We start from the raw sequence: 72,089 nt of genomic DNA, 5'->3' as shown, positions 1-72,089 counted from the left end.
TATGCTCTCCCCTATATCAGGTCCCCCCTAACAACCACATTACGTTACTGTCCATCAGCTTAGCAAAATGTTGTAGAGTCACTACTTGTCTTCTCTGAGTTGTGCAGCCCACCCTCCCCTTTCTCCCTCCCCCCCATGCATGCTAATCTTAATACCCCCCTTCTTTTCCCCCCCACTTATCCCTCCCTGCCCACCCATCCTCCCCAGTTCCTTTCCCTTTGGTACCTGTTAGTCCATTTTTGGGTTCTGTAATTCCGCTGCTGTTTTGTTCCTTCAGTTTTTCCTTTGTTCTTATACTCCTCAGATGAGTGAAATCATTTGGTATTTCTCTTTCTCCGCTTGGCTTATTTCACTGAGCATAATACTCTCCAGCTCCATCCATGTTGCTGCAAATGGTTGGATTTTTCTACTTCTTATGGCTGAGTAGTATTCCATTGTGTATATGTACCACATCTTCTTTATCCACTCATCTACTGATGGACATTTAGGTTGGTTCCAATTCTTGGCTATTGTAAATAGTGCTGCGATAAACATAGGGGTGCATCTGTCTTTCTCAAACTTGATTGCTGTGTTCTTAGGGTAAATTCCTAGTAGTCGAATTCCTTGGTCAAATGGTAAGTCTGTTTTGAGCATTTTGATGAACCTCCATACTGCTTTCCACAATTGTTGAACTAATTTACATTCCCACCAGCAGTGTTGGAGGGTTCCCCTTTCTCCACAGCCTTGCCAACATTTGTTGTTTGTCTTTTGGATGGCAGTTATCCTTACTGGTGTGAGGTGATACCTCGTTGTAGTTTTAATTTGCATTTCTCTGATAATTAGCGATGTGGAGCATCTTTTCATGTGTCTGTTGGCTATCTGTATTTCTTTTTTAGAGAAATTTCTGTTCAGTTCCCCTGCCCATTTTTTAATTGGTTATTTGTTTTTTGTTTGTTGAGGTGTGTGAGCTCTTTATATATTCTGGACGTCAAGCCTTTATTGGACCTGTCATTTTCAAATATATTCTCCCATACTGTAGGGTTCCTTTTTGTTCTATTGATGGTGTCTTTCACTGTACAGAAGCTTTTAAGCTTAATGTAGTCCCACTTGCTCATTTTTGCTGTTGTTTTTCTTGCCCGGGGAGATATGTTCAAGAAGAGGTCACTCATGTTTATGTCTAAGAGGTTTTTGCCTATGTTTTTTTCCAAGAGTTTAATGGTTTCATGACTTACATTCAGGTCTTTGATCCATTTTGAGTTTACCTTTGTATATGGGGTTAGACAATGGTCCAGTTTCATTCTCCTACATGTAGCTGTCCAGTTTTGCCAGCACCATCTGTTGAAGAGACTGTCATTTCCCCCATTGTATGTCCATGGCCCCTTTATCAAATATTAGTTGACCATATATGTTTGGGTTAATTTCTGGAGTCTCTAATCTGTTCCACTGGTCTGTGGCTCTGGTCTTGTGCCAGTACCAAATTGTCTTGATTACTATGGCTTTGTAGTAGAGCTTGAAGTTGGGGAATGAGATCCCCCCTACTTTATTCTTCTTTTTCAGGATTGCTTTGGCTATTCGGGGTCTTTGGTGTTTCCATATGAATTTTTGAATTATTTGTTCCAATTCATTGAAGAATGTTGCTGGTAATTTGAGAGGGATTGCATCAAATCTGTATATTGCTTTGGGCAGGATGGCCATTTTCACGATATTAATTCTTCCTAGCCATGAGCATGGGATGAGTTTCCATTTATTAGTGTGCCCTTTAATTTCTCTTAAGAGTGACTTGTAGTTTTCAGAGTATAAGTCTTTCACTTTGGTTAGGTTTATTCCTAGGTATTTTATTCTTTTTGATGCAATGGTGAATGGAATTGCTTTCCTGATTTCTCTTTCTATTGATTCATTGTTAGTGTATAGGAAAGCTACACATTTCTGTGTGTTAATTTTGTATCCTGCAACTTTGCTGTATTCCGATATCAGTTCTAGTAGTTTTGGAGTGGAGTCTTTAGGGTTTTTTATGTACAGTATCATATCATCTGCAAATAGTGACAGTTTAACTTCTTCTTTACCAATCTGGATTCCTTGTATTTCTTTGTTTTGTCTGATTGCCGTGGCTAGGACCTCCAGTACTATGTTAAATAACAGTGGGGAGAGAGTGGGCATCCCTGTCTGGTTCCCGATCTCAGAGGAAATGCTTTCAGCTTCTCACTGTTCAGTATAATACTGGCTGTGGGTTTATCATAAATGGCCTTTATTATGTTGAGGTACTTGCCCTCTATTTACATTTTGCTGAGAGTTTTTACCATGAATGGATGTTGAATTTTGTCAAATGCTTTTTCAGCATCTATGGAGATGATCATGTGGTTTTTGTCTTTCTTTTTGTTGATGTGCTGGATGATGTTGATGGATTTTCGAATGTTGTACCATCCTTGCATCCCTGGGATGAACCCCACTTGGTCATGGTGTATGATCCTTTTGATATACTGTTGAATTCTGTTTGCTAATATTTTATTCAGTATTTTTGCATCTACATTCATCAGGGATATTGGTCTGTAGTTTTCTTTTTTGGTGGGGTCTTTGCCTTGTTTTGGTATTAGGGTGATGTTGGCTTCATAGAATGAGTTTGGGAGTATTCCCTTTTCTTCTATTTTGTGGAACACTTTAAGGAGAATGGGTATTATGTCTTCTCTGTGTGTCTGATAAAATTCCGAGGTAAATCCGTCCGGCCCTGGGGTTTTTTCTTGGGTAGTTTTTTGATTACCGTTTCAATTTCTTTGCTCGTAATTGGGTTGTTTAACTTTTGTGTTTCTTCCTTGGTCAGTCTTGGGAGGTTGTATTTTTCTCGGAAGTTGTCCATTTCTTCTAGGTTTTCCAGCTTGTTGGCATATAGGTTTTCATAGTAGTCTTTAATAATTCTTTGTATTTCTGTGGAGTCTGTCGTGATTTTTCCATTCTCATTTCTGATTATGTTGATTTGTGTTGATTCTCTTTTTCTCTTAATAAGTTTGGCTAGAGGCTTATCTGTTTTGTTTATTTTCTCGAAGAACCAGCTCTTGGTTTCGTTGATTTTTGCTATTGTTTTATTCTTCTCAATTTTGTTTATTTCTTCTCTGATCTTTATTATGTCCCTCCTTCTGCTGACTTTAGGCCTCATTTGTTCTTCTTTTTCCAGTTTTAATAATTGTGATGTTAGACTATTCATTTGGGATTGTTCTTCCTTCTTCAAGTGTGCCTGGATTGCTATATACTTTCCTCTTAAGACTGCTTTCGCAGCGTCCCACAGAAGTTGGGGCTTAGTGTTGTTGTTGTCATTTGTTTCTATATATTCCTTGATCTCTATTTTGATTTGTTCATTGATCCATTGATTATTTAGTAGCATGTTTTTAAGCCTCCATGTGTTTGTGAGCCTTTTTTTTTTCTTTGTAGAATTTATTTCTACTTTTATACCTTTGTGGTCTGAAAAATTGGTTGGTAGAATTTCAACATTTTGGAGTTTACTGAGGCTCTTTTTGTGAGCTAGTATGTGGTCTATTCTGGAGAATTCCATGTGCACTTGAGAAGAATGTATATCCTGTTGCTTTTGGATGTAGAGTTCTATAGATGTCTATTAGGTCCATCTGTTCTAGTGTGTTGTTCAGTGCCTGTGTGTCCTTACTTATTTTCTGCCCGGTGGATCTATCCTTTGGGGTGAGTGGTGTGTTGAAGTCTCCTAAAATGAATGCATTGCAGTCTATTTCCCTCTTTAGTTCTGTTAGTATTTGCTTCACATATGCTGGTGCTCCTGTATTGGGTGAATATATATTTAGAATGGTTATATCCTCTTGTTGGACTGAGCCCTTTATCATTATGTAGTATCCTTTATCTCTTGTTACTTTCTTTGTTTTGAAGTCTACTTTGTCTGATATTAGTACTGCAACCCCTGCTTTCTTCTCACTGTTGTTTGCCTGAAATATGTTTTTCCATCCCTTGGCTTTTACTCTATGCTTGTCTTTGGGTTTAAGGTGAGTTTCTTGTAAGCAGCATATAGATGGGTCTTGCTTTTTTATCCATTCTATTACTCTGTGTCTTTTGATTGGTGCATTAAGTCCATTTACATTTAGGGTGACTATTGAGAGATATGTACTTATTGCCATTGCAGGCTTTAGATTCGTGGTTACCAAAGGTTCAAGGTTAGCTTCTTTAATATCTTACTGCCTAACTTAGTTCGCTTATTGAGCTGTTATATACACTGTCTGGAGATTCTTTTCTTCTCTCCCTTCTTATTCCTCCTCCTCTATTCTTCATATGTTGTATGTTTTGTTCTGTGCTCTTTTTAGGGGTGCTCCCATCTAGAGCAGTCCCTGTAGAATGCCCTGTAGAGGTGGTTTGTGGGAAGCAAATTCCCTCAGCTTTTGCTTGTCTGGGAATTGTTTAATCCCGCCATCATATTTAAATGATAGTTGTGCTGGATACAGTATCCTTGGTTCAAGGCCCTTCTGTTTCATTGCATTAAGTATATCATGCCATTCTCTTCTGGCCTGTAGGGTTTCTGTCGAGAAGTCTGATGTTAGCCTGATGGGTTTTCCTTTACAGGTGACCTTTTTCTCTCTAGCTGCCTTTAAAACTCTTTCCTTGTCCTTGATCCTTGCCATTTTAATTACTGTGTGTCTTGGTGTTGTCCTCCTTGGATCCTTTCTGTTGGGGGTTCTGTGTAATTCCATGGTCTGTTCGATTATTTCCTCCCCCAGTTTGGGGAAGTTTTCAGCAATTATTTCTTCAAAGAGACTTTCTATCCCTTTTCCTCTTTCTTCTTCTTCTGGTACCCCTATAATACGAATATTATTCCTTTTGGATTGGCCACATAGTTCTCTTAGTGTTGTTTCATTCCTGGAGATCCTTTTATCTCTCTCTATGTCAGCTTGTATATGTTCCTGTTCTCTGGTTTCTATTCCTTCAATGGCCTCTTGCATCTTATCCATTCTGCTTATAAATCCTTCCAGGGATTGTTTCACTTCTGTGATCTCCTTCCTGACATCTGTGATCTCCCTCCAGACTTCATCCCACTGCTCTTGCATTTTTCTCTGCATCTCATCCCATTGCTCTTGCATTTTTCTCTGTATCTCTGTCAGCATGTTCATGATTTTTATTTTGAATTCTTTTTCAGGAGGACTGGTTAGGTCTGTCTCCTTCTCAGGTGTTGTCTCTGTGATCTTTGTCTGCCTGTAGTTTTGCCTTTTCATGATGATATAGTTTGCAGAGCTGGTACAAGTGACCGCTGGAAGAGCTTCCCTTCTTGTTGGTTTGTGGCCTTCCTCTCCTGGGAGAATAGTGACCTCTAGTGGCTTGTGCTGGGCAGCTGTGCGCAGACAGGGCTTCTGCTCCCTTCCCGGTTGCTATGGGGTTTATCTCCACTGTTGCTGTGAGTGTGGCATTGGCTGGGGCTGCTCCTCCAAAATGGTGGAGCCCCGTTGGAGGGGGAGCGGCCGGGAGGCTATTTATCTCCGTAAGGGGCCTCTGTGCTCCCTGCTGCCCAGGGGGTTAGAGTGCCCAGAGATCTCCAGATTCCCTGCCTCTGGTCTAAGTGACCTGTCCTGTCCCTTTAAGTCTTCCAAAAAGCACTCTCCAACCAAAACAACAACAGCAACAATGAGAGAGGGAACAGAAAAAAAAAAAAAGGAAAAAAACATGCGATTTTTTTTTTGTCCTCAGGCGCCGGTCCCAGGCACCCACTCACTGGTCTGCTGCCCTGCCTCCCTAGCACCAGGGTCCCTGTCCCTTCAAGGCTTCCAAAAAGCACCCGCCCATCGGTCCCGCAAGGAAAAACACGGGATATTCTTTTTCCTCAGGCGCCGGTCCCAGGCACCCGCTCACCAGACCCTCCGCCCTGCCTTCCTAGCACCGGGGTCCCTGTCCCTTTAAGGCTTCCAAAAAGCACTCGCCAAAAAGAGAAAAAAAAAGGGGAAAAACGTGCGATTTCCTCTGTCCTCAGGTGCCGGTCTCAGGCACCCGCCCACTGGTCCCACAGGGAAAAACGCGCAATTTCCTCCGTCCTCAGGCCCGGTCTCAGGCACCCGCCCTCCGGTCCTGCAGGGAAAAACGCAGGTTATTCTTTGTCCTCAGGCACCGGTCCCAGGCACCCGGTCCCGCCACCCTGCCTCCCTAGCATCGGGGTCCCTGTCCCTTTAAGTCTTCCAAAAAGCACTCGCCAAAAAAAAAACCGCTCCGGTTTCTTTCCACCCGCCGGGATCTTGGGGGAGGGGCGCTTGGGTCCCACCAGGCCAGGGCTTGTATCTTACCCCCTTTGCAAGGCGCTGGGTTCTTGCAGGTGTGGATGTGGTCTGGATGTTGTCCTGTGTCCTGTGGTCTCTATTTTAGGAAGATTTTTCTTTGTTATATTTTCATAGCTCTATGTGTTTTTGGGAGGAGATTTCCATTGCTCTACTCACGCCGCCATCCTGGCTCCAGATAGCTATTTTTTATATTTTGTTGTATTTTTATTTTTATGCTTTTATGCAGAAATAAAATTATTATAATTATATCCAATATCTATTCCACCATGTTTTAGTAAAACGGAATGGGTCTAGGCTTTTTTTTTCAAAATACTCATTTTCTAATGTAGAGGTAATATATGTTCATGTCAAAATTTTGAAGATAATAAAAGAGAGCATGAAGAAACTGAAAATCATCCTAAAATTTGTATGGAACCACAAGAGATCCCAAATAGCCAAACAATCTTGAAAAAGAAGAACAAAGCTGGAGATATCATGCTCCCAGATTTCAAACAATACTATAAAGCTACTATAATTAAAGCTGTATGGTACTGGCACAGAAACAGACACAGATCAGTGGAACACAATAGAGAACCCAGAAATAAACCCATGCTTATATGGTCAATTAATCTATGACAAAGGAGGCAAAAATAGAAAATGGGAAAAAGACAGTCTCTCAATAGGTGGTGTTGGGAAAACTGGACAGCTACATGCAAAAGAATGAATCTGGGCCACTTTCTTATACCATACACAAAAATAAACTCAAAATGTATTAAAGACTTAACTTAAGACCTGAAATCATAAAATCCTGGAACAAAACATAGGCAGCAAGCTGTCTGACATTGGTCTTAGCAATATTTTTTAGATCTGCCTCCTCAAACAAGGGTGAGAAAAGCAAAAATAAACAAGTGGGCCTGCATCAAATTAAAAAGATTTTGCACAGTGAAGGAAACCATCAACAAAACAAAAAGGCAATCTACAAAAGAAGGAGAAGAAATTCACAAATGATATATAAGGGGTTAACTCCAAAATATATAAAGAACTTATAGAACTGAACACCAGAAAACCAAATAATCCAATTAAAAAGTCAGCAGAGGACCTGAATAAGACATTTTTTCCAAAGAAGACATACAGATGGCCAAAAGACACATGAAAAGATGCTTAACATCACTAACTAGCAGGGAAATGCAAATCAAAACCACAATGAGATATCATCTCACTCCTGTGAGAATGGCTATTATCAACAAAAGAAAACAAGAAATAACAAGTATTGGCAAGGATGAGGAGAAAAGGGAACCTTTGTACCCTGTTGGTGGGAATGTAAATTGCTGTAGCCACTATGGAAAATGTGAAGTTCCTCAAAAAATTAAAAATAAAACTACCATATTATCTAGTGTTGCTCTTCAGCAACAAGAAGGCGGGGGGACAAGCAGGACCAGCCTGTTATCCCCGGGGCTGAGCGAGAGGGCAAGTGTCGGCGGCTTGGACACCCTCCCCTGATATCCTGGGAAAAACAAAACCACACCAAGCCGGGAGATGTGTCAGCCTCAAGGGCACAGCAAAACACAGCTTTATTCCATCAGAGGCTTAGTTATATAGAGGAAGATAAAGAAGTAACAGACACCAATGGGAATTGATTATCTCATCTGTCACTAGGGTCTTTGGGCAGGTTTCGGGTTAGGTGGGGAGGCGGAGTTAGGACCATGAGCATGCGCGCGGGAAGCTAGTTAGGCCACGAATGCAGAAGTAATGAGGGCGGATGGAAACCTCCAGTTTGCGGCCGTCACACGCCTAAAAGAGGCAAAAGGTCCCAACAATTCCTTTTTGTTTTATAAATGCTCTGGGATGTCCTGGCGGGCAAGGCCCCTGTCTTAGGTTGTCCCCCTCTGGGGATCTTACCCGTCACTGGGTACCTTGCAGCTCCTCGGTTGTCCCAAGCTTACTCATCCTCTGAGGCCTGTCTTAGGTTGTCTCCACCTTGGAGATCTTACCCGTCATGGGCGCGCGGGGAGATAGTTAGGGGGAATCAATGGACACAGCCTCATCATAAGGTTCACAGCGATCATAGGGGTCACTGGCTTCCGTGGCAACTGTTAATGTACCTGCACGCACATCAACTGAATTGATTCAATTCTTTTTTGGACAAACTGGATAATCTTGTTAATAATGCAGGGCCCAAAAGTGAAAAGTAGGAGCAAAAGAAGGATAGGACCAAGGAGGGGCAGAGTATAGGGCAACCACCCATGTAACTCAGTGCAAAGAAAATTGGCTTGTAATTCTTGTCTGCGTCTCTTGAGGTCTTCTTGAAATTGCTTGACCTTATTTTGGACTATGCCGGAGCGGTTCACATAAAAGCAGCACTCTTCCTGTAAAAAGAGACATAAGCCTCCCTTTTCAGCTGTGAGGAGATCAAGCCCCCTACTATTCTGTAGGACTACTGTCGCAAGGGGATCCAATTGTGCTTGGAGGTCAAGAATTGTGCTGGCTACAGCTTGTATGTCATCGATCATCTGTTGAGAAAGGGCTTTATAATAATGCAGAGAGGTCCCCAATCCTGCTGCCCCTGTGGCAGCCCTGGTGGCCACCCCAAGGCCCAGAAGCAGGGGGGATAACCTGAATGGCTCTCTTTGATCTACCTCCAATGTGGTATAAAGCAGGAATAGGGAGGCTCTGATTATTAGGAACTATCCCAATGTCAGGGAAAATGACAGCTGGAGCACAAAGCCCCATCCAGTCTGTCGGGAGAAAGCCAAACGCATCTCCCCCACAAATGAAGACTGTTCCATTAGGGGGACAGAGAAGAGTATTGTTCACAGTAATATTTTGTTGACAAAAAGAATAGTGGATTCGGCCCACATCTGTCTCACTAGTATTATCAGAACTGGGGTCAGCTTTGAAGCATGGGCCTTTAGGGGAAAGAGGGTCTAGATAGACTCTAGAACTTGGGGGTAACAGCTGGCACTGGGGCTTGGCCTGTGACAGGTTAACAAGAAGAGCATTGGCTTGTAATAGTCCCGGCCTCAAGCACAGCCAGCAATCCTTAGCTAAATCGGGATTGGTTCTATTAAGGTAAAAGCAGCCTGTTTGATTGATTGTGTCTCAGGATCAAGAAGCAATTCTCCCTTGATCTCCGGGAGGCTAAGAGGGTGGTAAATCGGGGGATTTTGGTCTTCAATCAGCCTGTCTACCAGTTTTTTTTAATTTTGGTACTGTCGAGCCTGATCTTGGACTCCGCCCCCATCAGAGGCACCTATAGGGGCAAATTCATTCCAGCAGACATTCTCTCCCCTATTCTTTTGACAGTCAGCATATTCATCCTTGCCTTTTGTCAGAGTTGCATACCAGTATGTTTTGTTCTGGTGAGTGCAGGGGATAATCTCCTGATAGCATTGAGCATGAACAGAGGCAAGAAAAGTGGTGCAAGGACCCTCAGAGGGGGATTTCCCTTGGGCAGGTGAAGATATTTTGGGGCCTGGCCAACAATGGTGAGAGAGAACTCTCCCAGGGCATCCATTTTCTGTCCCTTGCATAAGTGTAACTGCCCGTTGCCCATTAGGGCAGGTTTTGGTAGAAGTATAACAGTGTGTGGGGGGGAGGGGCCTTGGAGTGAGCACAGGCTGTGCAGGGGTCTCCGATGGTTTTTCATAGTATGGCTCTTGCTTGACCGGGATCTCCAAATCCTGTCCTAGCTAATGGGAGATTTATTGCCATTAACAGGAAGACCAGCATCATTGGGTTCATTGCAGACCCTGAAAGAGAGAAAGAAGAGAGATATCCTCAGGAGGCGGGGGGCCTTCTGGGTCATCATTGACATCAGTGAACTCCCCCTCCTTAGGGGGGTAATGCTTGAGATCCCTTGCGGGGACCCAGATTGACCTTTTTTCATTGGTTGGAAAGACATAGCCGAATCCCCTTCCAGCTATAATGAGGGGGTCTGGGTCCCTCCATTCTCCAGTAAGGGGGTCCTTCCATCGGGCTCTAACCGTCCAATAAGTAACGGTTGTTGTCCAGTGCTTTTGGAAGGGTGAGAAGTGTTCGCCTTTGGCAAAATTTAAAATATTTAGAGTAAATAATGCCATCTTTAGTTGATCATGGGGGGGGAGTGTTCCCTCTTTTTGTTTTATTATTTGACATTTGAGGGTATGATTGTGTTTTTCCATGATTGCTTGTCCTTTAGGGTTATGAGGAATTCCAGTGGTATGGGAAATTTGCCATTTACTCAAGAATTCAGTGAAAGATTTACTAATAAAGCAGGGACCATTATCGGTTTTGATTTGATCTGGCAGGCCAAGAATGGCGAAGCCCTGGAGAAAATGGCTTATGGCATGTTTAGATTTTTCTCCCATATGGGCTGTAGCCCAACAAGCATGGGAGAAGGTATCAACTGTTAGAAATATGTATTTAAGCTTCCCAAAAGGGGCAAAATGTGTGACATCAGCCTGCCAAAGGTTATTGGGCCTCAGGCCTCGAGGGTTCACTCTGCCCTTTTGAAGCAGAGGAACTTGTAGAAAAGGCTGGCATGATTTACATGTCCTAATGATCTTTTTTAAGTCTCTGCTGGGGACCTGAGGGAACTGATGGTGTAGTCCCCTCCAATTAGCATGTGTAAGTTGATGAAAAGAGTTGGCCTCCTGTACTGTGTAGGCTGAAGATAGTCGGTCAGCAAGAGCATTGCCTCTGAAAAGCTTGGCAAATCTTGATGTCCCCTTAGATGTTGTACAAAAAGGGGAACTAGGGCTTGAATCATCAAAGGAGTGATGGGATTATCATCAAGTCTGATGTGTGCGCCCACAAGGTTGGGCAGTAGATTGACAATGTAAAGGCTATCTGAAAACAGATTAAGAGGGCCTTGGATCTCAGATAGAGCTAAAACAACAGCATAAAGCTCTTTAAACTGGGTGGAGGCCTGTACTTCATGAAAGAGGGTTACGGCCGGAGGGCATTCACTTGTGCCTGGGGGGAACATTACCTTAGAAGCTCCCCGTTTACCCCCATCGGTAAAAACAGAGGGGAAAGAGGGGTCTGCCTCAGTGAGGAACATTTTTGGCGGTTGCCATGCCAACTGGCTAAAAGAACTCATCCATTTATAGGGACCATAGTGACAGTCCACTATTCCCAGAAAGCTTTCCATGGCCATTGCCAATCTGGAATTATTTCTCTGTAGCCACGAGAAATCATTGACCCGAAAAGGGATGATCAAAGAATGGGGTTCACACCCAAAATGACGGACAGAAAGATCTCGTCCCTTGACAATGCAGTTGGCCATTTGATCCACTATAGAGTACACTCGGGGTGCCCCTCCCACAGATAGATGTATTCAATGTACAGGATCCCTCTTCTGAGCCAAAAGGGCAGTGAGGACGGTCTCTCCCGCCATAATATAGAGGACCAGTGGCAAGTTTGGATCATATCTTTTTAAGGCAGCATTATCAATGGCATGTTGAACTTTTGTTAATGTATCTCTATGTATAGGGTTTAAAGTCACTGTTAAAGCTAGATCATGGCCCTTTAATAGGTCGAAAAGAGGGATAAGATCAGCTGTGGTTATAGGAATCCAGGGCCTCATCCAATTGATTTCTCCCAGCAATTTCTGGAGCTGTGGTAGCGTATATGCGTCCTGAATACATAACTGGGGCTTAACAGGGGAGACAACATCTAATGTTAAAGTAGTCCCCAAAATTTTAAAAGGAGCTATCTGTTGAACTTTATCTTGGGCAATTTGAAAGTTGTAGCTTTTGAGCAGGGAAAGGCACCTTTTAAAGAGGTCATCTAATTTGCAGGAACAAGTGGCCCCAAGATAATATCACCCATATATATGTAAAACAGTATGTCAGATTCTTCTCAGCTTGTTGCTGGCATTCCACTTTATACAAAGCACACCACTTAATATAAAGGGGACCAGGGAGAACCGCCCGGGCAAGAGCCCTCCAATCTGTGGCAGTGCACGGATGGTAAGCAAGTCCCTGGGGGATGGTCTCAGTCCAAGGAGCATTGGGGCCGTCCTCAAGAACAGCCTTCTTTAACTCCTTAAGGTCACCTGGCTCCCAAGGGTACCAGGGGGCAGGGCAGTTACCTCTGGGATTAACATTGACCAGAAATAGCTGACATGGCCCTAGGTGGGGTTGTGGGTGGAACAATGGATTCTCTTGGGGTTGGCAACCAATGGGAGAGCATGGGTCCTAATATGGGAAAGGAGCTGGAACCTCATTGGCAGCCAATAGGAGAGCATGAATCCTTATATGGGAGAGGAGCCGAAACCCCTGCTCGTATGGAGGAGGGGGGGCTGATGATGATTTGAAAGGGTTAGAAGAGGAACTAGTACCAGGAAGTGGTGGGTACAAAGGAGCTGTGGATTTGGGAGGCCAGGGGGGTGGCATCAAAAGGTTGAGGGCGCCATTGCCATGATTCTCATCTGGCTCTTTATGGCTTTCTTGTCCTGCTGGCATGGACTCAGCCTGAGGAAAGGGATCAGAATCTCCCCGGAAAGGGGCTCCCGACCCGGTGGTTTCCCTGTCTATTAAGTTCTTGGCAGCTGGCTTCGATGGCCGAGGAGGGAAGCAACTCTTAAGGGCTGCTAAAGTGGGTAAGGTCCCCAGAGGGGGTATATCACCCCGATTAACTTGGGCTTTGCGTACGAGTTGCTCCACTCTGTCCCAAGTTTCCCAGTCAAACAAATTATTTGCAGGCAGCCACGGGGCGACCTTAACTAAGGTCTCCCAGGTTTTGATAGCTTGGCTGTCAGAGAGCTCTACGCCTCTACTTCGGAGGAGGACCCTAAGGGATTCAAGAGAGGGATCAGGCTTGGAAGAAGAACGTCCCCTATTTTATGGGATTACACTTACCCGTAGTCCGATTAGCTCGTCAGCGAAGTTCCTCGTTCCTCACACGGGGCACCAGTTGTCACTCTTCAGCAACAAGAAGGTGAGGGGACAAGCAGGACCAGCCTGTTATCCCCGGGGCTGAGCGAGAGGGCAAGTGTCGGCGGCTTGGACACCCTCCCCTGAGATCCGGGGAAAAACAAAACCACACCAAGCCGGGAGATGTGTCAGCCTCAAGGGCACAGCAAAACACAGCTTTATTCCATCAGAGGCTTAGTTATATAGGGGAAGATAAGGAAGTAACAGACACCAATGGGAATTGATTATCTCATCTGTCACTAGGGTCTTCAGGCAGGTTTTGGGTTAGGCGGGGAGGTGGAGTTAGGGCCAAGAGCGTGCCCGCGGGAAGCTAGTTAGGCCACGAACGCGGAAGTAACGAGGGAGGATGGAAATCTCCAGTCTGTGGCCGTCACAGGCCTAAAAGAGGCAAACGGTCCCAACAATCTAGCAATTCCACTTTTAGGTATTTATCCAAAGAGAACAAAAACACTAATTTGAAAAGACATATGAACCTCTATGTTCATTGCAGCATTATTTACAATAGCCAAGATATGGAAGCAACCTAAATACCCATTTGTAGATGGAGAAAGAATATGTGGTCTCTCTCTATATATACTAGAATATTACTCAGTCATAAAAAAGAACAAAATCTTGCCATTTGAAACAACACAGATGGACCTATAGGGCATTATACTAAATGAAGTCAGTCAGATAGAGAAGAAAAATACCATATGACTTCACTTGTATGTGAAATCTAAAAAACAAATCAAACAAACAATATAAAACAGAAACAGACTCATAGATAACAGAAAACAAACTGAGAGTTGGCAGAGCGGACAGGGTGGGCAAAATAGATGAAGGGGATTAAGAGGTAGAAACATCCAGTTATAAAATAAATAAGACGGGTGATGTAATGCACAGCATAGGGATATAGGCAATAATATTGTAAGAACCTTTACAGTGGCAGATGGTAGCTAGATTGTGGTGACCATTTTGTATATAAATATCAAATTGTCATATAGTACACCTGAAATGAATAAAGCATTGTCAATTATTCTTAAAAAAGGTTTAAAAAAGTAAACTAAAAAAAAAAGAAATTGAAAATCATCCATAATCCCACCACCCAGGAATAACCATTGCAAACATTATAACCATTCCTGGGTTTTTTTTTTTGTTTCTGTGACTATATACTTTTCTTCTTTTGCTCTAAATTCATAACCTCTGTCACTTATGTATACTGCTTTTTTCTCTTTACAATCTTAAGGCTTTGCATTTCTAATAAAAAAAACACAAAACAAAGCTATGTAAGTGAAATAAAATTCATACACTGCTCAGCAGCACTTCACCTTGAGCAGAAGAAGACTGCAGAACTGGAGTATCTCTGTGGAATCAGCACTAAAAAAAAAAAAAGACACTATGAAGTTCTCGTGGCCACCTCCCAGCGGCAAGCCAATACAGCTCATTTGAACTATAAATCTCAATTATAGGAACAAATAACTTAGTGGATCTTTCAGAGAGATGGAAATTTTAGCCAGTTCCTCCACAAAGCAGCATACAGATCATCCATTTGTGTGTCACACGTACACAGAAAAACTAAACAACGGGCAACTTCTGAATTAAATTTTGTCCCTCGTGGGAAATTAAGAAGAGACCATTGAGGAAATCATTTAAGACGTGACCTAATTATTTAGAAAGTAATCTGAGCTTAATCTCTAGCAATGGGAGCTTTCCTGCACAGTTCATGGTCTTCTGCAATTAATGAACATGAAGTGCAGTTCCAAAGGTTAACTGAATCTGTTGAAAAGTGAAGTTAAATTTGCCACAATAAACTCAGATATCAAAACTTGTAATAGAGAAGAGAATGTGGTAGTAAAATTGTCGTCTTAAGTGGTTGGGACTGAACTCAAGGCAAAAGCATACTAAACTTGGATCCTTTGACATGCATTTCTTCTAAATAAATTACTGAGCAATCTTAATAACAGTTTGGAGATTTGTTTGCTGTAATAGAAACATTGAAAGGAAAATAGATGACTATTTTAATAATTTCGGATTGGGGAAGGGCTTTCTATACAAGATACCAAAGGCAGAAACCATAATGAAAATAAAAATGATTTGGCCTTGTAAAAAAAAGTCATCTATACATTCACATTAAAAAGTTCTATCCAGCAAAAAGATAAGGTAATAAATAAAACAATGTTAAAAAGATTTCATGTGTGTATTGTTTCATGGGAAGACTTACCTCTATCCACTATGGGATGTTTTTTTAGTAATCAATTTGTTGGGCTTCATTCATGCAGAGCCTCTGACCATGCTGGCCAAACAACTTGTCATTTGTTTTTGGGTGGGATACGGACCATTTTAGAGACAGGTCTTTGTATCATTATCAGAATTATCTCTAAAAAGGTTTTTATTGAATACCAAAAATTATACTTCATTAGAGTGGCAAATAAATTATAAGGATGCAGGCTGGCACTGCTCAAGAGCATTCATGGTCTTTGAAGACTTACAAATCTTGGTTCAAAAATTTTTGATCCTGCACTTGTTAGCTGGCAGGTTGTTTACCTCTATGACTCATAGTTTTTAATCTGTGAAAAGGACATAAATACTTATTACACAAAGTTTATGTGATGATTCAATGAGGTAATGTATATTAGGCCCTTACAGAGTACTTGGCAAACAAAATATTTCTAAATATGTGGTCACTGTTCCTACTCAATATTCCTTTGTGGCTATCAGTTAAAAACAAACAGCAATACTTAAGCAGTACAAACTATAAAAAAGCATATATAATGAAGCTTGGGAATATGGCTTCCACAGAACAAAACTAAGGTAAGGTTTCCTTTTTCAATATCAGGTTAATTCTGTCTCAGTAAAAGAATAAAAGCAATGGGAAATTTTTACAAAGGAAGATAGAAAGAAATAGAATTTATAAAATATACCAGTGTATTTGGTGAACACATTTGGTTTCTGGAAACATGGAAGCATTGTGATCCTGAAATAGAAATGCAGTGTTCCTTCTACCTCTGAATTTTAGTTTTAGGATTGGATTAGAAACATGTAACAGAAACAATGAGGTAAGTCAGAGGTATGGTTTTTTTACTTTATTCCTTACAGATTCTCTGTACCATGAAAAGAACACTTTCCAAGAAGGCTAGCATCTAACTGGAGGAAACTTAGGTGTGACACAGATATACTTTCTTCAGGAGATGAAAGCTTTGAAGGCAAGCATTACGTATGCTACAGAGAGTCAGCAAGTAAGAGCCCAAGCCATATTTTTGCATGACTGGCAAGCTAAGGAGGAGGAGCATGGTTTACATTTTTAAATAGTTGAAAAAATTTTTTTCATGACATGTGAAAATTATATGAAATCAAATTTCAGTATGCATAAACAAAATTTTAGTGGGATAGTCACACCCATTTGTTTAAGTCTTGTCTTTGGCTGCTTTCCCAATACAACAGCAGAGATGAGTAGCTCTGATACAGACCTATGATCCCCCAAAGCCAAAATATTTACTATCTGACCCTTTACAGAAAAAGTTTGCTAACCACTGAGCTTGAGATAAACCTAACTGGAAAGTAATACAGATGGATATTTAAATAATTTTGAAGCAACGAAGGTCTTTCTAAGCATACAAACACAGTGCGGTTATTGACACCTAGTCACATAAAATTATTTTGGTATGTTTATTTGCCATATAAATGGCATATTGAGGGCAAGTACTATTGTGATAGCACTATATTGATGACAATAACACAATATATAAATTATGGGCTAGAAATCATATTGCAAGGTTAAAAAGATTTTTTTAAACAATTAGGCTTTTAAGGAAGAACTTTAGCTATGACTCAATTTTGTAGAATTTTTTTCCCCAAAAAGGTTATGGCTTCCTATTAATCCACAAGATGGGAGTATTCTGATCTTACAGTAGTTTAATTTCCATTGGTAAAGTGTTTAGGCTTCATATTAAGCCTAGATCATAACCATTCCACTAAACCATTAAAGGAAAAAAAAAACTATGTTCAGTTTGAAACTCATTATATATTTACCATTAATAAATGTGTTCATAAATTAACATCCAAAGGACACTTTATTTCTGTAGAATATTTTTCATGTAGTCAGTATGTAGTAGCATCAGGTACTGCAATGGTATGTTTACATAAAAAAATCTTTAACTTTTAATGTTTACACTTAGATGTTTTAATTAATAGTGACTTTAAGACCAAGCGTTTGAAATAAACTCAAGTGACTAAGCCTTACCAAACCTTAACAGCTATCACTCACCATTTAATATCACTGGTATCATCTCCAGTCTTAATTACCATGTTCCTTCCTACATTTCTGGGGATCTTCTCTTAGAATCACATAGTTCTTTATTTGGTGGCTCTATTTTCACTTCATGAGGGCTACTAATCCTAATTAAAACTCTTTGAGATGTAATTGAATCAATGACTTTGGTTGTCTGTTTCCGCAAGCCCTCATCAGCTAGGAAGAGGATGGTTAACAGGGAGCTATTCCATTTTCTCACTTGACATAAGCAAAAATGAGGGGAAAAGCAGCATGTGGAGCTCCCCAAACACTGCAACCACAGAACCGTTCAACCTCATCAGGAGGGGGTGGCTTTCACTCTCTTCAAAGAACGTCGTGGTTAGTAGCACTATGCAAGTACATTGGACTAGGTCATTCTGATTCATTCCCCATAGCATTGCCCAGCAACTGCTAATTTTACAGATAATTGTAAAGAGAAAGCATCAGATGGATGTTTGAAGAATAAACTTCTTTATTCATATAGAGAACATTCTGAGAGGTATTCAAGCATTTTTATGAACAAGGGTTTAATAGGTTCCATGATAATCGTCATGGGAAGACCATTCCCATAAGTGTATGCTGAACAAATATTAAATAATGTCACAGAAGGGATGCCAATCCACTTAAGGAAATCTAGATTTCAATAACAGTTTACAACACAAAATGACTTGAGTTTTTGCATGTACTGAAAGTTATAAATTACTTGCTACTAACTTTCCATATATACTGTATTGGGAAAATTGGTTGGAAATGACAGGTAATTTCATAACATGTTCCTAAATATAGCCTTAGGCCTCTTTGACGTGTCTTGAGCAGAAACTACTATGAGTCATTGAAAAAGTCTTGCACCTAACAGGAAAAGCTTAATTGCACCCAGCTTCCCTGGTAAGAAAGGGCACAGCACAGGAATTACTGCTTACCTCCTGGCAAGAGCCATTTGAAAAATCAGCTGAGGGTTGGGTGTGTGTTCCTTTTTTAAATGTTTGGGCATTCACCCAGTCCTGTGGCTATGACATTTCTGGGCAGGGCACGCTGGGAGGGGAAATAGTGAAGGTTAATTCAAACCACTAAATACCCTACTCTACAATATGGAAAATGCCAGACTTACCCCAAACACAAACTCCCCACCCTCTCTTCTCCACTTCTATGTTGCATCTAAAATATTAGGTCCAAAATATAAATTACTTTAGGTCTTTATTCCCGTAGGCACTCAACGAGAAGCTTAAAAATCTGAAATATCCTGATTATGAGGACTGGATAGTGTTTATAAAATGATTATAAATTTATACAAATTATAAATACATAAATACATAAACACAAATAACAGAATGAGTATGATACCATTAAGGATTTTTGTTCATAAAACAGATTCATCTATGAAATATTACATCTAGAATTAAAGTTCTGTTTTTTTACTACAAAAATCCAAACAAGCAATTGACAACACTTTTAGACCTGTGGGAAACTTCCTAACCATGTGAGGGGGCAGACACCTCACCTTAAACTAGGGGAAGAAAATAGGTCTCATCTCAAATGCCAACACCAGTAGATTAGGAGAGACTGCCCATAGCACCTTGTGGAAGATTCTAAGGTTATGTTGGTGATCACTGAGAAATGCTGTCTTGAGCTATTAGTTATGTCTGCCTCAAGTGTGGGAGTATGGGGTGGTGGCACATTTATTTTGTATTTGCCATTCCTGGCTTAAATTAAGACATTAATTGGCACACCCAGATTTGAGTCCAAAGTCTATGCTTAGTAGCTGAAGCCCCTAGAGCAAGTTACTTAATCTCCTTAAGTCTCAGTTTCCTCATTTGTTAAATAGGTATAATAAAAATGCTTAGTCTTATGTGGTTTTTTAAAAAGATTAGTTAATGATAGAAAATATTTAAAGCAGGGTCCAGCGTATGATAAGCACCCTATAGTAGAAAGCAACTATTAGTACTATTATCATCCATGAATGTTTAAGCAGGTGGTTAAAAATCTTTTTTAAAGTACTGGGCCCTGAATGCATAACAAGTAAGATAAAAGTGGAGCTGTTGTAGAGGTTTTGCAGAAGGGCCAGCGCCCCACCTACTGTGCACCAGCTAAGCCCACACCCAGAAAGGCCTCTTCAAAGAACCCCTAGGATCCCAGAGCACAGTTTGAAAATCCCTGACCAAGGTTATTTAGAAGTGAAAACAATGCTTCTCTTTTGAGGTTTGCTCTGCATTTGTCAGCCAGTTAGGCTTAGATAAAGGTCACAGTAAGGGCAAAATGGCCAAATTTAAGGACGAGAGAAATACACTCTGAAGAAACTTTCTGGAAGTAAGGTATTCAAAATCAGGCAGTAAATTCACATGGTTACCAATGAACACAAAATTTTTAATTGAGATTATTCTTGGCAAAAAAAAAAAAAAAGGATTAAAATTCACTTTAGGTTGGCTGGAGGAAAATGTGGATCCTTAGCTCTGTATTTAGTGGTAAAATATGGCTAGATACAGTGAAAAGAATTTAGCCTGAAGAATAACTACCAAGAGTTAGCCAAGGATCGCATGAAGGTAGTAAGTAAGCAAGGGGCTAAAGTAGGAACTCAAAAGAGATGAAGGTGGAGAATGTGTGGAATGTCTGTCAAGCACAAATGCAGAAAGGAAAAAAAAAGATTCAAACAATGCGTGCACTTCTAAAATTCACACTATAATTTTTCTGTTATTTATAAAAAAATGAATATTGTTATGAGCAATTATCCTATACAGTTTACTTTCTTTTTAAGGATGGATTTTAAAATAGAAATGGCTTGGTGTTTGAATAGCTTATGCTAAATGCTCACTGGAGAACACAAAACTATAGTAATTCAGGTCACTGTTAACTAAAGAAAAAACAGTCTCTAATAGAGCTAAAGAAACACATGATCTGAAGGATAATAATGACCTAATATATAGTCTGGACATAAAGGAAAACATTAATTATTCACCAAATTTACCTGCTCAAACAGGTCAAGTTTATATGAAATCCAGTTAATTCTGAAACCTTTCTAAGTCACATCTACAAATTATGAAAACTTTTGCTTGAGGAATACTGTTTTCAATTTATTGTGCCTCATTAAACTTATATAAATCCCTTCTCCAAAGTCCATGAATCAGAGAGCCATATAAATGAGTTATAAATTAACTTTTTAGAAGATTTGGAAAGCCTTCAATTCAAACGAAAATATAAAAGGCCTAAAATATGTATCATATTATTAATCCCACAATGAAAATACTTTAAACATACTTAAATTACTACAGTGGGATTCAATTATATAGCACATTTATCTTTAATTTCAATTGCTCTAGAGTTTTCTTTAATGGCATGATTAAGTTTTGTTTCCCATGTGGCTAAAAAAATAGAACAGAGTCTCCTTTTTGGCATATACAAAATGTCAGATTTTGTCTTTGCAGAAGCCTCATTAATCATCTCCAACAATGAACTACATTAATAAAGGTGGGAATATAAGAAAAAAGATTTTGTTAAAAAGGACATTAATGACAATATGACATATCGGAGAAATTTTCAAATCTGATTTTCCAAAGACTTCTTTTTATATGCAGACAACAGACTCTTACAATGGCAAACCAGCTAATGCAAATTTATTCACTTTCTGCTTATAAAACATATAATTTATGCTTAGTTTCCCAAAAATGGCCATTCTGAGGTCTAGGTTAGAGTCACAATGATTATAATATAAACTGTTCACATTAAATCTAAAAGCTATAACAAACTTGAATAATTTAAGTGGTAAGTGCATAAAGAGCGAAAACATCCCCCTTTTAAAAATCTTTTTCAAAATAAGTATGTATAAAAGTAACAAAGCAGTCATAATTATACATCTATCTTGATGCTTAAGAAAAAGAACGGCTTGGGCCTGAGTGACCTGAAGTTTTATAGGAATTTAATACAAATGAACTATTTCTCACTTACTTTAGAATATGATCTCAAATGGAATTAAAGAAAAAAAATAACTCTCATCTTCCTTGTAATACATTTTCTAAAGGGAGTTGAATCATTAAATTTATACATGTTAAAATTATACTGCATTAAAAAACCAATTATGAAATTCTTGAAAGCCTAGGATTAAGTAACATTTAAAATTTCAAACTAGAAACTTAATCCTATCTTGAAGAAGGAAGCTTAATCTTCTGTTAGATGTTATATATACCAGTGCCCGCAAATTAATATTCTTTGCAAGAAATAGTTCTGGGTGCTTTTCTTTAAAATCTCTTCTTGGGCATGTTTTTCATATTAAATAAGTAATTCTTAGCCTTAAACTGAAGAGTGAAACATTAAACTAGAAAAGGATGAACAGCATGGGTTTCCGATATTATACTTACAGGAATGAAAACACTGAATACTGTTTTCTAGGAATCGAACATTTTAAGGTCCTAAGTACTCCTCAAAATAGTCGTCCCCCCCCACCTTCCAATGTTACATAGACCATTATGTGGAAAGATGAGAATCTGTGTAGCATGAAGACATTTCAGATTTCAACTTGACTCAGTTTAGAGAAGAACTAACAGAAGGATTTCAGGCTAACATGACTTGCGGTATGAGGTAACAAGCTGGAGATGAACATTTATGGAATGAGTTGAAGCAGAGGCTGGGTAAACATAGAGTAGTTGTTTCCAAGGTTCCTCAGTTTGAAGGTTCAGTTAGCCTGTATAGTTTACAGAAATACACATGTTGATATGACACGATAAAGTCAGCTAGACACAAACTTATCAATAAAGTATTAACATGGCTGGCATGCATTAAATACCTTCAGGAAAATCAAGGTTATAATTTTTCTAAAGGTGACTTTGGTATGCAAGTGTCAATTCATGGTGAATCTTCATACAGTAAAATATAAATCTAAAGACACCTGAAATCATCCAAGAGACATTAAAGAACTCTGACCCAAATTAGGATTGTGATAGAAAACCCTTTGTGCATCAAACAATGCATGGTGTCATTTAAACATCTATTTGTAAACATCTATTGAGAGTTCAGCAATGAAAGTCACCGAAGTTTAAGTCACTGTGATCATTTGGGGTTGCACAAGAACAGCGGGAAAGAGCACTGAGAGAGGGCCCAGCAACAAACTAAGGGAGTATCAATGCTTACGCAGTTATAAGAATTGTATGAAAGAAATCAATCATGAACAGAATCAAATGCCACAGAGGTAAGGATTTGGCAATAGTGATTAGTGGCCTTTATGAGGCTTGTTTCATTCAAATACTGAACCTGCAGTCTAGACTGCAGTGGGTGAGGACTCAACGGGATGCCTAGTAGGAACTAGTTACTACTGAGTTCCAGAACACATCCTTTCCAATTTACTCCTGATGGGACAGTGTCTCATAAGAGCAACAAGACTTTATAAATCCCTTAGACTCAGTCCATCTACTATGATTAATTTTAACCTTAATAGTAAGGAAAAATTTTGGTTAACTATTTTAGATCAATGTTGAAATTGTTTTAAATAGAAATTTTGACTATGAATTGTGATCAGTACTTGACTCATTAACAAGCACTAAAAAAAGCCTACTATTGCAAGGGACTGAGCAACCAAAAAGACCCCAAGATGATCTTCGATAGGGCTTACAATGGGCAATTAGTGTGTCTGAAACAATGACATAGACTTCTGATTCAGTTTGATAGTAGTCTTGGGAATTAATCAGAGGCTAGATGCAAAGTGTTTTCAGCTCAGACACTTCAGCCCAATTACTTGCAAGCTTAGCATTTTCAAGCTGTGTCCAAGATGACTGGCAAGTCTAATTTGCTGACATCTTTTATGACTGTAGATATTAATGAAAAACTCCCAAATAGTTTACATTCTAAAGGCTATGGAGAGTCAATGACATAATGTCAATTAAGGTTGAGATCTGATTTAAAATAAAAATCTCTTAATGTGGGATAAACTGGCAATAAAAGGGTCTAGGTTAGAAAGTTATGTTTTTATCAGCAAGTCTCCTCTTAATAAGCTCTGAATGTATCTCTAAATTGGATGTATTATTTCTCTTGGCATGTCTCCTCAGAACTGCCTTCACCACACGTATCCTCAGTTTGAACTCACCTGCAGTGGTCTGCAATGATAGGCCCTGCAGGGTACCTATCCCCAAAATATATATGGGGATGGGAGAGATATACAGTATACTCCACTGGGGGTAGGCGCCCTATTCCCAATAGGATTGGGGTGGGGGGCACCTTATCTACTGGGATATGATATTTAACTGAATTGCTACTAATTAAGGCTCTATTATTTAATCAGAGCCAAGATGGCAAGATTCTTTATCTTTCTCAGCTAAAATGGTGCCTCTGAAGTGTTAAACCTTGTTTACTACTCCAGATTTCTAATTCTGGAAAAGAAATTCATTCATGTTAAAAAGGCACATCATTTTTCAATGTAGGTATTGCAAGGACAGAGAGGGTGTGTGGTCAGGAGACGGTAGGAGTGAGAACTCACAGATCAGGGATCAGCAAACTTGTAGCCGGCTGCCTACGTTTCTAAGTGAAGCTGTATCAGAACACAGTCACGCTAGCTATTTATTTACATACTATCTATGGCAACTTTTGTGGTACAACAGCAGAGTTGACTAGTTGTGATGGAGGCCTTTTGGCTCACAAAGACAAATCATTTACTAGCTGGCCCTATACAGAAAGTTTGCTGATGCCTACTATAGATCAGAATCCCAACTGAAAAGCAAACTGAAATACACACACACACACACACGCACGTGTGCAAGCATACTCACACAACATGAACGATTGGAATTCTGAATACTGCATTTGATACCGAGATTAACATTAGTGAGGTAAATATGCTCTGCTAAAAAAAAAAAAAAAGCACATCATAGTTATGTAGCTACTTAGGCTACTACTTAATAATTGAGGCAGGGTGAAGGTGGGGAGGGAATAAAGCTTGTGATTCCATCCTCTTTGAGAAAAGATGTTCTTCCCCTTTTCAAAACATGTGGATTTAACGTTAACTCCAAGCACCTACAATTTTACTGCTTTATTGGATAGGAAAACTCCTCTAGGTCAAAGCCCCTTTATCATCTAACACCCCCCAACTCCCCATCCACCAAAATAGTAGGTAAATTCTGTTGTCAGTTTCCCTGAGTACATAAATGGGTCTTGTGAAAAAAGAACTTGTCTAATCTTACAGACTGGTCCGATTAATTGAGAGAACTAGGAGTCACTGAGGTAGCATGTTTCTACCCCATAAAAAGATACCAATGGCTAATAGGAACACTTCTGTTTCCTGGTTAAGACAAAATATTAAGGTCCATGCAAAAACTGCATGGGTAACCAATCTTTTTTTCCCAATGACTTAATCAAAGATATTTTCAAGGTGAGATTATGCTTTCTCCCTCTTACTATGTTTAAGGGAGACAATGCAAAACGCCATGTATGCATCATCTTAATTTCATCTGCACCATTTTTTCTTTTTAGTCATCCTACCCATCCACTCCTTCCAATTACTCCTGCCTTATTAAAACTGCTGAAATGAAGTCTTTTTTTATAAAGTTCCCTCTTGTCTAAGTCTGCATCTTTCCCCATCCCAAATGGCTTATAGAATACAGAATATACAATGTGATCTCAGCTACCACTGGTGAAGATTTTCTCAAAAATGGGTATTCAATATTTATCTGTTGAATACATTTATGATGAAAGAGTCCACAGACTGAAATGGAAGCTCACATTTTGAGTGTGATTTAAGTCACCAGTAGCAACAAAGGAGGACTAACAGATAAGACTAGGGTGCCAAAGAAGGCACAAATAGAACAAAGTTTAGGATGGTAAATGGCCACAAAACAGTCAAGTCTAATACAAGTTAACTATATTTTAAAGCCTATGAAGTAACAAATCTTAAAAGTAGGTAAATTTGACTACCAAAGAGAAACATAATATATTTAAAATTCTACTACCTGAAGTCTTAAAAATAATTTAAAATTTCTTTTGCCATAGATGAGAAGGGAAGTCTCTGGACGAACTATACTCCTGGAGGCTGTACCAATTCCTATAGACAACATTCTTTAGGATTACCTAATTGTTTTATCCAATGATTTAAGTGTCAATTACCTGAAAAATTAGTGATAAAACCTGCTTTAGAGAACTACCAATGTCTTTGTAAATGACACCACCTCAGTTTAGGAATCTGGGTGCTACCCAAGTCCAAGAACAGGGGACAGGGTGACATGTTATCTTTCACATAAAATATAAAAGCCAACACTCAGCAACCTTTTTCACAAATACACAAATCATATCAGCAACTAAAACACCTGAGCATCTTTGATGCATTGCTACTCTACCTCACAGCATAAACTCCAGGAAGGTTTTCTAGTTTTTCACATCTCCCTTATACACACTCAGTATTAGACATTTAGATGTTAATGATGGCTGTTGCAGTCATTATTTTAAAACAAGTGTTTTGGCAGTAAACGACTAATACTTAATCTTTAAGTATCCCAAGTTTATGGAGACATTGTTTAAAAAGAATCACAAAAGACTACCTACAGAGATCTCAGTAGGTTGGGTTTGGTCATTTTTTCTTTGGCTATTGTCACTTAGGCGTTGTACTGGGGGGGAAAAAAGGGTCCTAGAGACTTTGATTCCACACATCCTGTGCTTGGCAACACAAACTTTTAAACAAAATAAGCTTGATAGTTACAAGCCATTAGATACCAGCAGGCAAATCCTTAAATTGCTTGTCTTTAATCATTCTCTTAGCAAATAGTCTTGAGCTAAGACTATGTGTTAGGAATTATATTTGGATGTACTTGGTAGTGTTCTAATTTCAGACTACCAAATCGTAAATACTCAGTTTGATAGAGGGAAAAGACTCTTGTAATAGTAAGTTAAAGGGTCCTGAATCCGAAAATTCACTGCAAAGTTTTGTGGTAACCTCTCTGAGAACCATTCTTTATTACTCTTAAAGTTTCTTTCAACCTAAAAGAGTTCTACAATTATCTTGAAACCATTTCATGTACTGTTACCTGCCAAGATTGTCTTTTGCGTAACTTCCATTAAGATTCTAAAACATACTTAATTGCTTGCAAGATTAGTATCTTATTTCCAAACTTTGGTGCTATTGGAAAAAAGAAGTATCCGGCTGATGGTCAGAAGGCAGTATTAATTTATGTAAGGCACCATGCACCTACAGAGTGTTTTTTATTCACTGTAGTAATTAACTAGATAATTTCCTGTAGTCTGTATTTTATTTCCTTTGTTTGAAATTCAGTTATGACAAAGATCTGAAAGACCTTTAATTTTCTATACCTATTCTTTACTTTTCTTATCTAACCACAGATACAATAATTCAATTTCCTACACCAGCTTCTGAACATAGGTCTGTGATGATCTGTAGTGAAAAAGAAAAAAATTCAAATAGCAATTTGTTCATAAAGCTAGACATGGTTTCTAAATCTCAACTGAGTCTTTTTTGGTGTCAAAATAACCCTCAAAGAACTACTTATGCATATGCATTTTTATCAGTGTTCCTATTAAGCAAAACAAAGCTGGTAACTAAAATGGCCAGAAAAAACAAAAGCAAAAGCACCTTTTAATAGAAATGTTTTGTCAACACTGCCTTAGCCAAAATGCTTGTTGAGTAATCTTTCATTCTCCACCAACTCCAGTGGTAGATTTGTTTTTTTTCTGAAGCTATCATATTTCATGCTTCGGTAATTGTTAAAAACTGCTTTTTAATCTTGAGCCTACTGGTCCCAGTCTTAACCTCTTGGAAACACACAGAATGTATCTAATTCTTCTGCCACATGACAGTTCTTTCACAAGACACTAAGCATGATATGCTATATGGGTACCCCCTCCTTTAGTTTGCCCTTCAAACTAGAAACTCTGTGTTATCTATCTGCTCATTCTATGATTTCCTCTGTTCTATTACACCACCACAATAAAAACATCAGTTAAGTATGTTTTTTCTGTCTTATTAAAGTTTCAAATACTTATAATTTGTTTACTTGTAATCCATTAATCCATTAGTATGCAATAAATATAGGTGGGATTAAATAAGTTTACCTTTGCGTTTCAACCCATTTCCAAAATTAGGCACACATGTAAATTACAGGGGAAATATTTTAATGTTTTCTAAAACCTGTAGAGAATCCCCAAAGCAATAAAGATGAAAGACAGATGATATGCTGATTACAAATCACTACTATCTATTAAAGCAGCTCTCCAAGCATTACTAGGAGGTAGTTTTGAGTTATTTATGCACTTCATATAAAAAAACATACAAACCAAAAAACCCTTATAATACTCTAGAATTCATAATTGTAAACCTTAAGTACAAAGGTAACTGGATTTTACATTGTCAAAGTTTACAAAGGTGTTCCTCTATCCCAGTTAGTCTAAATTAGTACACTTTAAATGCAAAGAAATTTGAATTAAATGTCAAGAGTCAATAAAATTCACAAAGCCAGAAGCAGTTTAGTGCTCACAAGTTTATATTTTTAGGTTTGATAAAGATTCTTGTGTATTTTCTAAATACACAGACGAAACAAGTTTTGGAAGTTTACATACATGTCTTAGGACACTTATACTAGGTAGGTAAATTACATAAAAAAAATTGGTCTTCGTAAAAGGTCTTCCCAAAGAGCTTTTACAAACAGCAGGCAGAAGAAAATGTTCTTTTTATGTTTACAGTGTTTAAAATGCTGATTCTCCCATTTCATAATGGCCTCAACCATCCCTCTCCTCAACCCCAAAATTTTTCTCAACAGCCAGTGTACTTCAAATTTAAGTACCCAACATCGTAAAGCCTAGGGCTGGAAAACATCTTTTAAAGCATGCTTATCCCTAACACATTTTCATCTATCTAGAACTGGTCAACTTCACTTCAAAGCAGGGATACAGCAGGAAAACAACTTTCCATTTTAATTCCTAAAGTGACTAAGAAAAAACTGTTAGTTCTAAGCACGTATGTTATGTACCATAGTTAAGTTTAAGGATCTGGGTGACTGAACGGCACAAAAATTGGGGTTCACGTCTACTTTTTCAATTATAACCATCCTTTTAAAATATGAAAATGCCACAGCCAATTAATAGCGTGCGCTACACTGGGGTTCAGTATCTTATTCATAATCAGGTGACAACACAATTTCTGTATTAGGAAATACTAGTAAGGATATTTGGGGGAGGAAGGATTACACACTCAAATTCCTAGCATAGCTGTTTTATAAGGAAAACATGTCTCCATAGACAGACTCCTTTAAAGAGCTGAAATTCTACACAAGCTTTTTAATGAGGAAGCAATAGAGCCCCCTAAATAGAGCATGAGCTTCACAACCAGACCTGGTCAAAATCCAGCTCTATCTCTTAGTAGCTGTGTTACATTAGGCAAGTTAATTAGGCAAATTTCTTGGAGCCTTTCCTCTTCTATAAAATGGAGACAATAGCACCTACCTTATAGGAAATTAGGTAAATGTGAAGCGCAATGGCACATGTAGGCACTACAAAATGGTGGCTTTTGGAATCATTATTCAGAAAAATAAACTCTTCATTCTATGTTGACAAATCCTAAAAATACAAATAAAGTTTATTGAAGTTTTAAAATTTATGATTTTTAAAACCCATCTTCCATCACACTTCCCCATGTATACTCCAGTTATCTTCAGGCCTTTTATACTATATATCATATTATTATGGATTACTAAGCCCTGATCTTTTCAATTCCTATTTTCTCCCTTTTCCCATTCCTTCTTTTCTTGGTTCACATCTATTATTAAACTAAGAAATATCATGCCCTTATTACATACCAGACAGTGTTCTAGGTGTTTTATATTAACTAACTCATTATACGTCACTCTTCATCAAGACGGTTCTACCAAAACCAGTTAGTGTTTCCCCCCAAATTTCAAAACTACTCATTACTGTTCAGTTTCCCCATCCTATAAATTTTTTTTAGCAGCTCTCATTTGCTAGGGTGCTAAAATTGAAGATATCTAGTGAATATCAAAAATTGAGGACTGATGACAGTGACAAAGCAGGGATCATACAGAAGTAATTGTCTCTGAGAATCCTAAGAATATACATAACCTTGATTTATATGAGAGGGTCTGTTCTACAGAGTGAATAGGAAAGAAACAGTTTATACTCTTCCCCCTTCATTAAAATTAAAAGCTCTAAAATATTGCTCATTTAAAATAAAAGTTAACAAGAGAAAAAATTTACCAAATGTGTAACACATAATTCTGCCAGGGCTACAGACAAAATTATGAGTATTTCATTGTTACCTCTCTGAGACCAACCATAAGTTCTTAGTATCTATCAACTTCCTGAAATTGTATTGTAAGTCAGAAAAAGAATATACTTAAAAAAAGAGAGAGAGAGAAATGTCCAGTAGTATACCTTAGTACTAAAACTAATTTTTAAAAAGATCAGAAGGGAAAAGGCAGTCCCCTCAAGATCATGAAACAAAATAAATTAGGCAGTCAGCAAGTAGAAAAACTTGTCAATTCTGTTTCTGGTACAACGCTTACTTTTAAAGAAGAAATTTTTATATAGGCTGAGGCTAAATATTCAAGAGTATAAACATTTTTCCTTTGGGTTACCTTTCTAAAAACAAACTTTTAAAGTATCATACTTCAGTTGACTAAAATATAGTCAAATCTGTCACAACACAACATAAAAATGGACAATTATAGAATTTTTAAATTAACAGTAACAACTCATCTATATCAAACCTTGTTTCCAACTAAAACCAAAACAAAAGCACAACAATCCTGTAGTGTACCAAGTGTGTATTTCAACTTACTATATGCAATCTAACAAAAATTTGGTCATGATTTACCAGATATACATAAACAATTTAAGTAGTAAAAGAAACCTCAGGTTAAAGAGAGTAAGTTCCCATCTTGAGGAAAAGTAAAAGCACATTAAGAATGTAAAGCCAAGTCCAGTTTCTATGCAATAAGTGAATGTAGTCTAATAAAGCAGATTTAGGTGATTTTCAGATATATATATTTTCTCTTTAATATATATTTATATATAGACAGACCTACCAATTGTAAACTATGGTTTATTTTAAAGGAGGGGAATAAATGGGATGAAAAGAAATCTTTATACTATACTTACATATTCACAAAGCAGAACATTTCACGTTTCAAATACTTTTTCATTCATAGTATCTTTGCCCAAACTAATGTCTACTTTGGACCCCACCAGAATTACATTTTACTCATTTGTCTAGAACACTGAGAATAAGATGTACTCTTCTTCAGTCTTCAACAAAAATCAAACCAAACTATTTATGTCAGTTTTACAGTTATGTAGAAACTAGAAGTTTAGATGACAGAAGATTCATCTAACCATGTTTATCTTTGACTTACCTAAGCAGAAATATCGGTGCCTAACATTAAACCGTTATTCTACTGAAATTCAGAGACAGTGAGAAACCTTGTCTCTTAAAAAAAAAAAGTTACCAACTTTTCAACTTTGATCAGATGGAGCACCAAAAAATTAAGTCTATATCAAAGTGTACTTTGCAATTTTCCCACACAACTAGCATAATTTAGTTACCTGATATAAAATAGGAAAATATACTCAATTTCTATTTAAAAGAAAGCTGAAAATATGATATCCTCAATCTCATATAATATATATGTTCTTGATAAATGTCATGCATGTTAATATTATGTGAAACATTGCTGTGAGTTTATCAGCTATTTCATCTGTCTTTAGACTAAATAAATCTGACAATTTCAACTTAATTCTTCACCTCTTGAACCCTAAAGAATTTAGTTAATAGAATAAATTGTAAAGCCTCTCAATATTTTATATATAAGATTTCTGCAGACTGTTGAATCATGGCGATTACTATACATCAAGGTGTAGTGACTCTAAGCAATTGAAAAATAAATTATGTCATAATTTCAAAACACTCAGTATCTCATTAAGTATGAAACAAAAGAGAATGCACTTTTTGTGTTAATTTTAATGATAAAAAGGGCACAGGAGTAAAAACCTGATATTTCACTTATATTGCATAACAAGCTAACCAAACTGGACATGGAGGTTAAATTATAAAACAAATCATTGTTCTTATCGTTTCTATGACTTCTCTTTCAGTTAGATTTGTCTTTTCAAATAGTACTGAGGTATAGTACGCTGGCAAAAATAAAGAGGCAAACAAGAATAGTGCCAAAGTAACAGATACCCAAAACCGAACACCATGTCAGAAAACGTCATACTGTAATAACCATTTATCAGATTAGAGCAGCGGGAGAAAGTTACTTATAAATCATAATTATTTTAGTGGTATTTGTCAACTTCACCACGGTAACTTTGCAACATCATTCTTCATTTGTGAAAGTAGTAAAATTCATGTCAAAAAAGGAAGGGGGGAATGGAGGAAGTCAGTTAGTTCATTCCAATAAATTACCTCTCCAGTTCTTGTAACATGCCCATCAGCACAAATTTGAGAAATAATACCTAAGACCAGAAGAGACTTGGTTTAAGTTACAAAGGAAATTAAAATGGAAAATACAGAAAAGTAGAACCAATGGGGTTGACAAGGCCCCTCACTGAAAATCTGTATTAAAAAAAAAATAAAATAAAAATACAATAGAAACAAAACTCTACTAGTACAAACTAGCCTGAGTGGTTTGATGGACAGAGTGGGTCAGCTGTCACTGAACTCTCATAAATGGATTTTCTTCATTCATGTTAAAATGGCACATGAATGTAAGCTCTTTAAGGACAGGTACTATATTTTCATAGGACCCAAAGAGTTACTGTATATCCTATAAATAAAAATATTTTTACTTTGATAACTGACTGAAGATGTGGGGACTCCATTTAATCCAACCACAAGGTTGTTTGCTGTACAGTCCTGTGCAAATATAAAAAAAAAATTTTTTGCTATAAGGCTTTGACCCTACAGTTTTCACAGCAACATAACTACCATCCAGCATGTACCATATTTTGCAAGCCTTCAAGTTCAACAATTCAAATTGTCGATTCATATTATGTCCAAATGCAGCATCCTTGAGGAGTATAGTAGGTCAGTTAATCATCTAGAGACATACAAACATCTCCTGATTCATCCCATCGAGATGGATCATTCTGATCTTCTCCATCATCAACCAGCTCTTCATCAGCTTCTCCTACTTCATTCTCCTCATATTCTTCATCCCGAGGGAAATCTGTATCCTGTCCCTGATCTACACCTTCTTGCCCTCCTGGTTGTGATTTATCTGCACAGTCTACACAAACACCATAGCGTCGAGATCCATGTCTTATTCCAACACTGGCTGCTAACATGAAGATCTTCTTACATACCATACATTTGTATTTTTTATCCTTTTTATGCACCTAATTGAAGGGGGAAAAATCCAATATAAGAATAGTAGAGACAATAAATAATATGTTTGAACCACTCAAACTAGTCTACCCATTTAACAATGACAGAAAATACCACTACTTTTCTACATGAAGTTCAGTTCATAAATCACATTGCTTAATAATAATGATCATTAAGTTTGCAAGTAACAGTGTTAAAATACCTTAAAATTCACTGACATAGTTTAACTCAGTTTATATTTAATAATAATCATTAAATTATAAGTTAACAGTGTTAAAATACCTTATAATTCACTAAAATAAATATAGTTTAACTCAAAGATCAGTTTATACGTAAAGTTACTTACCAGGGAATGTCTTTTTACATGTTCTCTTCGAGTAAACAGTTTTCCACAAATATCACAGCTAAATGATCTCACTCCCGTATGAATGAGCAAATGCCTTTTTAGTGTTCGTCTGTATTTGGCTACATAGCTACAATGAGGACATTTTAACTTGTTCATGATTAGAGATGATTCACCTTTAAAAATAAAAAGAAAACACACACAAAAAAGCACTTAATATACATTAAACAGAAACTTACTATCAAAAAACTTACCTATCCCTGAGAATAGAGGTTGTTACAGGGCTACTACTACCTGACTTTATTTTGAAACCCAGAATATGGAAGCTTTTGCTACAAATTATTAAGAATTCTGTAGATGTTTAGTTGACTAATACTTACCATTTTCCCAAGTTTCTTGTTTTGGCCAAGATTCAGGCAATAATCCATACTTGAAATCATTTGAAGCACCTGGTATCAATCCATACTTGAAATCATTTGAAGTACCTGGTAGCAATCCATACTTGAAATCGCTTGAAGGGCCAGGCATCAGGCCATACTTGAAATCATGTGAAGTACCTAATATAATTAATTAAAAAGTTATTTTTATGTAATGATGGTAATAAAGAGCTGTCTCTTATTAGATTAAGAAAATGAAAGAAATTCATTTGTATCTCATAAACACTGATAGAATAGCTTAATATAAAACAGTTAAACAAAAATAGTCTAAAACTGAGATGTCTTCAACTTAATTATTATCCTAATTATAATACACTGATGGCAGACATATTAAATAGAAACCAACTAAAGTAAAATACAATTCAACCGGGACTCTCTTGTCCCCTCCTGGTGTGAGCCAGCTCTGTCCTCTCGTTTTACCTTTAAATAAAAGCCTCTGCCTTCCTCTCCTATAAAATAAATAAATAAAATACAATTCAACCATAGGAAAAAACTTCAGTAAAATAAATCTGAACACTCTTTAAAGGTGTGTGGAGACCACATGAAACTACCTTTCTAAATACTGTATTTCAAACATACTTAAAACATAACTTTCTCTTATTAGTTGCTATCCTAACTATTCTATCACCTTGAAGCCCAGCTATAGAACAGGATAGGTTATTATCCTCATTCTTCCTCCCACAAATCACATAATCTTGTTTTAAAACTAATCTGTACAGAAAAGTAGACTAAGGATGAAGAATACAAAGACAGTGAAATTACAATGTATTCCTCTTATACTGTCAGACACGCTGGGGCAAGTTAAGTGAATGGCCTTCTGGAGGTTCATCAAAACCTCTAACTTCATCCTTAAAAGAATGAAAATCCAGAAGGTAGAATCAAAATTAAACAGTCAATGTCCTTTAGGGAATTTATGCCTGAGGATCTTCAGACTAGTGAAGACAGGAATCATCTCTGTATTTAATTTCATGTTAAACATGCATGTGATTCCTTGGATCCAGAAATCTTTTGGCAGTATTAACACTCCCAGAATCCTCCACAGCTACTGGATTCTGATCCAAACAACCATCAACTCTCCCCTCTGGATTAGTTTCAACATCCATTTGCTGGTCTCCCAGCTCACACTTTTGCTTTTCTGGCATTTGTTCTGAACAAAGCAATCAGAGATTCTTTTTAAACTTTTTAATAAATAGCCTGGCACCTTGCTCGAAAGTCTGCAAGGGCTACCCATCTCACTCATAGTAAAAGCCAAATACTTCCAATATCCTAGAAAGTATTATGTAATCTCATCCTTGCTTCCAACCACCCTCTTGGGTCACTCTCTTCCAACCACACTGGCCTCTATGCTGTTCCTCCACAGTAAAATGGCTCCCACTTAGAGGCCTTCACACTTACCCTTCCCTCTGCCTGGAACACAACAATACAGAAAATATGCATAGCTCACTCATGTAGCAATTAATTAATTTTCCTCCCATGGACATCATGGATTTTACAAAAGAATGCTTATCAAAATAGTTTTTCTTCAGAATTCATATTCCTTTATTTATGTATCAAATATATTGTCATTCTCAAAAATTTAAGAATTTAAGATTTCCTCTTTGGTTAAAGTGTCATTCCCCAACAATGGAAACAGGCATCTGAGGTACTTAAAAATTGTACTTTGTTGCTATAAATATGAATTACTTTGTACCTGGCATACTTTTACCCATTTTTTTTAATGTTAGGAAAGCTCGTAATTACACAATTTAATTATAATGCATTACTGTGTGTGGGATGGAGATTTGGATAGGCATGTTATCCCATGATGGTGAATCTATAAACTTTTAGTTTTACATTTTTAAATAAAGTTTGAGCTTTATGACGTATAATTCCTGTCCAAAGCGGTACAAAACAAAATAAGCTCTAAGAGAACAAGGACTGTGACTGTCTTACTCACCTTTCCTTTGTGTATTTCTAATGTCCAAGACATATGCCCTTCAATTACTTGTTAACTGTTATCTAGAAAATTCTAGCATGTACATGGTATTTTCAACTTGCTCAAAATACTTGAAAAACTAATGTCAGAAATCATGTCAATTAAGTATTATTCATTTACATATATATGTAGATAGAAAAAACAGCCCTGAAACAATTTATTAATTCCTAACCCAAGATTTATATTATTTGATATTAATACTTGAAATTCCATGTCTCTCTAGATAACCTACAATAAAGACATAATAAATCCATGATGATAGGCAAGAGGCAGTGTATCTGGAATACAAAATGATAACTGCAATTAAGGAAGCCTCACCTCAAACTTCTTTCATCTGTCCAAATTCTTACAGTGAGTAGAGATTACTGGTAGGAAGTATTAAGAACACAGCTTGAACAAAGGTATTGCTTTTGTGATTTAATACCCTGGAGGATCATTAATGTCATTAAGTATCTACTGTGCTTACTGTTCAATAATAACCTTCTGGTACACTGTTCCATAATGGCAAACTAAGAAGAAAGCAATGTTTCTGAAGTCAAAATTGTAAGACAAAGGCTGACCTGAGTTGCAAAAATACTACTGAATCAAAATGTCCCCTAAAGGAAAATGACTCTAAATCAAGGGTTTATTTTTTTTGAGAATGAGATGAATTATACAGACCATTCTCCACTGAAAATGTTTATGTGCAAAAATTTGTAATTTTACTATGAAATCACATAGCCCAACTAAACCCCTTCTTGAATCAGATTTCTAAATTACAAAAGCAAATGCATAAAATATTCTTGTACTATTAGTGATTTTCTGTACAAGCAAGGTCTTCAAAGTTTAACCCATCTGATATGTAAATTGCTGATTTCAAAATCTTTCTTATAAATTCTTTTTAATAGCTAGGAGAAATCAACTTAAGGCAGTTTCTTCAGAATTATTCGGTTTAATGGCTTAATTTTGGCCAATGCATACTGTATGCAGAAGACCAATAGCTCTCTATAAGGCATACCACTAGAGATCCCCCTCATCAATTTTTAAAACAATTTCAAAGATACACAAGTTGAAGAAACACTGTCTCTTTATGTATCTTCAACCGTTAGTTTTGCCACATGTGCTTTATATGTATACATAAACACACCTTTTATGTACTATTTGAAAACTCACATTTCTATCACGTCACCCCTAAAATACAGAATCTATCTTCTAGAACTTTCTCCTACATAAATATAGCACCTTTATTATATCCAAGAAATTTATAATTCTTCAACTATCATTTAACTCATACTACATATACAAATTTCCAACTGTTCCCCAAGTCCCCCTTAGTCGTCTTTTTTTTGACCCATGATGCTATCAAGTTGACACATGAATTTAGCTGGTCTCCTTCCAACTACTGCTTCCTCTGTTTTTTTTTTATGGCATTAACATTTTAGAATATGTACTAGCCCTATTTGTGTAGTTTGTCTGATTTTCTTCCATGATTAGATTCAAGCGAAACATTTTGGCAAGATTACTACAATGGTGATGTTTTGTGCTATCATGTCAGAAGACATACCATTTCAGTTTCTTTTACTGCTAAGTTTAATCACTTCGCTATGCTTATGTTCATCAGATCTCTTTATTGTAAAGATATCTTTTCCTCCTTGTAATTAGAAGTAACCTGTGGATAATACCGAGAACATGTGAATGTGCTTTACAATAACCTTCTGCCAAATCATCATGGGGGTAAGCCCATGAACAGGAGCTTAACATCCACTGATAATCCTGAATTATTTCCTGTGGGGGTTAAAAAATAGGTTATTTTCCCAATTCTATCATTCTTCTATTTACTAGCCTGGAATTCTTCTAGTAAAGCAAAGAAGGCTTTCTCCCTTAACTCACTTATAATTTACACAATATTCATAGACTCTATGTGTGGGACACTTCCCCCAAAGTACAGTTGATATTATCATTATTTAGAAATAACATTTTCTATAGCTATCAACAACCACACTATTATTTTACATCAAAACTAATAACAAATTAAAATATATTAGTCAACCATTCTGATAATTACTATTCTCACTTCATCTATTTACTAGCAGGAAGTCATAAGCTGCTTTTTAAGAGTTTTTAAACTCTAATGGCCTCCCCATGCAAACAAATAACAACTATCCATTTGTATTTACCTGGCTTCCAAGGTTTATCATAAACACAGCTACCACAGATTGAAGTATCTACATATAAAACTCCGCTTTAAGGGAAAGAAACTGCAGTAGACCCTAATAAACATACACAAATACTTCGCAATCTTCAAATCCTCTTAAGTGTACTCTTGCTAACATCCTATGGTACCTACCAGCATCACCTCCATCTTGACTGGAGCCGGCTTCAGCCAATAAGTTTGCATTCACATTCCTATCACAATCTGGCCCTGAGAGTAGAGCTCCATCCAGATCTGGAAAGGAAATGTAGTATAATCTGTTATTTAAAACTACACCATAGCCATCACCCAAAATAGCACTCTCTTCTTGGAACTGTTTCTTATACAGACTAAATAGAAAGGATATCTCCAAGTATTGAGTATGTACAATGTCCTTTACAAGGAACAGAAGCCTAAGACATTGTTTCAACCACAGGAACAAGTACACACTCAACATTAAGTGCAGTGTACTGAATAGGAATGAGGTTCAGAGACAACGTGAATTAGATGTTCTAGCTCCATCTATTACTGGCTATGAGCATGTGCCCAGTTTCCTTTTATGTATCCACCTATATATCATTCATCTGATATAGAATTTAATTAGGTAATACAAGCCAATTGTTGTTGTTATGGTATCTGGCACCCAAAAGATAGCTGCTACTATTGCTAGTATTAAGTACAGATAAAACATTATTGTTTCTGCATTGGCTCAGAAGTGGAAAACACCAATTAAACCTAGATACAGCAAAGGAAGACTTCAGAGAAGTAATTCCTAAGAGTTACTCTTGAAATATGGAAACATGGATGTGGAGAGGCAGCATAAAAGAATAAAGCATATTACTGAGAAGAATGCTTTTGGTTCTTATCTATTAATTCCCTTCCAATCTGTTCCATCCTTTCCATTTCTCTATCATTCAGACACTCATCACTACTCTCCTGGATTAATCATTGAAATATTGAAAGTTTCTTGGTATCCTTTTTTGCAAAATACAGTGCTCACACTTCTATTCATTTCCCACAACAATGCCAAACAGATCTTCCTAAAACATAAATCGTTAAGTTTGCTCCTTTACTTAAAATCTTCAATGGTTCATCACAGCTTTTAGAATAATCTTCAAACTCCTTAAGCATCAACCTACTGGTACTATGTATTCTCTCTCAAATGAATTTTAAGTATTGGAAGACATTTTTTAAATGCCCCTTTCATAGACCATCTCTCCTCTACTTCCCATTCAAGACTTATCTTTAGTATCACTATCTTATGCTGCACTGGCTTCCCAACACTCAGGGTGGAAGAAAAAAAAGAAAAGGAAAAAACAAAAACCACCACCTCTTTTAACACGCAAATACTTTACCCCCAAAAAATTAAGGGCAGGCAAATAAATGGCAGTATAGTCATACAATGGAGTAATACCCAGCAATGGTTCTAGTGTACAGTTATGAAGTCCAAAACCATTGAACAGATATGACTTATACTAAGAGGCCAGTAAGATTACATAATTGCATGATTGAAAAAAAGAACAGTAATAAAATGATCCTCAAGTAGGCCGTAACAGGTTATACAGAGCGCTGCAGGTCATAATAAGGATTTTGGTTTTTATTCTAAAAGAAGTAAAAAGGGATGCTAAACAGAATATTTGTCTCATTTGCCTTTTAGAAACTATTCCTGATTTTATATGAATGAATTAAAAGAAGACAAGAGAAGACATACAGGGAGACTAGTAAGGAAACAATTCAGGTGAGAGCTAATGGTGGCCTTCATTTGGTTGATGGCAGTGGCAAATGGAGAAAAGTGGATGAATTTGATAGTTCTTGGAGGAACAATAATAGGGCTTGGTGATATACTGAATCTGAGTTATACTCACTGAGGGTGAAGAAGGAAGCTTCTAGCCTATACTCATGGGAGATAGGGAACCCTGAAAGAGCACCAGTTTTGGAGGAAATAAGAGGTTTAAGATTAGTTATGAACACACTGAGTCTGACATACCTAAGAAAGAGGTAGTATAATGTGTCTGGGGTGGAGGTGGTAAGTTAAAAGGTTAAGCTCTGGATACTGCTGGGATCAAATCCCAGCTCTGCCACTTCCCAGAGTGTGGCAGCTGGTAAGATTATTTTACCTCTCCAATGCAGTGATTCTCAGTGTTTGTCTCTAAACTAGAAGCATTAGCATCACCTGGAAACTTGGTAGAAATACAAATTTTCAGGCCCCATGCTGGACCTACTGAATCAGATACTTTGGAGGTGGGGCTCAGCAACCTGTATTTTAACAAGAGTCTAGGTGACTCTGATACTTACTAGAGACTGAGAATTGCATTATTAGGAAAATGGGGAAAATACTAGCAAAGAGCTTAGCACTTCTCACTTATTATCTCATCTGATTCTTAACTTTAAGGATTAACTTTACAGGATGAAGTTTAAGGATCAAATAAGGTAACAGATGGTAAGTGCTTAGCTCTTTGCGTGGTTTATAGCACTCAAGATTTTAACTAGTTATCAAGCTTCAAAGAAATTTAGTGACAAAGGCTATCGATCTGGTCCTTGGGAAGTTGAAAAAAATGTTTGAGTTGTCAGAATGTACATGGTAAATAAAGCCAAGGAAATAAACAGATGGGACCATGATAAGAAGACTACGACCAATGGATTGAGGAATCTTAGCATTTAATAAGCTAGAAAAGGTATAAAAAGACAAGGAAAACAGTACTTCAAGAAGTTGTCCTCTGCGACAATGAGGCCAAGAATTTGAGATGAGAACTCATATGTGCGTTGTTTTAATTTCATTGAATAAGCACTGAGCACCAAGGAGGTCCCTGGTGATCTTAAGAGTGATACTGATGGATCAGTGGGGCAAACAGAAAGAGTAAGAATGGTTACTGTGAATAGAAGATGATGAATTATGAGATAACAGATAATGAGAAATTTGGAATGTAAAAGGAAAGAGAAAGATCAAGAGTTTTTTAATTTTTAAAGATGAAAGTAAAACATTTAAGGGCTTAAAGGAAGAAGTCACCAACACAGGGAGAAGTTGAAAATACTGAAGAAATATGAAAAAGAGTAGAAACTATCAATTCTCTAAGATTCCTAGGAAGTCTGGGATCCAGAAACATGTATGGATACTTAAGAGGACAGCAGAGACAGTATGCATAGAGAAAGAAAAAGTTTGAAGACATTAAGGACATTCTGGTCTGCCTGATGGCTTTTATCTTCTCTTCATTAGCAGTAGAATGGGAAGTCACTGCATAGAGTAAATGGGTTGGAAGTCAGGAGAATGAACAAGGAGTTACTGGGGATAGCAGAAAACAGTAAACAGACCGGTCTACTTCTTGACAACAGGGATAATATTTAGGTTTTATTTTCCCAGTATTTATCACAATGCATGACAAATACAAGGCTTTTCAATCAAATAATCTTTTTAAAAAAATTCTGCCCTTTGCAACCTGTATTGCTAGTTTAAATTAATTGTAGTTGGAAATAATTTCTTAGTTTTTTCATGTATAACATTAATACATATCCATAAACTCAAAACAATTAACTAAAGTTCAGTTGTTTTGTTTTCCTATTAAAAGTTAAATCGTTAACTTAACAATTATACTTAGTTTTCCAGTATTTTTTTTTAAAAGTCATTATTCTAAAGTGTATGGTCTGTTCAGAGGGCATATCTTAAAATTCTGCAACTGGGTTTGTAAATACAGGGTTTTTCTATTTATGTAACGTTCTATAGTGATTTGTTAAAAGCTTTCCTCAGCTTTCTTAAAATAGACATTTCCTGTTTCCTACTCTACCCCTGAAGCATTAGAATTTAACTTGTCATCTTTATTCCTACAAGGACACAGAACACCTCAACTCAAAAGCTTAATAGATGCAAGTATATTCTTCTGTATTACTGTATACAGTAATTGCTCTCAATAAGAAAATCATACCCATACTACAGATATTAAATCTCTTTTGAAAGGTACCATTTGGTTCTTGATACCAAAAACAAAAAAATCTTGAAATAGGAGAGCCCTTTCAAGTTAACAGTAAGCTTTCATAAACAGCACGTTTAACTTAGGATTCAATACATCTTATCACTGCCATATATCATTTGAAAGCAGCCAAACCTCCTAGCAGAAGATTAAAAACTCATTTTTAATCAGTTCTATTGATATGAGAGGAATAGAAGCCAGGCAACCAACCATTCACATGATACAGGAATTAATTTTGTTCACTAGGAAGCAAAAGCAGTAATTCTTGTCATCATCTTGTCTCTGACATTGTACGATTAAAAAACTAATTCTAATATACAGCTGACCCTTGAGCAATGTGGGGTTAGGCACCCCACCCCCATACCTTGTCAAAAACTCCTTGGTAACTTTTGACTCCCCAAAAACTTTACTAATAGCATACTGTTACTGGAAGTCTTAACAATAACATAAACAACCGCATATTTTATGTTGTATGTATTATATACTGTATTCTGACAATAAAGGTTAAAGAAAAAAGTATTTCAAATTGTCACAAATCTCCAAAAATTTTTTCTGATGTATTTGTTGAAAATCCACTTGTAAGTGGATCCACAGAATTCAAACTCATGTTGTTCAATAGTCAACGGTACTTGTTTTTGTGACATGCATGACTTTCCTTCCTATGGAAATCTTTCACTGTACTTACACTTAACAAAAAAGGCCAAGATGTCTCTGCAAACAAAGCTTTCTTGAAGAGCTATTAGAACATTCATTTCACAAAATAACGGCTGTATTTCTGAATGGTAGCAGGTATATGCACGCTATGTATTACCATTCAAGTGATCAGAGCAAATGATAAACTATTCTTTCTCCAGTGAACAGCTAATAGCAGACACCTCCTCCCAAAAGAATCCCCAGGTTTTTTTTGTACATCAAGAACTAAGTCCTTTTGTATATGCTATCTCACTTAAATTTCATTATGTTTTTATGTAAAACAGAATATTTTTATCCTTAACTTCATGAGGATAATTAAGGTAAGGTAGCAGCAGAGCACTATATTGTTTATTCTATCTTACACCACCTGATAACATGAGAGCAATGCTAGAAAAAAAGAATGCATAAGTATATCCATCGTAAACTTACTTTTGTAGTGGTACTTGACATACTTTTTGCTATATGAACAATAAACCTTACCTACACCCTGTGCAAAGCCAGCATTCACTTTACTAACCTTCTCTTTATTTAATAAAGCCATCTCCAAAATCTTAAGTATACCTAGAAATCAGCTACCATTTTTTACAATACATTTTGTCTATCTTGAAAGCAACCTCCTCTTTAGAATTTAAGTAGTTCTGATTATCTATGTATTGCATTAAAAAATATAAAATTTTATTCATGGGTTTATAAAAATCTATTAAGCAATAGAAAATGGATGAGATTAAAAAGAATGGTATAAATACATTTCTAAACACCCTCAAAAAAAAATTCTAACAATTTTAACTTTATTTTCTTTATATGGAAAAGAGCAGAAATGTTTACCCATTTTACAAAGTTGCTATGAAAAATGACCTTAGTAGATTAAAATACTGAGTAAATTACAAAGTGCATATAAGTCAAGGTGCCATGAAGTGAAATTAATACTGCTGCCTGTGGTGATGGGGTTTCTTTTGGGCCACAGTGGGCTAGCACCATATCACCCGGCAAATGAATAGTTCAGCACCTGCCTGTAAATGCCAAACAGAAAACTATGTCGGGAAGGTCTTCCTGGACATCTGCTTTTGGTGTTCAGAATGCCAAACATGAGGAAGGTGCACAGTAAATAGTCCAGATTCTTAAAACACAAATATTCTTGAAAAGACTGAAATACGAGAGAGAGCACATCAGAAATTAAGGTTTAGAAATAACTAAACTCCACTGTACAAAAACTTTTAAAACACTCAGATCTATTGTTTTCATTCAAATACATACCAGCATCAAATTTCTCTTCTCTCAAGACAAACCGTTTCACAAGTATTGTGTTTTTTCACAAACAGGCATAGCTTTTTTTTCTCTTCTTTCACTGCAATCAGGGGTATTTTCCCTTTTCAGTGGACAGTAAATTCATTTGCAAGTGTATTATATAAAGACCCCCTGACAGTTCCTGTAGGAGTGTAGAGATGCAACAAACAGTAATTTCCCTTCACCCCCAAACTCACTGACTCCGGTGACTGCTCCATCTTACTTATGACTAGCCTCCACATTTTATTCCTTGTACTATTCAAACAAGGCTGTTATTTCTGCCATGATGAGGTCTTAACAAGTCTCCCCAGATCACTCCCTACTCCAATCCATGAACACCCTCCGTATGTTTTTTTGTTAAAAGGCAAATATAAACAGATTGTTCAGCACAGAATATTAAGGCTTATGTCAGAAATCAAAAATTTAGTTCTGTAAAAACTCTCAGGATTACCATTTATAGGGTTTAGACAATTTAATACTCCCACATAATGCTTTTATAAACTGATACACACAAGGCTTCGCCAGTACCCAGGGCTTTGGTCTGGTCCCACAGACTCTCTCTCTTTAGGGTTTCTACTTTGCAGGTAATAATCATTGGTACAGACATCTCTTGGGTCAAATATGGTAGACAGGGAAGACTAAGCAGGGGAAAAGTAAAGAAGAAGGGGGAAATGGAGTATTCCTACTATCAGACAGTTGCCTACTATCATTCTTGAGATTAAATATTGAACATTATTTAATTACAGTCTATTAACTACTGGAGGACTTGGAGGACAATTACTTTTTAAAATGAACATCAGGCTTTCAAACTACTATATGATACTTGACTGTAACAATTTCTAAAGAAAAATGACTTAACATTATCACTTGTGGCTCATCCTTCATAACATACTCAACCAAAAGGGTGCCTGCAAGGTAGAGCAGAACATCTGGAATCCCTTAAGAGAAGGAAAACTAATTCAGTTCCATAAATCTGTTATCTAAAATGGCTGCAGTAAGATACAGAATGTAGAAATTTTCAAAATATATAAAAGTTAATAACTACAACCCTCCCCCCGCCCTGGGGCTCTAGGCATCCTGTAGTCAAAACACTATTTCTGCTTTAAAAAAAAAAAAAAAAAAAAAAAGCGGGTGGGGTGGGGATATTCACATTTAAAGAAATAAGAAAAAATATAAACAGCTGGTTTTGCTGCCAGTTGAGTATCAGATTTTATTGCCAAAATAATTAAGAAAAAGCTTTGGGTAGTTTTTACAGCTTTCAAGATTCCAGAGTTATGAAACTTTCTTTCCTTCCTCAAGGCTAGTTAGTGGCAGACCTGAGTCCAAAGCCCAAGTTTCCTTTACTAAACTCCAAGTTCCACAGTTTCTAAAATAAATTTTAAATAGTTCATACAGTAAATTTATATGGCATGGTCAGAATATTTATAAGTCTCAAATCAGATGACAATTTCAAAACGGTAAAAATGTTTAATAATTTTAAAAAATTGATTATTTTAAAAGATTTCAAAATCTTAAAGTAATACCAAATTTATTATCACCCAAAGCAAAAGGGCAGAAGTGCTGGTTAGCACATAACTGTAACTAGAATAATTCCTTATTTCAAATGTGACTCATAAGGATATCTTAAAGTTATTTAGTTTGAGCATTCTTTTCTCAAAATTGTTTTCTAAATACTCAAATTATAAGCTTTTTAACTAAAAGGCAATTATACTGATTGAAAATATACAGTATAAACCAGCTTTCAACTCTACTTGTAATAAGTAATAAAAACTTACAAATACTATAAAATTTGTTTTCCCATTAGAAGTATAAAAAGAACTTTAAATTATGTCCTTTGATCAAGCAAAAAACCATCTTGCAGCTGAACATTTGTATGGCATTAAGAGAAAATTCAATCATTTATATGGAATTATTATTGGCTTTTATTAAAGATTAAAAAGTATCAATTATATAATGTACTGCTGCCTTTATCAGAAAATACTTTTGATGGAACTGTCCATTATAGTACATGTTGTCACCTACTTAAAAGCCCCAATGGAGAAATTCCTTTCAGAATTCAGTACCACAAGTCTCCATCCTGCAGAAACGGTGTTGTTTCCTCTTTTGGGAAAGGCTGCTTCAGTATCTTAGAAGCAACTGAAAGCTTAATTAGGGCAGCCAATAAACACCCTTAACTAGCATATGTAACTTCTTTGTTGCTAAATTTTATTTGTATTTTTGCTAATTTGTGTGTCAATTACTTTAAAATCTTTGTTCAAAAGGAGGTATGTGTGCATGCATAGATAAAATACGTACATACGTGCAGAGAAGTTATTTACAATGGATGCAAACTTACTAGTGTGACTGGTATAGATATAAAAAATTTAGATTCAGAAAACAATGTTCCGTGACAATCCAGATCTTCAAAAGACCAAAAATAGGATTAACATCTCAGTTGTTTTGATTAAAAGCAACAACATATGTGAATAAACTTCATAAAACAATTTAGGCATTAGTTATTTTTACTTCTACAATTTAATTTCCGATCTTAGATTTGTATATACTTGGCTGAAATTTGTTTTCTGGTTGTGAATCAGCAAAACAATGATTTAAAATTTTTACATTATCAGAGTAACTAACATTAATGACACCCTTTTTCCTATTTTATTACCCCAAATTTAGCTTTTCCGGACAGTTTCAATTACCATATAAACCCTAGTAAATGGTAAAAAAAACAAGTTTCTAATCTTCCTTGAGTTCTATTTTCAAGTATCCTCATGTATCAAAAATGATTTGAGGTGAAACCCAGTACTGAGTCAAATAACAGACACACTACCTTCTTTAAGATTGAAAAAAAAAAAAACCCATCTGAATAAAATCCACGATGTTTGTGTGTAACCTTATTATCTCAATATCTTACATTTCTTTTTGAGGCACCCAAAAACATCAGCTTCAACATTATATGGCAAGAAAACACAATTTAGAGTTTACAAACTATAGAATCTGGGGAGGTCAGTTCCTACAAGGGATCCACAAATTCAAATATGCCTAGCACTGCTTGGAGACCAAATGTTACAGACTTACTGTAACTTTTCAGATGTTTAGGTAATGAACTTTAATTCACTTAAAAGCATTTATTTCACTGAAAATTTTCACTATTTTCTCAATAAATAGAATTTAAGTATAACCGATGTGGGTGGGGTTCATAAAAATATTTCAAGTTTTAACAGAGATTTTCAAAAAGACTGGGGTTTCTAGCTTATTAATTGCAAGGTTTTAAAGTAAGCTGAGACAGTCTTAAACATGACATCTGTCTTTATTTTCACTAGCTAAATAAATGACCTCAAGAAAGACCTTCACACCTTGGTAAACACAGACACACCACGTCAAATTGTTGGTCAGAACATGCCTGCAGAATTGTAGTCATTTCTGTGCATCAAAATTTCAGGGTGAAACAAACTATGCCTATGACTTTACGAAAGATGGCAACAGGGTTTGGAATTCACAGAAGTGAAGTACAGCACTTAGCCTAGAAGAAGGTGGCTTCAGGGGAATATTTAAAACAACATCTAGTATCTGAAGGGTTATCAAGTAGGTTAGAGAGATTAGAGGTTAGGCTCACATTGTACTACTCAAAATGGCAGGATTAGGGAAGCAAATTTTGCCTCTATGTAAAATGACTTCATAGCAATCAAACACTGCAAAAGGTTCCTTTAAGAAGTATTCTGTATTCAAATAAAAGGTCAAGCTGAGACTATAAAATCATCTACCTAGAATTTGGTAGAATGTACACTGCACTGAAAACTGATTTTAAATAAACTCAATTGTCCCCCAACTTTTAAGGGGGACTAAGATGACCATGACAGCTTTTGTGCTTTAACATTTGTCAATTAATTTTCATAATTCCATTATAAAATAAGTACTGTATTTTAAAGATGAGGAAACTGAGGGTGAGTTTAACTCATTTTGATCATGGTCACATAGTGGGTAAGTGACAGAGCTCATTTTCAAATCCTGACTCAATTTGGGCTCTTCTATTATCAGTGGATCTTAACCTTTACTCACATTATAGCCACCTATATATAGAGCTTATAAACTTGAACAATCCAGTCACATCCCAGGCCAATGAAACCAAAATTTCTAGTGGAGAGACCCAACTATCATGGTCTCTAAAAGTGCCAAGTGATGTCAACAAGTAGTTATGATTAAGACCCATTGCTCTATACCAGGGATGGTAATAAAGCTTTATTGGAACACACCCACACTAATTTGTTTATACATTACTATCTATGACTCCTTTCATGCTACAATAGCAGAATTAAGTAACTGAGACCTCATGACCAGAACAGCAAAAAGTATTTACTGTTTGGCCCTTTACAGTAAAAATTTGCCAACTCCTGTCTCTGTATCATGTGATGTCCTAACCATAATACTCTAAAATAAGCACAAACTTTGTCACAGAGTTGAGTTGGATTTAGAGGCACTGAAATGTAAAAAGTTTTAACAGCTAGAATGCAGTGCATCACTGATACAACCAAATTTGTGAGTTACACAAGGTTTATCAAATACCAAAGTGATACCAATGATGTAATAATCTTTTATAAGATGTAAGAGATAAACTGAAAAGGTATTATACTATCAAAAATTAATTTATGTTAGAGCTAGTCCACAGATACAACCTCAGCTAAGGGTGCTGGCTAAGGTAATTGCTAGCAATGTTACTTTTATAAAATGTGTATTGTGGTTCTGTATTAGTGCTTTTCTTTGAGTCACTTCAATTATGTGTAGCCATTTATAAGAATGAGGTTGGTTCTGATTAGTCTTTTTCGCTTATCACCTACTACTCTGAAAACCTGCTTGTTCCTTAAATTACATATGAGTGCGTATTTTAAAAACATAGGGTCCCTGCCATACTATTAAACAATTAATCCAGGCAGCAGAAAGATGATACAGCTCCAATTTTTGAGACTGCTTCAAAGTCTTCTATTAAAAGTTAAGCCAAAAGAAAGTGGTAAAAGAAAGTCTAGAATACTCTTAATGCACTGAAGAAACTGCCTGTGGGATCTTATCGCTAAAGACTTGATAACTAAAGACTTGCTAAGTACAGGGAAAATATCAGCAAATAGTATTATTTACATATTCATGCTGATTTTCACCTCAAGTAAAATCTCCGCAATGAAAAACTAAATCCAAACCTAAGAAGCCAGAGGAACTATTTTTTGCACAGTATTACTATGGCATTTTGCCCTTTGGGAACTAAAAACAATTCATCTTACAAAAGTACTCCATTCCCATATGATCACCATCATATAAATTAGACACTGAAGAGTAACAGAGCTTTGAGGCAAAGTAAGCATTAAATCATCTATTACAGTGGTAGACAAGTCTGGGGTCTGCAAAGGAAAAACCTCAAACCCATGGGGCTACTTCTTTTCTTCAAATAAAACTAAGGCAATGAAATTAAAGTTTCAGATCTCTGTATTTACACTCTTCCAACAATGGACCCCACCCCACTTTTTCAAAAAACAACAATGGACCCCACCCCACTTTTTCAAAAACCACACATAGACATATACATTATATCTAAATATCTGTATAAAATCCTTTGGAGATAAACTGAAGAGAAAGGTCTCAGAGGCCTACCTCCAAAGTAATGCAAAGAAGAATGAAACTGAGGTGAAGGGGACAAACTTAATTTACTCCGTCTTATGTAAGAATTATGGTTATAACAGAGTAGCTCTAAATATAGAGTAATCCCATTATCAACTGTAAACTTCTATAGAACACTTAGATGTTTAAATAACAAAAAATATTGAGAGTAAAGTATGTTAAGCAGGTCTCAATACTCTGAAATGACAAACTGATTCCACATTACAACTAAAGATTTTACCTTTTTTGCACTGCATGCAAAAAAAGTGAGAAGAGGGCTATAAGATCAGGAAGATCAAAGAACTATATATGTGGAGCTCAGATGTCATAACAATATAGGCAAATGCTGGTGACACAATCTTTGAGAAACCCACATAGAAATGCCCAGAAAAAAAAATTAAGTACAATATACAAAATTATGTGCTTGAGTGTTTCCTCCCTTTTATTATAAACTTAAATTTAGTACTACTACTTATGTGCATGATTTGCAATCAAAGAAATACTTTAAAAATATATTTCATGATTATTTCCAACCAGAATTAAAATGAGAACTGAGATACCTTTGTATATATTTACCTGGTTCTTCCTTGATGAATGACAAATCTTCCTCTGGATAGGCAACAGATGGCTGCATCACTGAGCAATCTTCTAAATTTGCTTCATTATTAGGTGGTATATTATAAATAAATCTCTTTGTAGTTTGGTTTTTCCTCCTTGTTTTGCCAGTCTCTTGAATTCCCTGGGAGCCCATATTATTCCAAATAAACACTTTTGTTTGACCTTGTGGTTCATTTTCAGCCAATTCGGGTGAACCATCCTGGACCCAACCACTGTCATTCATTTGGTAGTTTTCTGTTTGGCCCTCGTCGACATTACAACCATCATTTTCAATTTTTACATTACTTGCCAAATTAGTAAGATTCCGTGTTGCCCAAAAACTGGCAATTTTTTGATCCCGTGATGAAGAAAGACCATCTCTATTAACTGGTTTTCTATTATTATAGTCCACAACTACAGATTCTGGAGCTTCTGATTTAATGCTTATATTTAAGGCATCTTTAATGAAATTTCGGCAAGTTTGAACAACTTCACTCATTTGAAGATAGCTGGCCACTGTCATCACTTCAATGGCATTTTGGCTTGTGAGCACCAGGTTACCAGAATACAAGAAGTCCAAGATGACTGAAAAACCTTGAACTGCAGCAATATCTAAATGGGTAGTATTGTTTTGGTTAGGGCTTTCTTTGTTTGAAAAGCAATATAAAGTCTTAAAGAAACGGCTGCCTGCAACCAGGATGTTTTTATGAGCTTTAAAGATTTTTCCACTCACGACAATGCTGACATCACAAAGAATACCTTTCTTTCTCTGTTCATTTAGTTGTCGAAGAAGCTGATAGCAATAAGAGTTCTCATTTGGCCTACTATTAAAGTCACAGTACCCCTCCTCTGATGGTATTTCTGATTCCTGTAATTGGATTGAAAACATTGTATTAAATTTTACTTACATTTTAAAGCCCCCAAATGAAGGACAACAAATATTATTAATACAACTTTTTAAAAAGTACTATTCAAATATACTAATTTGTTAGTAATCATTGTGTTTTGTGACTGTTTACAATCCCAAACACTGAGAGGACAAGAGCGAACAGCCTGGTGCCAGCCATTGCTATTCTAAGAAAAATCCCTCATCTGAATGAGGATCAGCAGGATTTCATGTTCATGTTATTATTCTCAAATACAGGATAAGGATATGGATTAAGAAATATTTAAAATAAAAATAAAAATGCTTCTTTTCTTATGAAAAGAAACCCTCATTTGTAGGAATTAAATTAGTTTGCCTTATCTCCTTAGTTGATAGAAATGCAGTAGTCTTTCTGATTGAACTTAAAATATTCAAGTTACAAGATACTGGACATCTCATTCTATTTAACACTATAAAAAGGTAAATCTAAACCTTCGCAAACATTTAGGAATCAAACAGCTTAGGTTAGGAAAGTTCATCAAATCTAACTCAAGATAATAAGTTAAGACCCTAATAGGAAAATGTGCTTCAACTACAGGAATATTCAGTTATGTAACAACTGCCCAGTCAACTTTCAAAATCTCTTCTTTAAGGTCACAAATATTAACAATAAAGTATTAATTCCTCAACTCAAAATTCTTAATGTTTATAATTTTCCCTCTTAGCAATCTTGTAAGTATTCATTATAATTTTATTTAGCATCGCTAAAGTTTTGGTAATTTCCTATAAAAACACTAAAGATTGTGTAATATAACGGCAAGAATAAAGGAATATGATGTAGATTTCAGAATGCTGTCTATACTATTATTAACTGTGTGACCTTAGGCAAGTTACAACTCCAGAGCCTTTTCCTTAAACTATTCAGGGGTACTGCGAATGTCTGTTATTAAGAATTTCAGTACTTTCCTTATACAGCGACTAGGTGAGTAACTCCATAAATGAAGAAATGTGTATCCTCCTCTCAGTCTTGAAGAGTGTCTGGAACACTATTCAATGACTTTGCTAGATAACTTAAGTAATCATTTCTTCCCAATAGAAAACATGCTCAGACATTTCTAACAGAAAACTCACTGAAAATTATAACTTTAAGGAACAGAAGGGTGTAGAGAACACAGTTGTTAGGGTACAAAAGAATTCTCATGAAACAATATTCTAAATGGTGGTGATATTCCTAAACAATCCCCAAACTCCATTTTACCCCATCATGGCTATGGTTAAATTACAAAAATATTAGGTTTAATTTTTGAATCCTAAACACAGGAGTCCACACATACAAAGACCCCAATTCTCTGAAATCAAGCCACATCACATGGTCTAAGAATTTCTGTGCTGCTTCCAGTGATAAGTCAACTTGAAAGAACCAATACAAGAATTCCACGACCTCAGTATTTCACAGTGATAATGAAAGCAAAGATAACCCTGCAAATCTGGGTTATATGATAAGTAAAGAATAAAGCATGGAAAATAAAGAATTTCCTTTTAATTTCCAAAGGACACTTGACAGCCTCCCTCATCTCCCAGTTCCTCAAAAGCATAGTAATTCCCTTATAACACTCACCTCCCCACAATCTTGCTCTATCATACCAAAATGTCCTGTACTCTATTTTCTCCTCCTACCAAAACACCTTATCCTCAGCACAAAGCTGGAAACAGCCAAGGTTAAAGTAATCAAAAGAAATAATTTATGAGTTAAGTCCCAAATTTTTGCTTGGGGGGATGGAAAAAAGGAAGTGAGATTAAAAAAAAAAAAGACATTGTTTTAACCTGAGATCTTGTACACAGACCAGTATGTTGTAAAAATTCAAACCATTTAGAGCAAAGGTAATGTAACGTTTAGGACTTGTGTGAATATATAAAGAACTAAGCCAATACTAAAAACCCCTATAATTACTGATACATTATAATTTTCTATAAAAGCATCATATTGTTTATTTGATCTCCTGTTTATGAGACTATCTGAATAAGACTTTTACTAAATTGCTTATGCTCTCTACTTACTATACAATTTATGAACTAGAATGAGAACTCTTTGATGCAGGCCTAAAACTAAGCTTTGCTATGCAGGCTGTACCTGTTCCGCAAAACTTACCTGGTTCAAGGTTCTAATAGATACGTGCAGTAACAGTGTGCATACTTGGAAGAAGAAAAACTTAATTTAAGCACTGATCAAAATTTGGCAGCACATCAATCAGTAAGTATTTGTGGAGGCAGTGAAATTAGCATTTATAAGTCAAGAACTGCCTAAAGTTTATACAATCAAGTAGTTCAAAACTCTTTAAGAAGGAGGTGGCTATAACTAACTGTAACAGTCATTTTAAGCAATGGTCACTATGCCCTTAATTTTCTTGGCCAGTCCCAATTTCTCAAACTCTCTGCCTGTATTAGACAAAATGTCCTAATTTTTTAAAAAACCCAGCCAAAAGCCTATCCATGAAAATATTTGCCTATTCTACTTTATCACAAGGTATACAAATCAAACACAACTATGCAACCACTGTTTATTCCCATTACAACTGTACAAGAACAGTAATGTTCCCTGCTTTTACAAGCAACACCAGCAATTGCTTTTCACTTCTGATTAGAGCACTATGCTGTTTTTGTAGCACCTATTAAATATGCTCTTCACAATGAAGGGTTTACAAGTCAAGAACATATATACTCTCCAAGGGGAGTATTATTTGAGGATTTAGGCAAAAACAGAGGCTAAATAAGTACAGAGCACCAAAATAAATTGCTACTTGCTGAATCAAATTAAGTAATTCTTTGTACCAAAGACAAAATCTTAAAGTAGGTCCCTAAGAACTCAAGTCATCTCTCTTTAGTTTCTTCTTTTAACATGGTCTATCACTCTTAGTATAATGATATCACAAAATACCACAAGTAAAAATATACTGGTGAAAAGGTTTAACTTTTTCCAGAACTGATCTTTTCAAATGTTCGGTAACTTTCATTCCCTTTCCCAAAAAGGAAAACACAGACAACTTAGTCCAGACATTGTCAAAAACTAGCTAAATGAAGAGAATTTAAAGCAATATATTAAATTTTCAAGAATCAGGTAATTTGTTATACCAGAGATTCTATAAATATGAAAGTCTTCAATTTTTTTTATTTGTGAAGACGCCCATAAGATCTGGAAGGGACCTTAGGATTAACTCTTCCAAAATTGAGAATACAGCAAGCGTCCATTTAAACTCCTTATATTATTTTCAAAATTTTCAGAGACTAAAAAAAATAGTAAATATTATATTCATAAGGGAGAAGCTGCTAAAAGCTTGAAAAGTCCTGACTTTACTCATGTATGTAATAAGCATTAAGTGAATGGGTGCTCTAGACAAATCTACACAGGGGACCCAAAATGACTGAACATAGTTACTTAGGAGTACTAAGAGTTTTAACAAGGGTGTTGTGAGAAGAGAGGGGTGGTCTAATCCAATTTTTTTGGAAATGATCGGGAATGCATTTTAGGAGAAAGAGCTAAGCAGAGCCTTAAGAGACCCAAGAGTGGGGTGAGAGGATGAGCATTCTCTAGGCAAACGAAGACAACATGAGAAAAAGAACCACAATGGTCCACAGCATCCTCACAATCCCAGATTTATGAAAGAAATGCAAGGTAATCCAAAAAAGCCAATACACATATGCACTGAATATTGAGCTGTCTATAAATTTCATCATATTATCAAGAGATTTGAACCCTCACACGATAAGAACCACTGCCATAGGTGCCTTTAGAAGCAGTGATCTGAATGGATTATGGCAGCAAATTAGAGAATTAGTATCAGAGGACTGAAGATGGGAGATACTGTGACCAGAGGAAGCTACTGTTAATAGTACGACATACTTGCAAGAAACAAGGACGTTAACTAGGGAAGATGGATAATAATGGGGAGAGGGTGGTAAGGCAGAGAGTAGAAAAATATTTGGAAGGTAAAATCAGCAATACTTTGGTGATTGACTTGACATGGAGGGAGGAAAGAATCATAGACAGGATCTTCAGCACTCTAGTTTGGGGAGCTAAATGATGCCCACAGCTTATACAGAATCCAAGCTGACCTCCCACCCAGTCTCTCCACCCTCCTGAGGAGAGTGGGAGAAAGAACTTGAGATCAAACAGTAAGCTCATCTGTAGTCAATCCATAATGGTAAGAAAATGCTACATTAGCTCAAAAAAAAATTTACTCCTCTACTCAGAATTGTAGTTCTCTTTTGATAAATGGATTAGCAGAAAAAGAGATATATTTCCAAAATAAACATTAAAGTGTAAATAGAAAGCATTAAAAATTTTACTTTTGTTGCAGCACCATACTGGAACAATATATTCAAAGAACAATGATATCAATTTCCACTTCCAAATCCAGATTTTAGGAAAAAATCAAATTCAATTTCTAGAATGAGGACAAACAAGGCCACAGCAAACATGATGCCTGCTAGTGATAGTGGCAAATTGTAAGAGTTGGCAGAGAAAGACAGGAAGGTCTCCTTTGTGGATCTTCTTCTCATCAATTCTGACCTTGAGTGATGGCACCCTCTGGCAGTTTAAGCACTACCTCCAGAAATTCTAATTCTGTAAGTCTGGGAGGAAATTTTCAGGTGATTCTAACACCCAGCTAATTCTAGATACCAAAGATATGCTTTATTATGGAGCTCTCAAAACCCACATACACACACACAGGTGCCTCTAAACAGCAACACATACATATTTTATCATGTTTCTCCCCTGCCTCAAAATGCCAAATAGTTCGCTCATTCGTTAACAGAATACAATCATTTTAGCATGACATAGGATCCTCCATAATCTTGAGTTCACCTATTCAAACTTCATTTTTCATCCTCCTCAGGAGCCAGATTATCCACTTGCTCAGCCACACACATAAAGACATCCAGTTCCACTTTGCTCATGCTGCCTCCAACTGCAGTGCTAGGATGCTTTCTCCTCACTGGTCAACACCTAGTCATTTAACACTAACACAATTAAGTTCAGGAGCCAATTCTACAAGCTCCCATCCTTCACAAGTAGAACTGGTAACTTCCTTTAGTGTCTTCACTTAACCTAACATGTAACATGAACATGCTTCTAACATGGTATCTTTCATTTTATTTTCATGTCTGTCTCTCCTTACTACACTACAGTTCCTTGAGGGTAGAGAAAATGTCTTACAGGTTCATCTCCATTGCCTCGCATCTACCAAATAGAAGCAAACTTAAGAGGGAGAAAGAACCCAATTCTAGATGTACTAAAAGGCATACTCAAAGACATATTATTGAAAAGTTGAAAAATCAAGGGAAATGAACCAGATATTACTGAATGAAGCACAGTGAATGTTACAACCTACAGAAATAATTATACAAAATGATTATTTAATGGGTCAGATTCATCTTTAATATGTTTCTCTTTTTTAGAGAAAGGTTTTTCCAGACTTTCTTCCTAAATCGTTAAAAACAAACCCTGTTCCTTATTATTTTGCAAAGAAGGCATGTAGGTCTGTCTCACCTTTGCTTTAGTTCCTGACCTCAACATATTCCAATTACTAATTTCAATCTCAATCAGATCACTGATCTGAATTCAGTACTTACTTTCTGAAAAGGCTAGCTAGATTTATAACAACAGATAAGAGGGCATGTTTTAGTCATAGTAGAGAGTTGACAAAATGTTAGATTTAGGCTCTAAAAATTTCACAAGTGGATACAAAGTGATCTGAACCAAGACATGGTAGTAATCACTCTTACTAAAAGGTCCTCTGGGCCAAATGGTCAAATCCTGTATGAGCTAATCACTGAACTTGATACTATGAAGTTAGCTGTTACTCAAAATAAAAACTTCATGTTGTTTTGTCCCTTATCAAAAACACAGGAATCTCTCTGAAATAAAAGGCTCAGAACATAATCTGAAATTTCAGCTCATTTACTTGAGCAATTCTTACCAACATCCAATTAACAAAGGACTTTCAAACTTTTTAAGAATATGCTATAATTTCTGGTCACCACCACAGAATAAATGAAAAAAGACTTTTTTTTTACTTACAGAAGAATAAAAAAGGTAACCCTTAATGATACTAATATTTAGCCAAATTCATCTAAAGAAAACAGGCCTCCTTAAAATGAAACGGGGATTGGGGGCTTGCTGAGAATAAAGGGAGTGAACTACCTATAGCCTCCAACTGAATTCCTGCCTGCTATCTCCATAACTGTCATTTAAGTATTTTTAAGACAGGAAAAAGCTAATGCAAAATATTCTTTATGAAGCTGAGAAAAATTGCATGTATGATTTGAAAGTCTCAGAATGTCCAAAGAGCCAGATGGTCAAAGTCTGAAGCTATGAAAAGGGTAACCGGTTTGCTCTCTAGAATTAAGAGTGATTGCATGAGATAAAGTAGCTTCTAAACTGGCAAAATTGGTTACACTGAGACATGAGGTACCAGACCACAAAAAAACTATCTTGTAGTTACCTGCCATGAAAAGAAGTGAGGATGGTAATATATAATGGTTATCATTTACCAAGTAATTATGTGTTGGCATATATATACTTTTCATACATGAGGGAACTATAAATTAACTATATGCTTGCGAAGAAAGTCAAAGATTAGGACTAAGGTTCCCATAACCTTATTAAGCCCAAGAAAGCTCTTACAGACTGTGTTATACTGCCTCCTACAGGTAATCAAAAGCTACAGGGCAAACGGAAAAAACTGCTGATAAGTAGAAGTAAGTCAGTTCTTAAGCCTGTGATTCATATTAACAAGACAAAGAGATACACAGGTGGCACCTAGAGTCCACAGCAAGGTTAAGGTTACTTAGAACGAAAATAAAAGGATTAGGACCAATTCAGAATGGAAACATTCAAATCCAATCAAGGGAACCAATATATATAGCCTTAAACACAATTTACTAAATTGTACTGTCCTCAGTATGAGAGAATGTCTTAAGAGAAAGAAGATTTTATCTATAAAAAGTAGTTCCAAGGATCAAAGGAGAAAGGTGGGATAATTCAGAAATCAACTTAAAAAAGGTTTTACTTAGGAATGAATTCTCTGATCCAGATATATGACTAGGGGACAAGAACACACCATACTAAGTCTATCATAAGGTTATCCAACCAATTCCCCTTCTTCTGATTTCAGGTTCACTAAGCATCTAATTATAATTTGCACTTCTATTCAGATTTGCCTACAGGGAGAGACTGCTAGTAAGAGTATTAACTGGTCCACTCTAGAAAATTCATTCTGTCTTAAAATTTTGTATATAACCAACTGTTATTTAGAAAAGTACTGTTTCACCTTCCCAAGTCCCCCACTTCAACTTACAAAGTAACTTCTAGAATACAATATTTTACCCTTTAAAGTCTCAGACTCTCCTTCTGCAAAATGGGAACAAAACAGAGTAAGGTAAACGTGTGGCACTTGGAAGAATAGGAAATGTTAGTTCTATTTCACTCTATTGCCAGAGCTCACAAAGCTAGTAACTGCAGAAAGCTGAGATCTGAACCCAGATTTACTCCAAAACCCATTCTTCTTCCATTACAACATTCCTTATAGGCTCTATAGCCTCACTTGTCACCAAGGACTCTAAGACTTGGGACAATTTACTTAACCTTTCTGGGCCTTTTATCGTTCAGTGACCTTTCTTCTAGGGCTTAGGCAACTACAATTTTTGCAAAAACTATTGCCACTGTCCACTGGGGAGAATATCCCTATGTTTTAAAGTTGAAGCCTTAACTGAGAAATTTCTGTGCTCTGGGGTTAGTGCCTAATTCACTCCAGTATTAAGTACTCTGAACTCCAGTATAAGATCACACTAACAAATATGCAGAGGGACTAATATCTGAAAGTTGGCTTCCTAAAATCAATGACTTAATACCAATACAAAAGAATGAGTTCCATTCATCACCACAGGTTGTTTAACAATCTTAAAAGGAGGACTGATCAACATCTGTTTGGCTTGAAAATGAATTACGGAAATGTTAAGACTACTATCTTCAGACTGGAAATATTAAAACAAGAACTAAAGTAGAGCCTACTTGTTTTGTACCTAAGGATTTAGGAGTTCAAGGAGTTCGGTATATATATATTCTCTACCAATCCCAATCAACTACTTGATAAATAGCTTCACATTAAACATTTCTAATATTCTAAGTTTAAAGTAAACTGTATTTATGAGAAACTCTGAAAGGGGGGATTATAGAAAATCTCAGCACAGAAATCTGCATAGAAGGAAAGAAGTAAAAACGACAGTAATTTATCAAAAGCATGCTTTTGTAAGAAAGTTAAGTTCAACGGAGATGAATTCACTAAAATTATTTACAAGAGAAAGCAATGTTATCCAAATAGCTTCCTCTACATTTACATACTGTTCTCATATTTCACATTATCCTGGGCTGATAAAAAATATTCTCGGCTGGATGTTTTCCTGAAAGGGGTAGCATCAAAGGTTAAGGAAACTGCTTAATTCATTCCTCAAAGAGTAGCTAGATTCGACTTTCCCATCATGCTTGAGACTATGAACATAAGACAGCTTTTCTAAAATCACAGCTAATAATTTTTAACCACAAAGTCAACCTTTTAGGGTTAAAACCTTCAGCTTCGCTGTATTAAACTTTTTTAAAATTCAATCTGATGGGCAGAAAAATGAGTCAACAAAAATAATACAAATTCAGCGCTCCGATAAGAAAATTGTCATTCCACTCCCCTTCCCCCAACACACAGATAACTTCTGAAAACTTGTTCCCAGGCTTTCTAAACCCCCACGCGTAAGCTCCCTCCACCTCTCCCCAACTGGAATGATGCCTTCGCCCAAGAAAGTGTTTTAGGTGATAAACCTTTCCCTAAAAGATCTGAAAAAACAAGACCAGGATATACTGTACCTGGGCGTTGGCTTCGTGGAGTTTGTGCTCGGTAGAGACGTGGTGCCTCAGAAGAAGGGTTTTCTTGTAGTTTCGGGTCCCTCTCGAAAGCTCATCGTGCCCGACTTGAGGAAGGTCCCCATTCCCCCCTTCCTCAGGGGTCTTCTGGCACCAGCCGCAAGACATAAGGCCAGTATCCTTGGAATATCGCAGCCAGGGAAAATCTTTGAGCCAAGAGGTCTGGAAGGAGCACTGTAGCTTCTGCATTAGAGACTTGGGCCGCGCGAGAGGGAAGTGCTGGACAGTCTCTCCTTCGCCAGCTCCCACACCGCTGCCCTCCACTTCGTCCCCGCCATCGCCGCCTGACCGCCTGCTGCTGCCGCAGCTGCCGCCTTCCGCCCCGCTGCCGTCGCCCAGGCTCGCCCCCTCCTCCTCGTCTTCGGTGCTGTCGCTCAGGGACGCGCCGTCCGGCATCAACTCCTTCCCCTCCAGCGCGTCCAGCTCTAGATCCACAGCGGCGGGCCCTCGCCCATTGAAATGCCTCAGGGGCCACGCCGAGGTCTCGGGGCGGCCGCGGCTACTGCCATTGTTGCCGAGACCCCCGCCGCCTCCTCGGAAGGCCAGAGTCCGACGGTTCCTTTCCGCTAGCAGGGGGCCCCCCGCGCCACCGCCGCCCAGCGAGGTGGGGCCACCCCCGTCTTGGGGGAGCAGCAACTCCTTGGTTTCCTCGGCGGCGGCGGCCGCCCCAGCGGAGGCCTCCAGGTCTTGGGGCTCCAGGCCCTCCAATTCCACTTCCTCGTCGGCCCCCCGCCCATTGAGCTGCTGAGGCGGTAGCGGCTGGGGCTGTCTTGGCTGGGGCTGTTGAGGCCAAGCCGAGGCCTCCCCGCCAGCGTTATTGTTCGCGGAGCCGCCGCCGCTGGCGGTGACCAACCCGCCTCCTCGGAACGCTAGCGTCCTGCGGTTCATTTCACTGAACGACATGGCGCGCGCCGCCGCCGCCGCCGCCGCCGCCCGGTGCCCCGGCTCGCGCCCGGCCTCGGGCCGCGTCCCGCGCGCTCCCCGGCGCTCCCCCTGCGCGTCGCCCCCGCCCCCACCCCCGGCGTTCCGGTCTCGCGGGGCTCGGCCTCGGCCTCGCCCTCCCGCCCGGCCCGCGCTCGCTCCAGGGGCTGCCTCACGCGTCCGCCGCCGCCCGCCGGGCCGCCGCCGCCTCGTCCTCCACCCCCGCCCCGCGGCGCTCCGGGCAGCGTCCCGCGCGAAGGGGGCGGGCGGCGGGGAGGTGAGCAGCGAGCCGGGGGCGCGCGGGGCCTTCCAAGTTGAGAGGCGGAGTGCGGAGAGACCCTCCGCTGCCCCCGCTTTAAAGCCGCGCGCGCACACCGACCCTCCAGATATCCTTCCTCCGGCGCGCCGAGGAGTCCCGCCGCCGCCGCCGCCGCCTTCCGGGGCGCAGAGGGCTGGAGGCACGTTAGACTGCCGGGCTCCGCCACATAACGAACCGACAATAAAGCCGGCGGAGCGTTTCCGTCCGACCAGGCCCTGGCGGAGGTCGAATGGCAAATGAACAACGGACCGTGCGCCCACAATGCACCGGGGTAGCAGTAACCGCTGGAGGGGGAAAGGGTGGGGGCCGGGCTGGGGGAGGGGGGCTGGGCTTGGGGCTGGGCTGGGGTGGGGTGGGGGCGCCAGGGGACCGGGAAAGGGGAGGGCCGCGCCTCCGGCCTGCGGGCGGAGGTGCGGCCGCAGGGAAGGAAGTCGGCGGAGGGGCGGGGGACAAAAGGCCGGGCGGCTGGCTGGGGGTCTCGGGGAGGGCGGGCGTGTGCGACTGGGCTCGGGCTCCGCGGAGGACAAACAGCTGGCGAGTGTCAGGGTCTGGCCGCCTCCCCGCTGCCCACACGCACCTACCCGCGCCCGGGACGCGCATTTCCTTTCTCGCGCCACGAGTTCACCTGGGACTTTGGAAATAACTGTGCGGCGGGTGCTGCGCTCCAGCCTTGTCATTTGCTGGGGGGTGGGTGGTAGTACCCAAGGAAGTGAACTTATTTTGTTCCTTTACAAAGACTGGACCAGGCGGTGCCTTTCACGCGAGGAGGTTCCATCCAGGGACACCTCCGCGTCTGATGTATTGTGTGTGCGAGGCAGCATCTCAGAACCAAGGCAATAATCATTTCACAGAAAATCACCGCCCCGAGTGTCTTATTGCTGTGATGAAATGGAAATTTAAATAAAAGGTCGAACACGTGCGTTCCCTGGGAAGTATTGACATGAGTGTTACATCACCGGCAGCCAATCAGATAACTCCAGTCGTGTTTATACTTCTACTACCACCTTGTGAGTATTACAGTATGTCATAACGTTATAAATATTAGTCAGGGTTTTCCCCAGCAGCGGGGAGGAGTCTGCTTATGCGAGCGTTGTGTGCGACTCCGAAGATTCTGTGTTGAAAGATAAGAATGGATTTTTAAGACTCATTTTCTAACTGTTTACATTGCATACGTACGGAATTTAGAATGATTAGAAGAATAGGTTGAGCTGGAAATGAAACTCCTGTAGTCTTAGTCGAGTTTTTCGGAAAAAGCTTTTCCAATTTAGCGCCCTTCTACTCCTTATTGTAAAAATTGTAATTGCTAAATTTAGCAGATTCTGAAATGTTTAGATTCATTTTGCTATTCTAAGATGTGAACTCTTAAATTATTTTTTATTTAAACTAATTTAAGGTTAAAAAGGTTGTCAAACTGTGGAGGGGCTTTTTACTCTTAAGTAAAACTAATGTATGTTTAAGATAATTCAGTGGAAAAAAGGACATGTACATTTTTTTACAATAATATTGGGATGTTCATAGAAAAAATGAGGAATACACATGAACTCTTTACAGTTGTAGATAATCTACTGTTAAAGTCTTTAACTTTCTGCATTATATATTAGTGGAGAGTTAAAAAGAGCATGTGTTACAGTTTTTAGGCCTTCCAGTTTTATGATTATGTTCTCTTCAAAAATTTCCACTTTCAAAGTAAGAACAATATTTAAAGCTTTAGCTATGTAATGTGGAATATAGAGTATCATGTTTTTCAAGATAACCTTTAAAAAATCAGGTTTTCCCAAATGTATTATCACATGCCATTTGTCTTAATATTTTTAAGTGGATTAAACACATGCATGCACAGCTAGATTCATATATGCTATTTATTTTATAGACTTATTCAAAGCAACTTTCAACTAATTCACTATAATTTTAGTATCTGTATAAATGAGCAGTGTTGTATATCAAATAAAAAACATTAATTCTACCTGATAGATGAAATGTATTTTTAGTGTGAAGAGTGATGCCAAGTAACCTACCATGAAAGATTTTGGCTTTACGTTACTTTTCAGTAATGATCATACTGTCACCTAGCCACAGTGATAAACAACTTGAAATACCAATACAGGTCGTCAGGTTGGTATAGTTTGTGGGTTTTTATTTTAGGTCCTGCTTTGTTTTAGTTGTTGGCATGTTTAAAACAGTAGTAAATTGTTGATCTACTGCTGACCAAATTATACTTAGGAGTAATGAGAACTTTCTGCCTGCTTGGCTATATATATATATATATATATATATATATATATATATATATATATATATAATATGTTCTTCTATATAATATATGGAAAAATGTTACAATAATACTGTGCTTTGTCCTTAATACATCTTTAAAGTTCCAGTCATTTTGCAAATAAATACATTATTGTACTTTAACTACCACTGCCTCCCGCATGAAAAATAGGGAAGAATTACTGAAGTTAATTGCTTGCTGAAGGTGATGGGAAGTACAGATGGACTTAAGAATTTTTATTTCAACTTTAAAGGTTGTTTTCATTCCAAAACTGCTAAATTTATATCTTTGCTTCTTTTTATCTTATATGCTTAATACATAAGAGGCGTTATGTAAGTTTATGCTAGTATTATTATTTTTGTTTTCTGTTAGCACCAGAATCACCAAAAATGTTTGAATCCATAAGGGTGTCAGTTGTGTCAGGACTGTATTTTTCTCAGACACGTATCTTACCTTATGTTTTGTAAAATCCATATTGTCTTGTCTGGAATTATGTTTAAACATGGACTTATTAGGAATGAATGACACTAAAGTGATACACATAAATGACTTATATTCTAGGACCACTGAATAGCAGCCAAACAGTGTGTGTGTGTATGTGTGTATGTATTTATATTTTTATCATTTTATATATTAAATAAACAGTTATCTTCCTCTAAACTTGAAGGAAGATTGAATCAGAAACGAAGTTCAAGAGGAGAGTAATCACAGATGTTTCAGAATACTCTGTACAAGGGAACTTTGAATAGCAGAAGGGGATCTCCTATTCTGTAAATGAAGTTTTTAAGAATTCCCCCACCCCTTCCAGTCTCCTACTAGCATGCAGGGATCTGTTCTCCCCTCTAACCCCTATATTTACTGTTGGGGTTCTACCATATTAAAGGGGATTCCCCTTATGCTTACCAGGGGAAGCCCTCAGGAATGGGGCATCCCCAACTAATCTGTCCCCTAATTTCACTTTAGGCTACGTAAAACTGCTTTAGGTTAGTTACCTTCACACTGCCCCACTATAACTCTGTGATGTAGCTGAGCTCCTATACCTGGTTCAGTTCATCTCTGATGGTCAAACTAGACTGTCCTTTACTACCTTGGTAGAGGCACTTTGCCTCCGGGTTCTAGGGACAACAGCCTATGATTCTGACACATATCAATGTGGGATAGATACGTGTCACCCACCAGAATGAAGATACCTGATAAAAGAGTCTGAGTTATTCAGTGTTACACTCCCCTACCCCGACCACAGCCTGATACAGAGTAAGGAGGCAATTAGTAAATGTTTGCTGAATAATTTGTCTTCCTTAGTAATCTGTTTTGGTAAGCAACTTTTTCTTCTATTTCTTCTTTCTTTTTGTTAGCTAAGTAAAATATACTATTTTTAAAGGTATTGATCTAATGTTTCCATTGCATTTACATTAAAAGCAATAATAATACATGTATGTATGTGTATATATATGTGTGTGTACATATATAAATATGTATGTGTATACATATATATGTGTATGCATATATGATATATTATTCAGCCATATAAAAGAAGGAAATCCTGCCATTTGTAGCAACATGGATTAACCTGGAGAATATTATGCTGAGACAAGCCAGAAACAGAAGGAAAAATACTACATGATATCACTTAAATGAGAAATCTAGTCAAACTCATGTAAGCAGAAAGTGGAATGGTGATTGTCAGGGGCTGGGTGTAGAGGAAAATGAGAGGTACTAGCCAAAGGGTACAAACTTTCAGTTATATAAGATACATAGTCTTAGAATATATTGTACAACATAGTGCCTACAGTCAACGATACCATATTATATACTTAAAATTTTGCTAAGAGGGTAAATCTTAAGTGTCCTTATCACAAAAAAAAGTGGGCAGTAGGAAACTTTTGGAGATGAAGGGTGTATTTATGGCATATATTGTAGTGATAGTTTTATGGATGTATACTTATCTCAAAACTCAAGTTCTGTCCATTAAATTTGTACCACTTATTGTATGTCAGTTATACCTTAATAAAGGGGTTTAAGCAGAAACAATGATAATCATGTAGTTGAATATAAATAATACTCTATTATTAACACCATTTTCTATCTAGATTACAGTGAATTGCAGTTTATACAACCTCCTTGGGAGTTAAGTCAAAGTAGGAATTATTATTCTCATTCAACAGATGAGGAAACCCAAGTACAAAAGAGCTAAACAAGTTACTCAAGGTTATTGGATGTGGCAAAAGTTATATTTGTAAGGCTAAAGAAAAGGGTGATGCCTTCTAGAGTAAGGCCTGTAGCTACTAAAACACAAGATAGGATTTTTGAAGATGGAAGGAAATCATGAGCCAAAGAACACTGGAAGCCTCTAGAAGGTAGAAAAGGCAAGGAAACATTTTCCCCTGCAGCCTCCAGCAGGAACGCACCCCTGCCAACACCCTGATGTCGGCCCAATGAGATGTGCTTTGGGCTGCGGACTTCCAGAACTGTTCGTGGAAACCCCAACTCATTTCTCTTAGAAAGAAAGTTATTACTGATCCACTATGTCCCAGAGCACACAGATAAGTGAATTCCTCAGTCCAGAAGTTTTCCAACTTATCTAGGATTTTCTGGAACAGCCCATATGTTCAGTTCAGCCCATTGACTTGAACTTTGTGGATGAACTATGAGAAGATGGTGCAAGAAACAAGACTGAGATTAGCATGGACTATATCCACATGCAAGACTTGGAACTGGGTGACTCATGTGGCCACAGTACACGAACCTGGGGCTCCTGAACAGCATGGACCAGCAGGTACAGAATGACTCCTCGTCCACCAGTCCCTACAACACAGACCATGCACAGAACAGCGTCACGGCACCCTCACTCTATGCACAGCCCAGCTCTGCCTTTGACACCTTCTCTCCATCCCCAGCCATCCCCTCTAACACCGACTACCCCGGCCTGCCCAGCTTCGATGTGTCCTTCCAGCAGTCCAGCACTACCAAGTCGGCCACCTGGACGTATTCCACTGAACTGAAGAAACTATACTGCCAAATTGCAAAGACTTTCCCCATCCAGATCAAGGTGATGACTCCTCCTCCTCAGGGGAGCTGTCATCCATGCCATGCCTGTCTACAAGAAGGCTGAGCATGTCACCAAGGTGGTAAAACAGTATTCCAACCAGGAGCTGAGATGTGAATTCAATGAGGGACAGATCGCCCCTCCTAGTCATTGGATTTGAGTAGAAGGGAACAGCCATGCCCAGTATGTAGAAGACCCCATCACAGGAAGACAGCGTGTGCTGGTACCTTATGAGCCTCCCCAGGTCAGTACTGAATTCACAACAGTCTTGTACAATTTCATGTGTAACAGCAGTTGTGTTGGAGGGATGAATCGCTGTCCAATTCTAATCATTCTGGAAACCAGAGATAGCCACGTCCTGGGCCGACGCTGCTTTGAGGCCCAGATCTGTGCTTGCCCAGGGAGAGACAGGAAGGCAGATGAAGACAGCATCAGAAAGAAGCAAGTCACGGACAGCACAAAGAACGGTGATAGTACGAAGCACCCTTTTTGTCTAAATGCACATGGCATCCAGATGACATCCATCAAGAAATGAAGATCCCCAGATGATGAACTGTTATACTTACCAGTGAGGGGCCGAGAGACATACGAGATACTGCTGAAGATCAGAGTCCCTGGAGCTCATGCATTACCTGCCGCAGCACATGATCAGTACCTTACAGGCAGCAGCGGCAGCAGCAGCAGCAGTAGCAGCAGTAGCAATTCCTCCTTCAGAAACAGACCTCGATGCAGTCTCAGTCTTTGTACAGTAACAGCTCCCCACCTCTGAACAAAATGAACAGCATGAACAAGCTGCCTTCTGTGAGCCAGCTTATCAACCCTCAAGCAGCACAACGCCCTCACTCCCACCACCATTCCTGATGGCATGGGAGCCAACAGATTTGGCAAGTCTAAAAATCCCTGAGCAATTCTGACATGCCATCTGGAAAGGTATCCTGGACCACCAGCAGCTCCACAATTTCTCCTCCCCTCCCCCCCTCCTGTGAACCCCAAGTGGTGCCTCTACCATCAGTAGGCTCCAGTGAGACCGGGGATGAGCATGTTATCCATGCCATGTGCTTCACCCTCCATCAGACCATCTCCTCCCTTCCCGTGATGAGTGGAATAACTTCAACTTTTGACATGGATGCTCGGGGTAACAAGCAGCAGCACATCAAACAGGAGTGAGAGTGAGCACTGCAGTGTGAGCTCTTCCGGTCTTTTCCCATCTGCCCACCTCCCTGCAAGGCACTACTGCTTGACATTCAATGCATTCTTCCTACTTCCTCTCCTTCCTCTTCTCAGTCTGATTTCTTAAGAGAAGGAAAAGCAAGAGGCTACCTTTTACCATAGTGTCCCGACCTGGCATCTGATTCTGATTCTGACTTTAAGCCTTCAAATCTGTTGCTTGCCGGACTGAAGTTGTCATGACTAGGTAGAAGTGAGCAAAAAAGCCTCCGGTGTCTCCTTAAGCTGCAGAGCTCTCTCATGGACTTTCATGAAGCATTTTCATCTTTATAGTCTAAAACTATATATATAAATACCTGGTATATATATTTTTGGGTGGGGGCATTGAGTATTGTTTAAAATATAATTTAAAGGAAAGGAAATTGAGTTGCACTTGCTGACTTGTTTTGGTTTACTTCTTTTGGATGACTTATCTATACTTCTCTCAAGAAATACCATTGTGCTTAATAGGTACCTAGTGTTTTATGGTACATGTGAGTGACAAAGTTGTGTTAAGTCCCTCCAGTTCTTTTGATGCTAAGTACATGCTGTATCAAACCTTTGGATAGATTCAGATTGTATTGACCATTACTTATTATGTGGGTGAGACTATATACATATGTACACAATTCTCTGTGTTGGTGTGCGTCATGCTACTGACATCTCTACTCTTGATGATGGTTTACCTTTGGTCTAGGTAGTCCAGTTATAAGAAAAAGTCCGTGTTCACCCTATCACACACTAGAGGTAAGGAAATATTCTCCCTTTTAGTTGGGAATATGGAATGTGGGTTGTGGCAAAAATTCTTAAAAGTCCATGTAGCCAATTCAAAAACACCCAGTACTGTATATGTGGGTATATTGGCAATGCACCCCCCCCACCCCTGCTCCCTACCAAAATTTACTACCAGATGCCTTACCTCTTTGTATTTATTGGGAAAACGTATGCTTCTATTATAGAAGCCTTAAAATTAAATTTTACTACTAGACCAACTAAATCAATTACACATATACTACCTTTATTTGAATTAAGGTTGATTTGATTGGAATGAATGCCATCAGTCTAGTTCTTACAGTAAAGTTGTGATACCTATTAAAAATATCCAGGAGGAACAGGAATCATGCAGAAATATTGAATATTCACTAAGCAGTATAAGATTTCAGTGAGCCATGATCTGAAATTCTTGGAAGACCTTTTGAAATACAGATGATATTTGGCAAATTTTTAATTTGAAGAGCCTCTTATTTTATAAAATTCTCCAAGTAGAGGCTTGTTTATTTTTCTCTTTCCAAGGTTAAAATAGGAGTAATGATTCAGAAAACATAAGATTATGCGATCAGTTTTTTAATGGCATCAGTTACATCACTCTATCACTTTTCTTTTTTGATTAATAGGAGTTTCACTTTATCTCACAGTGATTGAGAACCAGATTCCTCATCCAGCTCTCTTCTGGACTGTGCATGGCATAAAAATGTCCCTGCAGATCAGGGGTGAGCCTTCCATAAGAGGTGTTGCTTGAACCACATAAACCAAGAGTTGTTTTCAGACTTTGGAAAAACATGAAACTGACAATATTCCCCTAGATCTTCCAAATGTACTTTGTAGCATTTTTTTCAGACCATGAACAAATATTTTGTATATATGCTAATGAGCTCTAAAATCCTTCCATGAATTCTAATAAGGGGCTATCATTTGCACATAAGCTTCCATTTTTAATTTAAGGTGCAAAAGGGCTAATGTGGCTCACAAGTGTAATGTATGAGTTTCATCTGAAAAGTGTATGTATGTTTTGTTCGTGAATTTGCATACTTTGTGTTTTGTGAAGTTGCATACTTTTTTTTCTTCCTGCCTGGGATAGCGAGTTTTCCAGAACCACAGTTGAAACATTTTTATTAGTATTATTGTTTTTTATATTTTAATGGAACAACCATTTAGTGAGACTACAATGTCAAATAAGAAGATGCCGTAACTGTCAGATGGGGGGAAGGGAAGTAGTTTTTTATTATTTATTTTATTTTTTATGTTAATTAAAGAGAGTGAGTGCTTGATTTCAAAGTTTGTGTGCTTAAATCATAATAAGCACTGTTAATTTGTGGAACAAGCATGCAGCTTTGAAAACCTATTAGGGGAAGAATGAAAGCTGTGCCTTGGCAATGCTTTGAGGACAGTGGCTTCCTCTAGTGTCCTGAGTGTTTGAATAAACCTAGGACTTCTTTTGCGCTATTTCAGCACTATTTGGATGGCACGAGAGGTACTCAGAAATTCCTGTACTGTATCTCATGGGTTTGGCATTAGCCAAGGCTAGGCAAAACTACTGATCTTGTGTCCTGGTGGCAAATTATGCAACTTGAGTGTATGTTTTTTTTATTATTTTTATAATTGTACAAAAATTAAGTGTCAAATGTTTTATATGCTTTATTAATGTTTTTGTAAGTTTCTTTCTTATAGATACATATTTTTTAAGCTTCAGTTGCTTGTGTTTTGGTATTTTGTGTTATGGGCTTTTGGTGAGCCAGAGGCAAATCTACAAGCCAGGACATGCAATAAAATTAAAAAATAAAATAAAATAAAACACAAGATACACTTAACAATATTTTATCTGCATGATTATAGGCTACAGTAAATTTTAAACATTTTTATTGTTCAAACATGCTCATAGAAGAAAAGGAAAAGAAAAAAAGATCACCCAGTATTTCCAGTACCCAGAACTAACCACTGTTGTGTAAATATAGGCTTTTTCTGTGCCTAGCTAAAATTATTTTTTGGTGTTTATGAATTAGATTTTAGATTAATTGTGCTTTTAGTTATTGATGTGTTTTAATATGATTAAATATTGTTAGTATCATTTTAATGAATATTGATATACCATAGTTGATTTAGCCAATCTTCCACTGTTGAACTTTTCATTGCTTACAGTGTTTTTTTTTGCCATTATAAACAACTCTTCAGTGAATATCCTTGAAACTAAGTATTTGTACTATTTCTTTAGAATAAGTTCTAAAAAGGGAATTTCTGGCAAAGGTACTTTGCATTTTAATAAAAGTCTTATTAGTGACCTGATTGCTCTCCCGAAACACTCAAAGGTGTAGAAAGTACCAAACAAAAACACTATTAATGAGGTATTTTTATAATATTGGTGAATGAAAGACCAAGTTCTAAGCAGAACCCCAAACCAGAGACCTTAAAGGAAAAGATTGACAAAACTGACCCTATAAATTATAAAACTTTTATTTTTCAAAAACATAAAATTTTTTTCTAAGTATACTAGGAAAAAGAGATTTACGATATAAATGACAAAGGCCTAATATGACTGATATACAAAAGGCTCTTATAAACAAATACCCAGTAGAAGAAAATATGCACAGGACATTGTGTTAGAAAATTACATAAGAAATACATTTCACTATGTAAGCATATGAAAATATGTGCAAACTTGGTCAGTAATCAGAGAACTGTGCAAAAACACCAGTGGATAAGTAATTTTTTAGACCATCTGAGGGATAGGAAAATGAATATAATTGGAAATGTAGACAGAAATAACATTTTTGGTATGCTGTTCAGATATACGTATGAAACCATAAAATGTATACATATCTTTTTACTTAGCAACTTTGGCTCTAAGAATTTATCCTAGACTTGTGAATTAAGATGTCTGTGCAAGGATGTTCATTGGAGCACTGTTTATAAGTCAAAAACACTTGTGCTTCCATCAGTCTGGGGTTATTTGCATACAGTATGAACCAACCCAAAAATGAATTATTAACCAGCCATTAAATAGATTGATGTGACATTAAATAAGGCCAAGGCTTATTGTTGAGTGAAAAAAAGCAATATAAACTAGGAATAATTAATTCATCCAATATTTATTGAACATCTACTTGGTCAAGTACTGGGTGTATATATGTTGCTGAATAAAACAACTGTTGTCCCTAGAATGCATACATAAATTCATATGTAAATACTAGCATAGAGAGTAGTTTCAAAGGATATTCACCCATGTAGAATTTCAGTTTCTAAAGAACTTTCTTAATAGACTTTCTTTACTGTCTTATATTGAGGATGTAATTTATATTGAATATATAATACAAAATACCAATAAAGCTATTTTCATTTTGGGAGAAAAAATTAACTTTGATAATCAATGGCATGCTTATCCCCAGGACTTCTGGGAAGGAATACTGTTCTTCTGTTTCTACACTGTGAACCAATTTTACTCAGCCTCCCCCCAAAATAAAAAGATTTAAAAGGTAAAAAAAGAACGCAGTGTTTCTTAGAAAATTTCAATCTCTTTTAAGATATTATTTATTTTTCAAAAGCTTAAGTTTAGTGCATTTGCCCTGGGAGGTATCTATCTCAGTAAACCATACATTCTGGCCCTGCCCTCCAATCCATTCCTACTGAGAAGCCAGTCATCTTTTCAAAATGCAAATCTGATCCTATCTCTCCACCCACACCTGTGTTTTAAACCAGTACAAAACTTTCAATTATTTTTTTGCTGGTCTGTGTATCAAAACACTTTTTAAATGCCTGCATAGCCCAGCAAGGTCTGGCTGCATTCTACCACTCTAGCCTCATCTTGGGCCTGGTTCCCCCTTCCTCTAACACTCTTTTCCAGAAGCTAGCCACCTTCTGCCTTTATGTTGGCTTTGATCCCTGTCTGGCCTTTGCACAAGTTGTTCCCTGTC

General features: G+C 37.6%; 1 protein-coding gene and 1 pseudogene across 2 annotated transcripts; one reads left to right on the top strand and one right to left on the bottom strand.

The window, feature by feature from the left end:
- Positions 1-31,332: 31,332 nt before the first annotated feature.
- ZBTB10 (zinc finger and BTB domain containing 10) lies at positions 31,333-61,621 on the bottom strand. 2 transcript variants are annotated; one of them, XM_073229750.1, is made up of 6 exons: positions 61,465-61,621; positions 49,787-50,675; positions 37,800-37,898; positions 33,442-33,618; positions 33,065-33,237; positions 31,333-32,729 (listed from the first exon to the last, which is right to left on the bottom strand). In XM_073229750.1, the coding sequence occupies exons 1-6, from the start codon at positions 61,558-61,560 to the stop codon at positions 32,424-32,426; spliced, it is 1,740 nt and encodes a 579-aa protein (XP_073085851.1). In that variant the 5' UTR covers positions 61,561-61,621; the 3' UTR covers positions 31,333-32,423. The 2 variants fall into 2 exon arrangements, with proteins under 2 accessions (XP_073085851.1, XP_017511588.2); XM_017656099.3 differs by lacking the exon at positions 61,465-61,621 and adding an exon at positions 59,587-60,649.
- A 131-nt stretch (positions 61,622-61,752) lies between these two features.
- On the top strand, positions 61,753-67,797 carry LOC108394501 (tumor protein 63 pseudogene; annotated as a pseudogene).
- Positions 67,798-72,089: the final 4,292 nt, after the last annotated feature.

The sequence above is a fragment of the Manis javanica genome, chromosome 2 (genome assembly GCF_040802235.1).
Source record: "Manis javanica isolate MJ-LG chromosome 2, MJ_LKY, whole genome shotgun sequence".
In the NCBI taxonomy this organism is placed as follows: Eukaryota; Metazoa; Chordata; class Mammalia; order Pholidota; family Manidae; genus Manis; species Manis javanica.
This window is presented reverse-complemented; position numbering and strand designations above follow the sequence as displayed.

Excerpts from the sequence above, each read along its gene's own strand:
- ZBTB10 (XM_017656099.3), bottom strand. The coding sequence starts at position 60,546 with ATGTCGTTCAGTGAAATGAACCGCAGGACGCTAGCGTTCCGAGGAGGC. Across the intron at positions 37,899-49,786 it reads ATTCATCAAGGAAGAACCAG|ATCTGGATGGAGCTCTACTC; the intron begins GTAAATATATAC and ends TTTCCTTTCCAG. Across the intron at positions 32,730-33,064 it reads ATGTAAAAAGACATTCCCTG|GTGCATAAAAAGGATAAAAA; the intron begins GTAAGTAACTTT and ends CCCTTCAATTAG.